Below are 61,876 nucleotides of genomic sequence, written 5' to 3'. Positions count from 1 at the left end.
GTGGATCTACAGGATGCAAACACCTCAGCAGGTGACAAACACAAAATGCTTGTGGAGACTACTAGATGCACACACCTTCGCAGGTGACACACACAGGACAAATATGGAGTCTACAAGATGGACACCCCTTAGGAGGTGACACATACAGGACCACTGGGGAGTCTACAAAATGGAAACAACTCAGCAGGTGACACACACGGGACCACTGTGTAGTTTACAAGATGCACACACCTCAGCACATGACACACTGGACCACTCTGGAGACTACAACATGCACACACCTCAGCAGGTGAAACACAAGGACCACTGTGGAGTCTACAATATGTGCACACTTCAGTATATGATACACACAGCACCACTGTGGTGTCTACAAATGCACACACCTCAGCACATTACACACACAGCACCACTGTGGAGTATACATGATGTACACACCTCAGCACATGACACTCTCAGGACGACTGTGGAGTCCACAAATGCACACACCTCAGCAGGTCACACACACAGGACGACTGTGTAGTCTACAACATGCACTCACCTCAGCACATGACACACACAGGACTACTGTGCAGACTAGAAGATGCACACACCTCAGCAGGTGTCACACAGGACTAGTGTGGACTCTAAAAGATGCACACACCTCAGCACATAACACACAGAGCACCACTGTGCAGTACACAAGATGCACATATCTCAGCACGTGACACACACAGGACGACTGTGGAGTCTACAAGATGCACACACCTCAGCAGGAGAAACACAGGACCACTGTGGAGTGTACAAGATGCACACACCTCAGCAGGTCACACACACAGGAACACTGTGGTGTCTACAAGTTGCATACACCTCAGCAGGTGACACACACAGCACCACTGTGGAGTCTACAACATGCACACGCCTCAGCACGTGACACACACAGCACCACTGTGGAGTCTACAACATGCACACGCCTCAGCACGTGACACACACAGCACCACTGTGGAGTCTACATGATGCAAACACCTCAGCACATGACACACACAGGACGACTGTGGAATCTATAAGATGCACACACCTCAGCCGGTGACACACCCAGGACCACTGTGCAGCCTGCAAGATGCACACACCTTAGCACATGACACACACAGGAACTCTGTGGAGTCTGCAAGATGCGCACACCTCAGCACGTGACACACACACTACCACTGTGGAGTCTACAAGATGCACACACCTCAGCAGGTGACACACACAGGACCACTGTGGAGTCTACAAGATGCACACACCTCAGCAGGTGACACACACAGGATCACTGTGGAGAATACAAATGCTCACACCTCAAGAGGTGACACACACAGGACCACTGTGGAGTCTGCAAGATGCACACACCTCAGCACGTGACACACACAGCACCACTGTGGAGTCTACAAGATGCCCACACCTCAGCAGTTGACACACACAGGACCACTGTGGAGTCTACAAGATGGACACCCCTCAGCAGATGACGCACACATCACCAATGTGGAGTCTACAAGATGCACACACCTCAGCACATGACACACACAGCACCACTGTGGAGTCTACAAGATGCACACACATTAGCACGTGACACACACAGGACCACTATGGGGTCTACAAGATGCACACACCTCAGCAGGTCACACACACAGGAACACTGTGGTGTCTACAAGTTGCACACACCTCAGCAGGTGACACACAGAGCACCACTGTGGAGTCTACAAGATGCACACACCTCAGCAGGTGACACACACAGGACCACTGTGGGGTCTACAAGATGCACACACCTGAGCACGTGTCACACAAAGCACCACTGTGGAGTCTACAAGATGCCCACACCTCAGCAGTTGACACACACAGGACCACTGTGGAGTCTACAAGATGGACACCCCTCAGCAGATGACGCACACATCACCAATGTGGAGTCTACAAGATGCACACACCTCAGCACATGACACACACAGCACCACTGTGGAGTCTACAAGATGCACACACCTCAGCAGGTGACACACACAAGACCACTGTGGAGTCTACAAGATGCACACACCTCAGGAGGTGACACACACAGGAACACTGTGGTGTCTACAAGTTGCACACACCTCAGCAGGTGACACACAGAGCACCACTGTGGAGTCTACAAGATGCACACACCTCAGCAGGTGACACACACAGGACCACTGTGGGGTCTACAAGATGCACACACCTGAGCACGTGTCACACAAAGCACCACTGTGGAGTCTACAAGATGCTCACACCTCAGCAGGTGACACACACAGGACCACTGTGTAGTCTACAAGATGCACACACCTCAGCAGATGAAGCACACAACACCAATGTGTAGTCTACAAGATGCACACACCTCAGCACATGACACACACAGCACCACTGTGGAGTCTACAAGATGCACACACCTCAGCATGTGACACACGCACGACCACTGTGAAGTCAACAAGATGTACACACCTCAGCACATGACACCCACAGCACCACTGTGGAATCACAAAATGCATACACCTCAGCACGTGACACACACAGCACCACTCTGGAGTCTACAAGATGCACACTCCTCAGAACATGACAAACACAGGACCACCGTGTAGTCTACAACATGTACACACCTCAGCACATTACACACAAAGCACCACTGTGGAATCTACAAGATGCACACACCTCAGCACATGACACACACAGCACCACTGTGCAGTCCACAAGATGCACACAGCTCAGCACATGACACACACAGCACCACTGTGGTGTCTACATGATGCAAACACCTTAGCACATGACACACACAGGACGACTGTGGAATCTACAAGATGCACACAGCTCAGCCGGTGAAACACCCAGGACCACTGTGCAGCCTGCAAGATGCACAAACCTCAGCACATAACACACACAGGACCTCTGTGGAGTCTGCAAGATGCGCACACCTCAGCACGTGACAAACACACTATCACTGTGGAGTCTACAAGATGCCCACACCTCAGCAGGTGACACACACAGAACCACTGTGGAGTCTACAAGATGCACACACCTCAGCAGGTGACACACAGAGGACCACTGTGGAGAATAAAAATGCACACACCTCAAGAGGTGACACACACAGGACCACTGTGGAGTCTACGAGATGCCCACACCTCAGCACTTGACGCACACAGGACCACTGTGGAGTCTACAAGATGTGCACACGTTAGCACGTGACACACACAGCACCACTGTGGAGTCTACAAGATGTACACACCTCATTAGGTGACACACACAGGACCACTGTGGAGTCTACAAGATGTACACATCTTAGCACGTGACACATACAGCACCACTGTGGTGTCTACAAGATGCACACACCTCAGCAGGTGACACACACAAGACCACTGTGGAGTCTACAAGATGCACACACCTCAGGAGGTGACACACAAGACCACTGTGGAGTCTATAAGATGCACACACTTCTGCACATGACACACAGAGCACCACTGTGGTGGTTACAAGATGCACACACCTCAGCAGGTGACACACAGCACCACTGTGGAGTCTACTAGATGCACACACCTCAGCAGGTGACACACACAAGACCACTGTGGAGTCTACAAGATGCACACACCTCAGGAGGTGACACACACAGGACCACTGTGGAGTCTATAAGATGCACACACTTCTGCACATGACACACAGGACCACTGTGGTGGTTACAAGATGCACACACCTCAGCAGGTGACACACAGCACCACTGTGGAGTCCTCAAAATGCACACACCTCAGCACATGACACAAACAGCACCACTGTGGAGTTTACAAAATGCACACACCTCAGCACGTGATACACACAGGACCACTGTGGAGTCTACAAGATGCCCACACCTCAGCAGGTGACACACACAGGACCACTATGGAGAATAAAAATGCACACACCTCAAGAGGTGACACACACAGGACCACTGTGGAGTCTACAAGATGCACACTCCTCAGCACTTGACACACAGAGCACCACTGTGGAGTCTACAAGATGCGCACACCTCATTAGGTGACACACACAGGACCACTGTGGAGTCTACAAGATGCACACACCTCAGGAGGTGACACACACAAGACCACTGTGGAGTCTACAAGATGCACACACTTCTGCAGATGACACACACAGCACCACTGTGGTGGCTGCAAGATGCACACACCTCAGCAGGTGACACACACAGCACCACTGTGGAGTCCTCAAAATGCACACACCTCAGCACATGACACACACAGGACCACTGTGGTGTCTACAAGATTAACACAGCTCAGCAGGTGACACACCCAGGACCACTGTGGAGTCTACAAATGCACACACCTCAGCACATGACACACACAGAACCAATGTGGAGTATACATGATGTACACACCTCAGCACATGACACTCCCAGGACGACTGTTGTGTCCACGAGATGCACACAACTCAGCAGGTCACACACACAGGACGACTGTGTAGTCTACAAAATGCACTCACCTCAGCACATGACACACATAGGACAACTGTGGAGTCTATAAGATGCACACACCTCAGCAGGTGTCACACAGGACTAGTGTGGACTCTAAAAGATGCACACAACTCAGCATATAATACGCAGAGCACCACTGTGCAGTACACAAGATGCACATATCTCAGCAAGTGACACACACTGGACCACTGTGGAGGCAGCAAGATGCACACACCTCAGCACGTGACACACACAGAACGACTGTGGAGTCTACAAGATGCACACACCTCAGCAGGAGAAACACATAGGACCACTGTGGAGTGTACAAGATGCACACACCTCAGCAGGTCACACACACAGAAACACTGTGGTGTCTACAAGTTGCATACACCTCAGCAGGTGACACACACAGCACCACTGTGGAGTCTACAAGATGCTGACAACTCAGCAAGTGACACACACAGGACCACTGTGGAGTCTACGAGATGCACACACCTCAGCACATGACACACACAGCACTACTGTGGAGTCTACAAGATGCACACAACTCAGCAGGTGACACACGCAGCACCACTGTAGAGTCTACAAGATGCACACACCTCAGGACATGACACACAGAGCACCACTGTAGAGTCTACAAAATGCACACACCTCAGCACATGACGGACACATCACCAATGTGGAGTCTACAAGATGCACACACCTCAGCACATGACACACACAGCACCACTGTGGAGTCTACAAGATGCACACACCTCAGCACGTGACACACGCACGACCACTGTGAAATCAACAAGATGTACACACCTCAGCACATGACACACACAGCACCACTGTGGAATCACAAAATGCATACACCTCAGCACGTGACACACTCAGCACCACTCTGGAGTCTACAAGATGTAACACCTCAGCACATTACACACAAAGTACCACTGTGGAGTCTACAAGATGCACACACCTCAGAACATGACAAACACAGGACCACTGTGGAGTCTACAAGATGTACACACCTCAGCACGTGACACACACAGCACCACTGTGGAGTCCAAAAGATGCACACAGCTCAGCACATGACACACACAGCACCACTGTGGAGTCTACATGATGCAAACACCTCAGCACATGACACACACAGGACGACTGTGGAATCTACAAGATGCACACACCTCAGCCGGTGACACACCCAGGACCACTGTGCAGCCTGCAAGATGCACACACCTTAGCACATGACACACACAGGAACTCTGTGGAATCTGCAAGATGCGCACACCTCAGCACGTGACACACACACTACCACTGTGGAGTCTACAAGATGCACACACCTCAGCAGGTGACACACACAGGACCACTGTGGCGTCTACAAGATGCACACACCTCAGCAGGTGACACACACAGGATCACTGTGGAGAATACAAATGCACACAACTCAAGAGGTGACACACACAGGACCACTGTGGAGTCTACAAGATGCACACACCTCAGGAGGTGACACACACAAGACCACTGTGGAGTCTACAAGATGCACACACTTCTGCAGATGACACACACAGCACCACTGTGGTGGCTGCAAGATGCACACACCTCAGCAGGTGACACACACAGCACCACTGTGGAGTCCTCAAAATGCACACACCTCAGCACATGACACACACAGGACCACTGTGGTGTCTACAAGATGCACACAGCTCAGCAGGTGACACACCCAGGACCACTGTGTATTCTACAAGGTGCACACAACTCTGCAGGTACACACAGGACCACTGTGGAGTCTACAAGATGCACACACCTCACCACGTGACACACACAGGACATTGTGGAGTCTACAAGATGCACACACGTCAGCAGGTGACACACACAGGACCACTGTGGAGTCTACAAGATGCATACACCTCAGCAGGTGACACACCCAGCACCATTGTGGAGTCTACCAGGTGCACACAACTCAGCAAATGAAACACACAGCACCACTGTGGATTCTACAAGATGCACACACCTCAGCAGGTGACACACACAGGATCACTGTGGAGTCTACAAGATTCACACAACTAAGCACATGACACACACAGCACCACTGTGTAGTCTAAAAGATGCACACACCTCAGCAGGTGACACACACAGGACCAGTGTGGTGTCTACAAGATGCACACACCTCAGCACATACACACAGGAGCACTGTGGAGTCTACAAGATGCACACACCTCAGCACATGACACACACAGGACCAGTGTGGTGTCTACAAGATGTACACACCTCAGCAGGTGACACACACAGCACTACTGGGAGCCTACAAGATGCACACACTTCAGCAGGTGACACACATAGGACCACTGTGGAGTCTACACGATGCACACCCCTCAGCAGCTGACACACCCAGCACCACTGTGGAGTCTATAAGATGTACACATCTCAGCATGTGACACACACAGCACCACTGTGGAGTCTACAAAATGCACACACCTCAGCACATGACACACACAGGAGCACTATGGAGTCTACTCGATGCACACACCTCAGCAGGTGACACACGCAGGACCACTGTGGAGTCTACAAGGTGCACACACCTCAGCAGGTGACACACATAGGACCACTGTGGAGTCTACAAGATGCACACCCCTCAGCAGCTGACACACCCAGCACCACTGTGGAGTCTACAAGGTTCACACACCTCAGCACGTGACACACACAGGACCACTCTGGAGTCTACTAGATGCACACACCTCAGCAGGTGATACACACAGCACCACTGTGGAGTCTACAAAATGCACACACCACAGCTGTTGACACACACAGCACCACTGTGGGGTCTACAAAATGCACACACCTCAGCACATGACACACACAGGACCACTGTGGAGTCTACAAGATGCACACACCTCAGCAGGTGACACACGCAGGACCACTGTGGAGTCTACAAGATGCACACACCTCAGCACGTGACACACACAGGACCACTCTGGAGTCTACTAGATGCACACACCTCAGCACTTTGCACACACAGCTTGAAGTGAAAGAGGACACGATACACCTGGAACGACCACCCTCAGACTGAACCCTGGTACCCATAGTTGGATGTAAGAAGACAGGTGTGGAGCAGTTCTTGGGAGCAGTGGTGTTCCCAGTGGGCGGGGCTCGGGCCCTCTGGAGCTGCGCTGCACCCTCCCAGCCCAGCCCAGTGTGGCCAGCTCCTGTCTGCAGCCACAGGCACTGAAGCTCGGGCTCTGCGCTCCGTCCTGGCCTGCCTCCCAGTGTTGCGCTGTGTGAATGCTGCAGGAGGTGAACGCTTCCTTACCGGCTGAGTACTGTGCACAAGAATGTTACTGGAGAACTTCAGCAAGAAACAAGGGGCGACGTTTCATAGTGATAGATCAGTGTGTCTGGAAGACATGACAGTCACAGACATGTGCAACCAGAAACAGGCTCAGAATTCACACGGCAACAAGTGCTGGAATCAAGGAGAAAAATAGACAGTTCAACAGGAATAGAGATTCCAAGGGCTCCATGTCAACAATGGACAGAATGATAAAAGGTGAGCGGACAAAATGGCTGCTTCCTGTTACTGTAGCACGTGACATGGATCATCTTAGAGAGGCCAGGTTTATTTGGGCTTGTGGTCACTTGCCCTGTTGCTTTGGGTGGTGGCAGAGGGGCTCCGTTCACCTCACGGTTGCCAGGAAGCAGAGAGGAGGGGTGGTCCCCAGGTCCCCTGGGACCTAGCTTCCGCCTGGCACTGATCCTGTGGTGCTGGGGACGGACCCAGGGGGTGTGCCGAGGCTCCACAGGCCCACCTGCTGCAGGATCCCCACAGCAGCACAGGCTGGCGGCCAGGGTTCCACGCAGATGCTGGGTGCCCACGGCCTGTCCTGCACTCCAGATCATCCTTGGCAGCCTCCATCAGAGCCCCATGTCCTCTAGTGCTGCAGTGGCCCCGAGTGGGGACATACTGCTGCCCTTGCGGGGTTGGCCACTTCTTAGAGAGCAGTGGTCTTGTCCAGACCACATGCCTCACTGCAGAGGCCCAGAGCCCTTGCCCACCGCGCAGGGCAGGCCCGCTCTGGTCATGCAGCGCCAGGTGCCAACAACCAGGGACCATGCCCTGCTCCAGAGGCCCCTGGAGCCACTGGGCATGCCAGCTCTGGCCACTGACCCTGGCCTTCCTGCTTCCCTAGAGGTCCCAGTGAGACACTAGTAGACTCTCCTGGCTCACGGGGGCCTGCCCCCTTCTCTTCCGGGGGTGCCTTGTGGTCATCCTCACATAAGAGCCTCTTGGAACTGCCCGAGCAGAGCCGGAGGCCTGCACGTTCGAGGATAGCCTGGGCAAGTTAGTGGGGCCGTCTCGAAACCGAAGTGTGAAAGTACTGGGAATACAGCTCAGGGGCAGAGCCCGTGCCTAGCATGGGAGGCCCTGGGTTCAATTCCCAGTACTGAAAAAGTAAAACGAAGTCCATTCCCACGTTACAGGTGTCGGCAGTGCGTGTTCTCACAGAAGTCAGCGAAAGAAGGGATTCAGGGAATCCGTTAATACTGGAAATAACAACAGACTTAGGAATAGTTGAAGAAGGAATCAGTCATGATGTACCCAAGCTAGAGAAACAGGAAAAGAGCACTTCAAAAGTAATGGGAAGCTGAGTGTGCTAGGCGCTGGGGCACACCCCTGTGATCCCAGCGCTCCTGGGGCTGAGGTCACGAGTTCAAAGCCAGCCTCAGCAGCTTAGTGAGGCCCTCAGTAGCTCAGACCCTGCCTCTACATGAAAATAGAAAGGGCTGGGATGTGCTCAGTGGATAAGTGCCTAGATTCTGTCCCCTGTACCAAAAAACAAGGAAGAGGGCAGTGGGCGGCAGCTGCACAGGAACTGAGAAGGGCTGCACAAGGGCCGGCACAAGGACACCATCCTAGACTCTGGCCAAGGAGCTGAGGTCGAGAAAGTGCAGGAGCAAAAAACAGCAAGAGTCGGACCCGGGTTGTCTCCAACACTCTGCTCTCTGTGGAGAACAAACCCACTGAACTGGATGGAGCCCTGGCCCCAGCTGGGTGTGCCCTGCCACCAGCCCTGGCATGCCTTCATGTCCCCTATGGAACCTGCTGGCCAGTGGTAAGGGCAGCAGGATTGAGAACTGACTGTGTGCTTCAGGAGCCTCAGGGTTATCTCCCCCTGAGCCCGTGGCCCACGTCTCTGTGGCTTGGTTGTCCCACCTGGTTGCTGGCCGTCTCCAAGGCCCCTGGTGGCCGTCCTGCCCTGGGAGTCGGCTAGCCAGGCTGTCGCTGCACTCACCTCCAAGTACCTGCCTGGGACGTGGCTCAAGGCCGTTGAGTGAGGAACGGCAGCCCGAGCCCCAGGGAGCCCCCGACAGGAGAAGGCCAGGACTCAGTCACAGGCACTTGGCCAACATTCACCAATGACCAGACAAACACTCCTGAGAGGCGTGGGGAGGACCCAGGGTCAGTCCTGGCTGTGCGGGTCCCTGGAGCCCGGTCCCTGCCGCGCCCGCTGGGTTCCCATCCTTCATCCACAGGAGAAGCGGCAGCAACAGCAATCCGAGTTTATTCAGAGTGGAAACACTGTTGTTGAATAAATAAAGCAGGAATAGAACCCCAGCCCTGACCAAAAGACTCACAGGGATTCTGAGCACAGGGCACGGCCATCCGGCTGCAGCCAGGCAACCTGGAGGGGTCCAGGTGCTGCCTGCAGAGCCAGGCTAGGCCACCGAGGCCAGGGGAGCGTGAGGGTGAGGCAGGCAACGTCCCCCGGAGTTCCAGGTCCACGCAGGAGCCAAACGCGTCTCCGCACAGACGCCTGCCCAGGTCAGCTCCTCCCTTAGGGATGTCTGCTGCCCCCACGTTCCTACTCAGTGAGGACAGGCTCTTACAGCCCTCCCACTCAGGAGACCGGACCTGAGAGGGGCTGGAAGCCCCAAGGCCTTGCCCAGCATCTTCCCTGGGTGGGGTGTGGGGAGCTTCTGGGGCTGCCGCTGCACCTGTGGCCGGGCTCACCAGGCTCCTGGAACTCGAGACCAGTGGCCTGCAGAGGGCCCACAGGGAGGGCCACTGACCTGAGGCCCAGAGCCAGGGCTCGCGGGCACTCGGAAGGCACTGTGTGTTCCTCACACTGCTGGGGACACGCTCCCCTCTTCTGAGGTTCTCCGCACGGCTGAGAAACCCAGACGCCAGGATGAGGGTCCTGGAGAGGTGAAGCACCTCCCCGAGAGGTCAGTCACTGGGGAGCCAGGCCGTCCCCAGGCCCACCTTTCAGCCGGCAGATGGTCATAGGGGTCGTGCTGCTGGACAGAGGCGAGAACAGGGGCCTGAGCGTCCCGGAGAAGGAGGTCTCGGGGAAGATGAACAGCAGGGACCCGTCGGTCACACTGTAGAACGAGAGGTGTCCCGCCTCATAGTCCAGAAAGATCCCCACGCGCCGAGGAGGCTCCCGCAGCGGAGAGAAGGCCGGCTCGGTGGAGGTGAAGTAGCTGCCCAGGAAGACCAGGATCCAGAAGCCGTTGCCGGCCGACAGCTCGCCCTCCTCCTTGCGGTTGGCGTTCTCTCTGCACACGCCCAGGGCCCAGCTGGAGCGGTCCCCCACCTCCACCTCCCAGTAGTGGCGGCCCGAGGTGAAGCGCTCCTGGCCCAGCACGCAGGGGCCGGGGTCGAAGCGCTCGGGGCTGTCGGGCAGTGCCTGCCGCAGGTCACCCCGCTGCACGCTCCTCCGGTCCTCAGACAGGACCAGCTCAGGGTTGGCGGTGTCCGGGTCCAGGGTCACATCCCCTGTGGAGAGAAGCCGGAGGTCACCAGGCATGGTGGTCTCCGAGGCAGCACACCCCGCTCAGGCCCTGCTGGCAAGACCCACCTGCCAACCTGTGCCGTCTGCCCAAGGTTTGTCCACCCTCATGGCAGCTGCAGGGAGCAACTGTCCCCAGGAGGCCATTGACCTCCCTGGAAAAAACTCACCCAGCCACTTCTGGTCACAACTCAGAATGTTCCAGAAACTGGTCCCCATTTCTACATCAGATGATGCAGGAAATCCTTGTTGCTTTCTACATTCGTTCTTTTAATCCCAAATCCAAGTCCGTGAGCTCTGGCCCAACTTCCACCCTGGGCTCCGCTGGACCCAGCCACGCCCTCAGCAACACAGAGACCCCTCTCTGGGAGGGGAGGGCGGCCACCCCCACCCTGGCCACGCCCCAGGTGGCCTCTGAGTGCCCATCTCCAGGCCAGCCAGGGCCCAGCACAGCACTGCCCTGGATGAAGACGGCATGGAGGAGACAGATTTGACCTTGGCCCCTGGTGCTCGCCTGGGTGGGCGAGCAACTGCTCCACAGGAGTCCCTCACCACTCCTGAGCTGTGCACCTGTGCCTGCCCAGGCGGGCCCTCGACAGCCGTGGGGAGCCTTGGGACCTGAGGGCCGCAAAGTACAGGCCCTCCCACTGACTGACCTCCAGGCAGGGGAGAGGGTTGGGGGCCGAGCTCGTCACATGTGACCAGCGAGCTTATCCACCCTGCCAGGAATGGGGCCTCCGGAGGGCTCCTGAGGAGGCTGGGGAAGTTCTGGCTGGAGCCTGCATGGTGTCAGCAGGGTGGTCCGCCCCCTCCCCACACCTGCACCCCCATCTCTCCCATCTGCTGCTCTCCGCTGCACCTCATAGTGAAACAGCAAGGCAGGCCAGTGTCCCCTGGTTGTGAGCCCTTGCAGCAGATTACCTAAGGTGAGGCAGGGCTCTGACCTACAGCAGGCAGGGGTGCGCTGCATGTTGGTGGGTGAGCCTTGAACCCGCGGGGTCTGCAAATTCCAGGGAGATGGGCAGAACTGAGCTAGGCCCCTGGGATGCCCAGCTGGCATGCCGCAGCTGGAGACAGCTGGGTGTGGAGACCCTACCACTGGTGTCACGCTGGTCCCGTGCCAGGGTCACCACCCACCTCGAAACCTGCGCAGGGTCTCCACCAGCCCTGGGACCCTGCACACGGTCCTCAGCTCCATGGGCACCACCTCTGGGGGCTGCAGCTTCACATCCTGGACCCTGTGGGGAACAGCCCGTTTTGCCACAGTGGCCAGCAGCTAGGCCCCACCCCACACCTGCCCCTGCCCTGGGTGAAGCAAGGGCTCGTACCTGCACAAGGCATCCTTAATGTCCTGCAGGAAGGAGAAAAACATGCTCAGTACCAACACCCGACACCTCTCTAGGCCACGTGAGTCCTGGGCAGCAGGAACGGCACTGGTGGACTCAGAAACCCACCCTGGGCAAGCTGGGGATGATCAGCAGAGGTCCGGAGGCCTGGAGCAGAGAGCCAGGAAGGAGGGCGCCAGGCCCACGTGACAGTCCGCGGTGCCAGCTGGCAAGGCATGTGTTCAGGTTTCCAGGAACAGGTGACACTATGCAAGGCTGTCTCACCCTGCGGCCTCAGCGGCTCTGTCCACCCCCGCTGGCCCGCGGTCCTACTCCACTGTGCTCCCAGATGCTCTTCCTGCCTGGGTCTCACGGGCCGACAGCAGTGAGCGCACCGTCAGGACAGACCTCTGCCCTCTGCCCTCACACCACATGCTGCGATCCTGACCCCTGGGACCTCAGAACGTGCCGCCTGGAGAAACGGACTGCGAGTGCCTTACGCCATGACGACTAAGCAACCTAGGGACCTCTGGCTCAGTTTCAGGTCTGGGCCACTCTGGGTGGCTCCATGACTTTGGGCCTGAGGTGAGAGAACACCATGATGGAAGTGGGTGGTGGAGGAAAGGAGTCAGCTATGGCCGCTGGGAGACACAGACAGACAGACAGATGGGGTGGGGCAGGGCTGGGACGGGCGATGCCCTTCCAGGCACAACCCCAGTGCCCCGCTCCCTCCAGCCAGGCCCACCTCCCACACACTCTGGCACTTCCCTGGAATCCCGTAGCTACAAACCCACCAACCCATCAACCCACGGTGCGGTCAGAGCCCTGGTGACCCAGGCACTTCCCAGGAGCCCACCTCTGAACTGGCCAGCGGGGCCCAGCCTTGGACAGTGTGCCTTTGGGGGACATTCCAGGTACAGCCCTGACAAAGACTTTCAGGAGGAAAGAAATTAAAACAAAGTCATCAGTGTGGGTCCAACCCAACGGGACTGGTGTCCCTGCTAGAAAAGATCAGGACACACACAGGAGAATGACCACGGAGACCCAGGGCAGCTGAGGTCTGTGTTCCCGAGGGCCCCGGGTGGGGTTGTGTGTGGGGCTGGCAGGAGTGGACCCAGGAGGTGGGAGCTGACCCTGGGGCAGGAACCTCCCCATACCCTGGCTTCCTGCTTGCCCAGGGCCTCTGCCCCTGCTGTGCTGACGTTCTGCTGGGGTGAGTCACACCAAGGGGCCCCACGGAGTCATGCTGTGTGGACTTCCAGCCTCCAAAACCATGAACTAAGCAATCAAAGCTCTTCATAAGCCTCAGGTTTTGTACAGCAACAGAAAATGAGTTAACACGTCAAACCTGCTGACACCTTGGGTTTCCAGTCTCCAGGATTGAGAAAACACATTTCTGTCACTTAAGACACCCAGTCAGGCACCCCATGTGGCAGCTGAGTGGGTAACACACCGTTACTTGGAGGCCTCTCCTACAGGGCAGCTGGAGCCCCCAGACTCAAGCCCTTGTGTCCACATAGTGCTGGGCACAGAACAGGGCAGTTCAGGATGCCCATGGAGCACGTCACCACTACCTGACAGCAGGGAGACTGAGGCCTGGAGCCTGTGGGAGAGGAGCAGGTTCCAGAGTGAGGGTCATGCCCTTTAGGGTCACCTGACCCGCCCCCAGGACTGGGGAAGGGTGCACCAAGTGCTCTGGTTTGGGGGATAGCAAGAGAAGGCCAGGTTCAGGAAAGAGCCAACTATCCCAAAACACAGGGGAGAAGAAAGGGTCGAGAGCACCAGTCGCGATTCAAACACCCTCAAGTGTCTGCAGAGTCCACACCAGAGGAAGGTCCTCACCAGACGCAGCCACCGACCTTGGACCTCTCGGCCTCCAGACCACAAGCCAAAATAAACCTCTTTATAAGCTCGTCCATAAATCACCATCTCAGGTACTCTGCTATACCAACTGAAAACAGACTAAGGCAGCAGACCTCAGGTGCCCCGGGTGAGGAGCATGCTCACATGCTGAGAACACAGGAGCCCATGGGAGTCCAGGCTCAGGTGGGCACGGGTGGTCCAGGGCAGCCAGCGGAGGAGCAGGTGCGTCCTCCAGAGCCAAGCATGTCTGGCCAGGCCACGCAGAGCCCACCCGTCAGCCTGAGAAAACCGGAAGGTAAGTAGTGTGTCCTTGCTGAGCACACCTGGTCCCTCCTGTGCACCAGCTCTGTCTGCAGATCTGACCAATGATGAGCTGAGAACGTGCACAAGGATCGTGTCTGTGCTGGGACGCACACAGGCACTTCCTGAACAGATGAGCCCCACACAGCCTTTCATCACAGCAGGAGCTGTGTGTCACCAGAGGCCACTAACATAAGGGACCATGCACTGACAGTGCACAACTGGGGGCCTGCAGTCCCTCAAGGCTGGTCTCCCAGGTTCCAGGGGAGACCACACCTAAGAGAGCCATCTGTTTGGGCGCAGGGAGGAAAAACCAGTCTTTCTATTCTCTACACCTGGTTTTGATGGCATAACAGCTGGGCACCTGGCTTGGCCCTGCAACATCTCACAGGCAGGACAGGTGGTCTAGCCCCAGACCAGCCCAAATCCTGAGCGGCCTCTGCCGCGCTGCCTGCGCTCACCCCACCCCACACGATCCAGGCCTCACGCGCACACCAAGCCCCCACTGCTCACCTGCAGCAGCCCCAGCGCCGGCAGCTGGCAGCGGCCCTCCAGCTCAGTGATGAGTGCGGCCAGCTGCGCGCTCTGCTGGCCCAGCCGGGCGGCGCCCTCGCGCAGTCGTGGCAGCACCTCCAGCTCCTCCTCCTCCAGTCTCTGCAGAAGCTGCTGCTCCTCCTCTGCCAGCAGGCGACGCAGGCGCTCAAACTCACTCAGCACATTCTGCCGCTGGCTCTCCACCATCTTCTGCGGGGGGGGGGGGGGGGGGGGAAGCAGAGTAGTGAGGGTACTGAGCCAGACCACCGCCGCCCAGGGCTACGTGCACCTGCATCCTGCTGCCCGGGAATGCCCACACCTCACATCCAACACCAAGGGCTGCTTGCACCCCAAATCCACTATCCCAGCAGATGGTACACAAATATACCACTTGGGGCTGCCCAGACCCCAAATCCCATCTTGGAATCCCATCAAGTCCCCACCCTGCCCAGCCAGGTCCCAAACCCACCTCCTGGAGCCAGCCAGGACTCAAGCTACAGGTAGAGCCCAAACTGATCCCACCAGGATCCACCATCTGGACCCACCCTCGCCCCAAATCCACCTTCAAGGCCCAACACCACCATCCCTGACCCCTAAACACTCAGCCTAGGGACTCTCCTCCCACCCCCAAGGGTGCCAGGACCCCCGGAGGGATGCTCCTCTACAACCAAGGCATTCTACCTGTCTTACAGTCAGTCCTGCCTCACCCACCCAAGCCTGAGACCAGGCCACAGCACTGACCACCGGATCCTCTGCCCGCACCTGCTGGCCCCTCTCCCAGGAGCCCAGAGCCCAGAACCTGCCTGCCACAGGGCGCAGGTCTCCTCTGCCTGGGCCTGGGACAGCAGGGCATCTTCCATTTGCTTCCGCAGGTGCTCCAGGGACTTCTCCAACTTCCCCTGGGGAGACAGACAGGCAGAGCCATGGACCACAGCCCAGCACTGGACGCACCAGGCAGGACCCACGTCCTTTCACACCTGACCTCCCGTCCAAGTTCCTCCTGGGAGCAGACTGACCTCTGCCCAGAGAATGGTGTGATTCTGTGGGCAGCATCCTCCTCTGGCCACCCGGGCTGAGACCCCCTTTTCCCATATCCATCAATGTTCAAGGCCGAGTTGCTTTGTCCTCACATGGGGCTGGACACCTGGTTCTCAATGCGGTTGCCCCACCTCAGCTTCTCCCTGACCACTCTGCATGTCCAGGTTCCTGGAACAGGACAGTGTCCTTCCCTCCCCTCTACCAAGCTGGCTCTCCACCACCCTCTCTTCCTCCTCTGTACAACCCGTTGGTTCATGAAGACTTTGTGATAAGTCAGATGCTGTGGTCTGCATGTGTACGCCCCCCCCCCCGACCCCCAATTCAGAGACTGGAATCCTCACCCCGGATGATGGTGTCAGGAGGTGGGGTCTTTGGGAGGTGATGAGGTCATGAGATAGGAGCCTCATGATGGGATCAGTGTCCTTATAAAGGGACCCCAGAGAGCCCCTGCCCCTCCACCATGTGAGCACACACAGCGGGGCGACCATGGACCAGAAGCAGCCCTTACTGGGTGGAAATCTGCCACACTGTGACCTTGGGCTGTCAGCCTGTAGACCAGGAGCAGCATGTGTCTGTGGTACCTGAGCTGCCCTGGCCACGCTTGTTCAGGCAGCCTGCAACAGCGAGGACCCCTGACTTCCAGGGCGTTTCCTCCAAGCCCTCGGCATCTTCCTGTGCCTTCAGCTTCATCAAAAGGAGCTGGGATGGGTACAATTGTATTGCTCTTCACTTGGCCCCAACTTCCCATTTCCACTTTTTCTCAGTACTATGCACCACCAAACAGCAAGTTCTATAAATAAGTGACTTGGTGGCTCCAGCCTGTGTTGTCCTAAGTCCATAAAGGTGTTTACTTTGATCAACACACCTTCCCTGAAGGTGACATGGGTATTGACTAAGGTCAAGGTGGACCTGAAGGACTTGTTAGCAGATGTAGTCAAGAAGCCTGAGGGCTTGGGGTGCGGGTTGCCTAGCATCTCTGGAGGCAGCATAAAACCTTTAAAAACTTTTCAATACCTAGGAAGTTACCACCCATCTTTTCAATACCTAGGAAGCCAGAAGCCCTGAGACTCTTCAATATGGGTTTGTTCAGTTTAAAGCAGACAGGCAAGGAGAGAGAAGGTGGGTGAGGCCCATCGACAGATGGAAAATGCCCCCCAGTACTCCACCCAGAAATCCCAGGGCAGTCATGGAGGGACTGGGGGCAAGCAAAGCCTGTCCCCACATCTTCCCCAGGAATCAGCAGTGGCCCCAAGGCGATCTTTGCACTTGCCCACCACACTTTGAGCCCGCCAGCGACACCACCTCTTCTGCTTTCCCTTGCTCTGGCCTCTTTCCTGGCCATTGACCACCACACCTATCCTGTTCCATTCCAAAGAGCCCTTCCACCTTTTCCGCTGGACCTCCACATCCCACAGACACAGCCCCCAGGACTAGTGCCCAGTGCTTCCTTCCTACAAAGGGGCCTGCAAAGGACAGGAGGCTCCTCGAGGCCACCGGAACCCTGCTACCCGCACAGCCACTGAACAGCGGCCGCCTGAGTTCCCCACCCCAGGGCAACTCTGTCGCTCCAACTCCTCCAAGGACCGGGATGAGCTGTGCCGCCTAGCGGTCCCGACTGCCACCCCCGCCCCGCCTCCCGCAATCCCCCAGCCGCGATGCGCTCCGAGCCCCGGCAACAGTGCTCTCCTCCGCCAGGACAGGCTGTGCCCCGAGCTGCCCCGCCCCAGAGCGGGCCGCGCTCCCGCCCGCAGGCCCGCCACGCCGTGCCCCTCCTCGCACCAGGAACGCACTTTGAGGTCGTCGGCCGCGTCCTGCAGCGGGCGCACGCGGTGCGCCCAGTGCTCCCCCGAGCGCTCGCAGGCCGCGCACAGCAGGCGCAGCTCGTCGCTGCAGAAGGCGGCCAGCGGCTCGCGGTGCGCGGCGCACACGCCCTGCGGGACGGGCGACGGCGGGTGCAGGCGCCGCGCCATCTCGGCCATCTTGGCCAGCGGGCGGTTGGGCCGCAGGTTCCTCTGCGGAGACAGCTCGCGGCACTCGGGGCAGGCGTACGGGCCTTCGGGCTGGCCCCAGCAGCGCCGGATGCACTCGCGGCAGAAGTTGTGGCCACAGTCGGTCATCACCGGGTCGGTGAAGTAGTCGAGGCAGATGGCGCAGGTGGCCTCCTCTTGGAGGTTGGTGGACAGGTCGGGGGCGGCCATGGCGCGCTCTCCGCCGCGTCGGGCGGCCTGGGCCGGGGCGCCGCGCCGCTGGGGCTGTGGGGCTCCGGCCGTCGGCAGGAAGCGGAACCGCGGCGGAAACAGGAAGCGGACTTTTTTTTTTTTTTTTTTTTTTTGGGAACCACCCGCTTTGGGTGCAGATTGGCGGCAGCCAGTCACGCGGCCCGCGCCCCGGACAGACTCGGGGCGTGCCCTCGGGTGACCTGGCGCTGCGGCCGGTGCCCCTGCGGCTCGGCTCCCCGAGCCTGGAGCGGGGTGCGCAGCGCCCCCTGGGGACCGGGGAACGCGGGCGCCCACCCCTTGACGGTGTTGTCGCACCCTGCGGGGCGGGTCCCCGTGGGAGCGTCGGGATGGGAGTGGAAGGAGTGTGTCGTGCACGACCCTCTGCCTTCTGCACCCATATGCTCACAGTAGGAACCACCCTGGAGGCGCGTGGTTCCAGGGCACCCCTGCGCCAGGCCAGGAGTACCAGGTGACTGACAGGGTTGCCTGCGGGACTCTTGGAGAGGGAGTGTTAGGAATGGTGCTAGCCCAAGGGGAGAGGAGACCCCCCCAAAATTATCCTATCATCTTTGGATTTTGTTCCTCATGTGCATCTTCAGGGGACCAGAAGGATGGGGTGGTCAACTGAGGCTTTTTAGGGGCTGAGCCCTTCCTAAATCCACGCCCCTTCCCATTTTCCATGGAGGACCCCATAGCTGAAGGGCACTGGGAAGCCAGGACACAAGCAGTTAGCAAATTTGGGGTGAAGCCAGAGGCAGAGCTGCACAGGCTGGGCTGCTGTTGTGCCGGTGTGTGTTTACAGGAGGAAGCGGCCTGCCTTCCATGGTTCCCTCAGGAAGCATCTGTCAGAGCAGTCTCAACATCTGACCCCTTTAATCGTGGCTATACTTTGAGGAATTGCACAGTGGTGACTCTCAGAGTCAGGGAGGAGCCTGGCAGGTGGCCTGCAGGCCAGGAAGGCACCTTCTGAGGAGACCAGTAGCCCACAGGGTCTCTGCCCCACCCACACTGGAGCCTACCCTTTCACCCACAGAGTCACTGTGGAGATGACCATCTGACCAGATTTGGGAGCCCCCAGGCAGAAGAACGGCTGCAGGGGTCCGGGGAAGGTGACTTCTGAGTAGGTGTGCAGGTGGGACCCGTCACTCACACTGTAGAAGGACACCTCCCCAGCCTCGAAGTCCAGGAAGATGCCCATGTAGCTGGGCGGCTCCACAAGCGTGACCGGGACAGGGGGAGGCACTGTGGACAGGGGCTTCTTCCCCTTGGACAGCTGCACCACCCAGAACCCGTTTTCGGGGGACTTGGGCACCCTGTCCTTGCGGCTCACGTTGTCTCTGCACACGCCAAGCGCCCAGAGTGCGTCCCCCGTGAGGTTCATGCCCACTTCCCAGTAGTGCCGCCCTGAGGAGAAGCTCTTCTGGCCCACGGCACAGGGGTAGGCCATGAACCGGTCCTTGCCCTGGGGTGCGCTGCTCTCTGGCAGGTGGCTCAGGTAGCGTCTCTGCCGGCTCTCGTACAGGAGGAGGTACGGGTATGCCGAGGTGGGGTCTGGCAGTACGTCCTCTGCAGACGGTGGGCAGATGGAGGTCAAGCGGGAGGGCACTCGCCCAGGTGTGGTGGGGCAGCTGGCGACTGAGGCCGAGTGGCCCCCGCTTCTCCCTGGCTCCCCAAAGGCCTCCCCTCCTGAGTCCAGCCATGAGTCTGGGCCATCTAACAGTCCCATCACCCACTCCATGTGACTTGTGGCCGTGTGTAAATGAGGGTGAAAGGGACAAGCTTAATCCAGAGATGACCACCAGTAAGATGACCGGGTGGAAGGGCAGGACTGCACCTGACCACACAGTGCAGCCCAAGCCCCCGTTGGCAGCTCTGGCCCTGTGGCCTACGGTCTACAGTGGGGTGGGGCGTTGCTGGCAAGACTGGGGTTGGGGTTGGGGTCCAGGCCGGGCCCCCTTACCTTGGAAACCTTTGAGGATCTCTATCTGCCCGGGAACCCTGCACACAGTCTTGAGCACCATGGGTAGGGCCATCTCGGGGTACTGCATGCTCAGGTTGTTCTTCCTCCAGTGAACACAGACTCGCTGTCCCCTCTGAGCCTACCAGAAGGCCTCCCTTGCCCACCTCTGCCACCACCTGCACTGCACCACACTGCATACCTGGCCAGGGCATCCTTCATGTCCTGCAGACAACAAGGAGGAGAGCCGGGGTGGGCGGCTGCAGCTGTGCCTGCCCTCCTGTCACCGTGATGCCACTTTGGTCACTTCTTTGGGACAGACCAAGGATGTCATTTTCGGCTGGAAATCAAGCTCCACCCTCTCCTTGGCATCCTCCCTCCTTCTCCCACAAGGAGACCCTCTGCTTCACCTAACCTCACACACCCCCTCCTCCCACTGCCAGACACCTGGGGTCCAGGATGCAGAGCCATGGGGGACCACTGCCGTTGCCCCTCCTGGTCTGGATGGGGCACCCATCTGGGACACAGCCCTGATGTAGAGAAGTGGGGGCAGCAGGTGTGATTGGTTGCAGGGTAGGGTGGAGAGCAGATTCTGGAACCTGCAGGTCCAAGCACTATCCACTCCAAGGCTCGTGGGGCGGCCGGCTCCCTGCATCATGGTGTTAGGAGGTGGTGGAGCTTTTAAGAGGCGAGTAGGTCATGGGGTCACGAGGGGTGAGCATGCGTCGTGAGGTGGGCCTGGCCACTTCACTCCTGGGCACCTTGCACCATGAGGCCCTCGCCAGAAGCTGAGCCAGGACCATGCCCTTAGATTACTAGAACCGTGAGCCAAAACAGACCTCTTTCTGTATAAATTTCCCAGTCTCAGGTATTCTATAACGGCAGGAGGAAACAAACTAAGACACATATATTTAGTTTCCAGAACATCATCCTAACTCGGCATGGGAATCTCATGCAGATGCTGCTGGGGCCTCCTAGACAGCACCATGGAGTCGCCCAGCATGATCCTGGCTTCATGTCTGTGAATGTGCATATGCATGTGTCTCATGGCCTGTAGTGAGACATTTTTGCCATAGAGTCCAGTCACTCCATGTGCTTGGCCAGCCAGTTACTCACGTACAGCACACATCACCTACTGTGCCACAGCACACAGTGCGTGCCCACAGCCCTGTGCTCGTGCTGGTCCCAGTGCAAGCCAGTCAGTGTGCCTTTCCCCAGGGCAACAGTGAGTCCCTGCCCCAGTTGCCCACATGGATGCCAAGGGCCCCAGACCACTCCCTGGGTCATTCTCTTGGGTTGGAGCCTGGTGAGGGATGAACTGGGCTCTACCCACATTTCATGAGTTGAAGTCCTAGCCCCCAGGACCTCAGAATGATCCTGGACTGACAGTGGGGCCATGGCCTGATAAACCCATTAAAAGTTGAAGATTCCATAAGAGGAGAATGCAGTTAGCACACCTGACCCACCAGCACCCCAGCTGAGCAATGCAAATTGCTGTAGACTGTCCTGACTCACTCTTGGCCTCTTGGGGCTGATGGAGTTGCGGCTCACAAAAGCATGATGTTGCTGGCCCCAAGAAAGACCCAGATTCGAAATTCAAAGCTCCATTTCTGCCAAATGCAGTTGCTTTTGCACCACCATAAGATGGAAACATCAGTCTGAACCATTGTAACAGGGTCATCTGTATTTGGAGACAGTTCATTGGGGTGGCCCCGATCCAATGTGACTGGTGTCCTCATAAGAGGCCATAACACAGACATGCACAGGATGACCAGAGGACGACAGAGCAGATGGCCCTCTGCAAGCCCAGGGGAGAGGCCTCAGGAGGCGCCAACCCACCCCCACACACCTTGGCTCCAGACTTCAGCCTCTAGGACTGTGAGCATAGACTTCTATTTTTTAAGCCACTGTGGCACAGGTTAAGCATCACTAATCCAAAATTTGAAATATTCCCAAATCTTAAACTGTCTGAGCACTGACCTGACACCACAGTGGGACATTCCACGCATGCCCTCATGGGCTAGGTCACAGTTAAAGTTAAGGTGCACTAAAAACACTGTACGGAACCACCTTTAGTTAAACAGATGCATTTCCTGTCTAGACAGGGGTTCTGTCCCCTGTGATATCTCATTATGTCTATGAAAGTAATCCCACATCCAAAGAGACCTGGAACCTGAGACAGTCCTGGTCCCAGCACTTCTGACTCCAGGGTCCACCTGTGCTTGCCACGGCCTGGGCCACACAGCCCAGCACTTCTGACTCCAGGGTCCACCTGTGCTTGCCACAGCCTGGGCCACACAGCCCAGCACTTCTGACTCCAGGGTCCACCTGTGCTTGCCACGGCCTGGGCCACACAGCCCTTCTTGGCTCAGCTCTTCTCCACCTTCTGCCCATCAGGCAGCACCTGACCTGAGCTCACAGCCTCACACCCCCATCCTGTGGCTCAGGTGTCCACCCTGCTGGCCTCACCTGCAGCATCCGGAGGGGCTCCCGCTGGCTTCGGTCCTCCAGCTGCAGCAGCAGTAGGTCCAGGGAGCGGCCCTGCTGGTCCAGGCAGGCCTTGCTGTCCCGCAGCCTGGCCGCTGTCTCCTCTTCCTCCTCCTTCAGGGCCTGGAGGAGTCTCCGCTCTTCCTCCACCAGGAAAAGGGCCACCTTCTCAAACTCCACCACGATGCGCTGTCTCCGCTCCTTCACTCTGTCCTGCAGGTGCAGGATCCCCCACACTCAGCCATGAGATGTGGCCCCAGGCGGGATGGCCCTGCTTGGGGGCTGCACATCTCTCCTGGCTCCCTAGTGACCCACTGAACTCAGGTGGAGGTGGGGAACCAGGGACTTAGAGGCCCTTGTACCATCGCTGGGTTGCCCCTGAGACTGAGGGCAGTGACCACACACAAACATCCATGTGCTCTTGCTCAGGGGTTCAAAGTGCCCCCAAGTGGCTCACTCGGGCATGTGGCATACACATCACAGGAACCACTCCTGCACTGGGCCTCACAGGCAGGCTGAAAGTCAGATGCAGTCACCCACGCCGAGGTTCCTCAGCACCAAGGCTGTTTATCAGACCTGAGAAACCAGGGTCACACAGACTGCACCAAACTTCCCCAACAGGCTGCTGATCATGAGGCGATCCTTACACAGAAGCAACCAGAGGCTGGGCTGTAGCTAAGTAGCCAAGCACCTGCCTAACCTGCTCAAGGCCTGGGTGCAACCCAGCCCCTCAAAAACAATCAAAAAAGGCAGCAGAATTGGTGTTGACCAGTCTGGTACTTTCCTGTTTGACCTCCTCCTGCCCAGCAAGGAAAAGGACTTTCGAGCCATGACCCACTTCTTGTGCTATTCTCCTTGCTTTGCTAACCCTTTTCTGACTTTAAAACCAACCTCTTGGTTCAGCCCATGCTTACCCTGTTTTATGGAACAAAGAGTTGCCCGATTCTAGAATCAGAGATAAAGACAATTAAGATCTTTAACCTAGCCAGGGGGTGGTAGTGCATGTTTGCATTTCCCGCTCCTCTGGAGGCTGAGGTAGGAGGATTGCTACCCTTGAACTTGGGCAATGTAGCATCAAAAAAAGGGCCAGGGATGAAGCTTAGTAATGGGGCAACTGCTTAGTGTGTGTGAGGACTTGGGTTCATCCCCATGGAAATAAATGAAAAGAATAAACCAGCTGGGCCTCGTGGTATAGCCTGAAGTTCCAGCTCCTAAGGAGGCTGAGGCAGGAGGATGGCTTGAGCCCAGGAGTGCCTGAATTACAGTATGCTTCAAGATTTGTTTTTTGACATAGTGTAACTCCATCTTTTTAAAAAAAAAATCTTTAAATGTGTTGTGATATGTCCTCTGACAAGCTTCAAATGGTCTAGAGGCTCCACCATCTGAGTCTCATTGTTGTGTGAGGCTCCACCTCCCCATGTCTACACAATTAAAAATTGCTTCTTCCCCTCCTGTTCACCTATCTCATGTCAGATTAATTCCTGGACCAGACGCCAAAACCAGAGGGGCAGAAAGAGACCTGTCTCATGTGGCAGCCCCTGCGATGGAGACGAGGAAGCCTTTCACAGCACTGCCCACCTCAAGGGCAAGAGTGGAGACGGTGAGGTGGAGACAGTGGAGAGGGCTGCAGACCCACTGCCCCGGCACCCACCTGCCATTCAGCCAAGGTCTGTTCCTCCTGGGCTTGCAGCTTCTCTGTCTTGCTCATCTCCTCCCGAAGGTACCCCATGTCCTCCTCTAACTTCAACTGTGGAGTGCACAAGACCACAGAACTTGGGGTCAGTCATCTCCCCCCCAGCCCAGAATCTGGACTGTGGCCTCTAGAGCTGCATTGACTCCAAAGACCCTCCTAGGGAAGAGCATGGAGTTCAGTACACCACCCCAGGACACGCAAGCCGGCAGTGACGTTCAGAGCCCACACCCTGACACCTCTGAGCACAACACCCAGCTCCCCACCTTGGAGCCCGAGACCCCAGCACACGACTGTGACCTAAGGAATATTTGAGCTAAGGGAACTAAAGAACAAAAGTGCTGTTACCAGGCCCCCTGGTCCTCCCTGTTCCTCCTGAGGAGGGAGGAGAGCCGCCGGTGGAAGACCCCTCCCTGCCTCAGGAGAAAAGCAGGGGTCTCCTGGCAGGGTGGGAGGTGGGACCAGAGTCAGCCACGCAGGCGGTGGTGCAGCTGGCCCTGCTCCCGCCACCCTCAGCCTGGGAGGGTCTAGGCTGGCCCCTTTGAACTGCCACGATTTCCCCTTTGTTCAGATCAGGGGTGCTGTCCCTGGTGTTCAGGGGATGAACACAGCCTGTGTGGCCAGCCTGTTTTGCCCCACGAGCGGGAAGACACCTGCCGCGCTCGGTCAGCCCACAGGGCTGCCAGAGGGCTCTGGAGCCCCACCCACGATGCTTCTGTCCCAGCTGCCTCCCCACCCGCTGCCCACCTTGTACTCCTGCACAGCCTCCTCCACCGGCAGCACCCTGTGCAGCCGGTGCTCCCGCGCCTCCCTGCAGACCACACAGATGGGGATCTGGTCCTCCTGGCAGAACAGCTTGAGGGGCTCCTGGTGCGCCTGGCACAGGTCCCGCTTGTGGAGCCCAGGGTGCTGGCGCGCCATCTCGGCCACCTTGGTGAGCAGGCGGTTGGGCCGCAGGTTCCTCTGGGGGGACACCTCCCTGCACTCCGGGCAGGGGAAGGAGCCCTTCTGCTTCTTCCTCCCCTTCTTGCCTTTAGTCTTCTCCCAGCTGGTCTGGATGCACTCGCGGCAGAAGTTGTGGCCACAGGTGGTCATCACAGGGTCCGTGAAGTAGTCTAGGCAGATGGAGCACGTGGCCTCCTCCTGCAGCTTCCTGGCAAGCTCCACGGCATCCATGGCTCCTGGAGAGGGGAGGCGAGGGTTTCTGTGAGGCCCTGGGGAGCAGCTTGGCTCAGACGTGGTGCTCCGACCAGCTTCCCGAAGTCACCGTCATAGATGGGGACAAGAGCCCAACACCCCGAAACACAACAGTGACACAAGAACTATTTGAGCTAAGGGAACTAAAGGAGCAAAAGTGCTGTTGCAAGACCCCCACCCCTGTCCTCCCCTTGTTCTTCCTGAAGAGGAAGGAGAACCAATTAGGGAGTTGACAGCTGTTTGATTCATTTTATTGAGTTTTAAAATTTATTTTTGGTCTGGGGACTACACTTGGGGCGCTTTACCATTGAGCCCCACCCCCAGTTCTTTTTATTTTTTATTCTGAGGCTGCTGAGGGATTCAACTAAGGTGCTAAGATCGGTCTCAAACTTGAGATCCTCCTGACTCAGCCTGCCCCATAGCTGAGATTACAGGTGCCACCATACCTGGCAGCTGTTATCTTTAGATTCCTTAATAACAGGCACAAATGCCTCCTGGAAATTACGAAGACCTTCTTTGGCCAAATGCCACAGGGCCCCTCCAACCCACCCTCCAGCCTGGTCCTGGGTTATCTTCAGCTTGCCCAGCCCAGTCTTCACAGAGAATCCTACTACGTAGCCCCACCTGGATCCCTGGTCCTCATCCCCATCCTTTCGTGTCCAACCCTGATCTGCCTTTTGGGAGGGGGTACCCTGCTAGGTCAGTTTAGCTGGAAGCCCCCTTCCCTCCAGATTTCCCCTTACTTGGATTCTGTTCCCTGAGCTAGTGCATCCCTGCCTGCCTTTGCTGTTTGGAGGTGAGCCCCATTTCTCCCCTTGGACAAGACTGCCATTACAAGTGCTTCCAATAAAGCATCTTTTGACCATTGTCAGAATAAATTTTTTTTTCCCTTTAACAAAACCCCAGTCCAACAAGGAAGGAGAACTTCAGGAAGAAAAAAAACAGCTTTTTCACTAGGGAGCAAGGTGCAGTATGGAAAAGACAAGCATGTACATGCCTGTGCACACACACACACACAAATACAGGTGCTTATGTGCACGCACGAACACAAAGTATACACATGTATGCAAACGTGCTCACACACAAACATGCAATACCCCCATAATGTGCACATTTACAAACACACCACACAGGCACAGGCACGTAAACGTGCATGCACTGCACGGGCACACATACATATGCACACACTGAAACACACGGGTCCAGGTAAGCACGTGTGCCCACAGGTATGCATGCATGTGCACGTGTGCTGGTGCACAGGTACTGAGAATGCACAGGGCACCTGGAAACACAGGCGCCTTTCCAAGGCTGCACACGCAGGACTCACAGTGGGGAGACCCTTCCCCTCCCTACCTCACAGGGGCCTTGCGGGGCGGGCAGAGAGAACGGATCTGAACCTGTTGCCAGTGCTCCCTCCTGCTCCGCTCTTCTGCAGTCCCTGAGGACTGGAGTCCACGGATGTTCTGGAGTGGGTGCCACGTTAATTCTAAAAGAGCCCTCTGTAAGCAGAGCAGGTGACGTTAGCTCCCGGCCGCCAGGTCCTCCCGAGCCCTTAGGGGACACGGCTGGGCAGGGAAAGGTGAGCATGGGCGTCTGGTTTGGGCTGGGGCGGCCCCCAGGGCTCTGGGCACTACTGTCACACTACTGTCCCTTTGTCCATGTGGGCTCCATCCAGGGACCTGTGCGTCCAGACTGACCCGTGGTCCCACGTGTGACCCTCCCCAGCGGCAGCACAGCCCAGCAGAAGCAGAAAGGCTGGGGCTGGAGGGCGGGGTGGGCCGAGAGTCGTGACCAAACACCGCGGGAGGGTGGTCTCGGAGGAGCTGGTACTCACAGAGGAGGGCCCTGCACTGTGCCCGGCGCCCCGGCCCAGCCCGCACACTCTCGGCTGGGAAAGGTTGGGTTTGCGCGGCGGAGTCCATGGGGCGACCGCCGGGCCTGGGGGCGCCGGGGAGGGCGGCACAAGGGCTTTGTGGCGTCAGCAGGGCGAACCGGGCCGCGAGCGGCAGGGGCCGCGGGGGCGGGGCCTGTGACCTGTGGGGCGGGGCTTACAGGGAGGGGGGAGACAGAGGCGGGGCCTCTCCGTTCTGGGGCGGGGCTTGCTGGAAGGGGAGGAGACAGAAGCGGGGCCTCACTGGCCCCAGGTAGGGTTTGCAGGGAAGGGGAGGAAGTAGCGCAGGGACCTCGCTAGCCAGGATTGGGGAGCCCAGAGGGGAAGTAAGCCTGGGAGGGGGTGGGGTAGCGGGGAAGAGAGATAGCTGTGGGGTGAGGAAAGTTGCCTGGGCGGAGGGAGGTGGGCTAGGAAAGGGGCTGGAGCTTGCGGTGGCGGGGTGCTGGGCAAGGGAGCAGGAGGTCGCCTCAGTTGGGGGAGGGCGACTGCAGGTTGTGGTGGTGGTGGCAGCAGGGCACGGGCGCCCCCCTAGGAGGACATGCAAGAGGTGACCTGAGGCTGCCAGAGCTTCCCTGTTGGGGGAAGGTGGGAGTCAGTAGAACAGGCAGCAGAGGCAAGGAGTTGTGCCTAGTGGGGTGGGAGCGCTTTCGGGGGAGTGCGCAGCAGGGCTCGGAGTGGGGAGGAGATGAAGGGGGTCTAGGGGAACCCCAGCTCTCCTGTGTCCTCACCTGCGGTGCAGGGTGGGAGCAGGTGGGAGCAGGAGTTGGGATTCTGGCTTAGGCGTGGAGGGGCGGGTCCCCTGGGCCGGAGCAGGGGCGGGAAGAGGTTTTTGTCAGGCCCACAGAGAGTTTTGACCCTCAAGCCTTGCCCACAAACACTCACCATGCCTGGCCCTGCCTGGATCCCTGGCTCTGCCTGGATCCGTGTCCTGAGGTGGAGGGGTCAGATGAGGAAATTGAGGCTGGGGCTACACTGAGGAAGTAGGGTGGGCAGGGAAGCAGAGCCTGTGAGGCCAGGCATCTCCAGGCTGCGCAGACAACCTGGCTCCAGGTGTGGATGGCCTGTTCTGGGCGGGGATCGCTGGTTCTGGATTTAGAGGACTGCAGGCGTAGACAGGGCTTCCCCTGAGCCCAGTGGGCTGCAGGGGCTTCAGGCCTGCACTCACTGGCTGCAAGGTCGAGGTCTGTCACTCAGCACTCGGCCCCAGTCTCAGACCTCCACGGACCTGTCCTTCAGGTCACGGAGAGGTTTCCAGGCTAAGGGTTTAGTTCAGTTTAGAGAACAGCAAGCAAGAACACACCAGAATCAAACAAAACAAAACCCTCAAAAACCAAAACCAAAACCCAAACAGGAAATAGAATTTTAGAAAAGCAAATAAAAAATTCAAAAGGGCAGACCCAAGACAAGAGAACACAGCCATGCACACACTGCTGGATTGGCACCTTGCTGCACTTGCTGCCTGTGCCCAGGGGGGTTTCTCTTGGCTGAAGGGCTTTCCAGAGCAAAGTGATGGCAAAGGCCTTGCCTACCCAGCACAACTGAGAGTGCCTTACACCTTAAGGGCAGTATTTTACAGAATACAACGTGGGGGAAAGAGAACTGCATTTGGCATCCTTTTTTGGTATCACTTCCCATGAGCCATGGAATCTTGGCTGTGGAAGAGCCTCTAAGGTTGCGAGGTCTGCTCACCTTATCAAAGTGGAGTCCTTCCTTCAGGCCCCTGGTGATGACGACCACCCTGATCATGCCCACTGAAGGAGATGCTGGCTGGACCACATGGGAATTTGGTAGAAATGGCCTCTGGGCCCTGCAGCTTCCAAATCAGGCCCCTGTTTGGCCTTTTGAAAGAGTGCAGAGAAATCATCTTCTAGGGGATGTAGCCCTTCCAGTAGTGGAGTCTCTATCAACCCCACACCTCACCCCAATCCTCATTCCATGACCGCTGGGGGGTGCAGAGGAGAGGGGAGATTCTTCAGGCCTAGCATTTACATGGCTGCCACCGTCTTATAGGACTGGGCAATTTGACAGCTTTTCTCTGACCCTGCCATATCTCTGAGGATTTTGTTCTGTTACAAAACCGCACACCTCAGAGACTCACGACTCATATTATTTCTGATACACTATGTGCATCTTTGACCTTATATGGGAGAGAAAACAAAGTTTTTCCTTTACTCTTAGGTTCAGTGCCTGGGGCTTGTGAACTAAACTGACAAAACACAGATTAATAGAAGTCATATACATTTATTTCATCTTGTTCATTTTACATGCATGGGGGTTTCACAGAAAACAGTGGTGGTTAGACATGGAGCTTCTATACCACTTTAACAGGGTGGTAAGTTGTGGAGGTGACTAGACAGGATTGGTCTTTTGTCCTAAGTTGTGGGGAGGTGACTAGGAAAGGCACTGGGGTGACTGATGATAAATAAGGATGGTTTGTGTAGATCCACCTTGGTGCCATCTGTAGGGATAGAGTTCTTTTTGGTACAGGAGAGAGACTCTTTTATGACAGGAAACTTCTGCTGTGAGTGGCATATTTGGGGTGGCATGTCCTGATCTCAGTCAATTTCCTGGGGCTTTGTGCAACAGTGACCCAAACCAGTTCCTGGCTCTAGCATCTGGAACAGTGCCAAGAGAGGGTTCAGGACAGCATTGGAAACAAGATACAGCGCACAACTGACTGCACTGGGGGCAGGCTGGGGAGAGTCTGAACTACCCCTGCACGTGACTAGCCGAACTACACCCTGTCGCCCAGGAACTAGAGTGGTACAGCCGCTTTCTCCGACTCAGTGAGTGGCTCTGAAAAGAGCCTTTGGGGTGAGAACAAAACGATGGTGGGTGACCCTAGGGCCTAGGCTCGCTCCCCGCGGATGCGGCGAGCCAGCTGGATGTCTTTGGGCATGATGGTGACGCGCTTGGCGTGGATAGCGCACAGGTTGGTGTCCTCGAAGAGCCCCACCAGGTAGGACTCGCAAGCTTCCTGCAGAGCCATCACCGCAGAGCTCTGGAAGCGCAGGTCGGTCTTGAAATCCTGCGCGACCTCGCGCACCAGGCGCTGAAACGGTAGCTTGCGGATCAGCAGCTCAGTAGACTTCTGGTAGCGGCGGATCTCACGCAGCGCCACGGTGCCTGGGCGGTAGCGGTGTGGCTTCTTCACACCTCCGGTTGCAGGTGCACTCTTGCGGGCCACTTTGGTGGCCAGCTGTTTTCTCGGCGCCTTGCCTCCGGTGGACTTGCGAGCCGTCTGCTTGGTTCGAGCCATAGCTCTGGTACTGCTCCTTCTGTCTGTCTTGGACTATCAAATCTTCCGAGCCAGCCCACCTTTATAGAAGCTCCTGTGTTCCCATTGGCTGGCCACCGGATGGCGTGATTGCAGACTACACTCTGATTGGTCCGTGGGATCTGCGGTCGTCAGCCTGCCTCTTATATTCGCACGAGTTCTCCCAGCTCCCAGAAGCAGCCTCGGCTTCTCGAGGGCCAGTCAGGTTGTGTGTGGCCAGTATTCTCTCTCCTCTCCTGGATTCCTTCACTTCCTTTCAGCCCTGTTCTTACCCTTCCCCGCATGTCAAGGTGGGAAGAACCTTCTAGAAACCAGCACTCTACTTTGCAGTTTTACGTGGGATAATGTTGAATTTTTCTGGGAGTTCTAGGAACCCGTAAAATAGCCACAGTTTAGAGGAATCTTCCATCCCTTATGACCATCAAAGAACCTCCTTCCCCACGTGGCCAGACGAGACCAATGCTGTGGAGTTAAAAATATGAAGGAAGGGCACTTAAAGAAAAAAAAAAAAAAAAACTATACTAGAAAGTAACCTTTTGCCAGGTCTGAGAGGCCAACCAACCTGTATAAAAACCGTATTAAACTAACCCATCTTCCTAGTTACTTTCCTCCACAGTTGCCGCTCTGTCCAACCTAGTGTGTGAGAACTTCAGCCTAGTCACTTCTCCACCCAATTAACTACTCTAGCCCAAGTCCACTTTGCTGCATCAATGATGAGCTGAACTGCTTTTTCTCACTGATGGATCAAACAAGATGGGCAAGTTGCTTGTTTGCCCAGCTTTGGGTCAGCCTCAGTCCTCCCTCTGGGCCCTCCTGGAATAGGCTGATCTTGGGTAAGGCGTTCTCGTATTTGTCCCTCAGCCTCCCTTGCATCCTGCTTCCCCATGGGCCATTCACCCCAGGGGGAATTTCCCAGAAATTGAACAAATTAATAGTTGAAACTCCTGAGGCCCCTGGAACTTCTTACACTCCATCTGGTCCACATTCTGTCTCCAGCATTCTTCAACATGACCACTGAAGTATTCCTGCCTGTTGGTGGCTCATGGCCTCTGCTCCAGGGCAAGCTGGACTTTCCTACCACTTGGGGAATGATGTATTTTGTCATCACATATGATGCAGGGTTTTGTTTTGTTTTGAGGGGTCTTGTATCAGGGTGAGAAATGATCAGTCAGTTGTTATTATTTTGGTACTGGGGATTGAACCCAGGTGCACTTACTCACCAAACCACATCCCCAGCCCTTTTAATTTTTATTTTGAGACAGGATCTCCCTAAGTTTCTTGGAGCCTCACTAAGTCGCTGAGGCTGGCCAGGAACTTGTGATCCTCATGCCTCAGCCTCTTGAACCACTAGGATTAAATTAGGTATGCACCATCATGCTTGGCTTCAGTTGTTACTTTATTCAGAGTTTACTATTCATTTAAAAAGATAACTGAAGATAACTGTACAGTAGTGGTCCTGGATATTGGCACTTCTGGCATACTCAGTGACCATAGATATTTAGTGCCTCTTGTATGCTGGTATCCTGAATATCCTGTGCCTGTTTTGTGATCAGGACTATTTAGGGCCTGCCTCTGTCATATTCAGTGATACTGCATGTCATGAGCCTCCGGTCTGCTCCCTGCCTCCTGGGCACGCAGGGCCTGGGTCTTCTCACCCGCTTTTGCTCTGAGACCCTCCCACTCTTCTTCCTACTTCTCTCTGCATAGCCCACCTTGGGGAATTCTTCCATCCTCATGCCAACAGGGTAGTCAGGCAAGAGGACATGAAAGGGCTTTGGCCTGTTCAAAAACCAAGTGTGCTTTTTTACTCTTTTGACTGTGAAAGTCTGAGGTTCTCCAGGTGCTCTGGAGCCCAGGCCTTCCAGCTGTGTGATCTGCAGGAAGTCTCCTTTTCTTTCACCTGACTCTTTTTGCAGAGCATCTTTTCCTTGTGATTATGTCCAAATGATCAGTGCTTCCTCTTACGGATCATGTGCTAGGTGTCATGTTTAGGAGCGTGTTGTTCGGCCCTGCCTTCTGTATCTTTATCTGCTATTTTGGCAGTTCTGTTTTTCACTGAAGTCCACGGTCCATTTTGAATTGATGTTTGTGTAAGTGTATCTCTCCCCTATGTGATGCTCAGTGTTCGGGCCCCATTTGCTGACATGCCTGCCTGCTTTTACGAGTGCAGTGCAGGCTGTGCATACCAGACTGCAGCTGCTCCCGAGTGTCGTGTCCTGTGCCCTGGTTTCTGCACCCTCTCCACAGATGCCATAGCACAGGGTTCTGTAGCCATAATGTCCACAGAGGGAGTCTTCTCACTGCTGCTCTCCTCTTTAAGGTTGTTTTAACCCCATAGGAAGCTTTACAACAAGCTTGCTTGTGCCTACAAAAGTCCTTGCTGGGACTGTGGCAGGAATGGTGTGAAACCTGTGCACGAGGCTGGGAGGATTGACATCTGCTGTGTGGTCCTCAGCCCACCCTCCAGGTGCACATCTGCACCGACCACCTTCTTTTACTTCTTTTTCCGTTGCTTTGCAGTTTCCAGCATGCAAGTCCATTTAATGGTCCATTCTATGCATTCTATTTGGTGAATGCCTGTCTCATTGACTTTGGGTTGATTTTAAGGGGTATCGTGCTTCTGGTTCCAGTTTTCACATGCTTGTTGCCATGGATAGCCATGAGAATGACATCTGTATGGCTCTTGTCTGTGTCCTGCGGCCTTACAGAATTCACCTTCCAGTTCTCAGAGTTGTCTTGTAGATTCCTTGAGGTGTTCCGTGGACACAATCATTCATCTGAAAATCGGTCTGATTTTTTCGATTCCAATTCGTAATGCCTTTTACTTCTTTTTTCCTTTCCCCTCTTACTGCACTAGCTAAACTTTCCAACACTGCTGGTGGAATGGTGGTGAGGGGCACTCCTTTCTTATCCCATCATAGGGAGAGAGTAGCCAACCGGGTCACTGTTACCACCTTAGCTGCAGGTTTCCTGTGGTGTGCTTCATCAGGTTGAGGGGATTCTCTTTGCTAGTTTGCTGATTTTTTAAAAACAATGAATAGGTGTTGCTGCTTTTCCTGTATCTGCTGAGCTGTGTGTGTGTGTGTGTGTGTGTGTGTGCGCGCGCGCGTGTGTGTGTGTTCTTTAGCTTCCTCCATTCATTGATTTAAGGTAGATTTTATTCTCAAGCAGAGAAATTACATTTCTGAGAATATCACATGTGTTGTAGGGAGAAGTAGGGGAGGATTGAATCTAGGAGATTAGCAGGGAGCCTGCTGAAGTAGCTCAGGTAAGAAATGAGGACACATTCGTTTCCGGGGTATTACACTGTGGATCCCACATGCCCCGGAAGGCGTCAACTTGAAATAAGTTGCTTCTGCGACCGACTGTGTGGTGCCACAGCAGGCGGTGGACCTTCAGCAGCAGGAGCCTCGTTGGAGGAAGCCAGGTCACTGGGGCATGTCCTGGAGAGGCCAGACCTCCTGTGTCCCTCCTTCACCTCCTGGCTGCCACGAGGTGAGCTGACCTCCCCTGCCACAATCGTGGCATGCGATGCTCCCACACGACGACGTCTGCACCACCTCAGGATCAAAGCGACAGGGCCTCAGGCATGGACTTTTGTCTCAGTTTAGACAACAGCAATGGAAAGCTGCCCAACACTCTGGGGCTCTTGTGGCAAATTACCACAAACTGGATGGACTCAAGTCATAGGAATTTATTCTTTCATGGTTCTAGAGGCCGGAAGTTGGAATGGAGGTGTGGGCTGTGCCTGACCTCCTGCAGGCTCTGGGGAGGACCCCTCCTGCCTCCTGCTCCTGGAGGCGCCAGACCTCTGTGTCTTGTGGCTGTATCGCTACAGTCCCTGCTGGTCAGCTGGTGTCCCCTCTTTTGTCTGTGTCTCTTGTTCTGGGCATTTTTATGAAGACACGTGGTTGATCTGCTAATCCAGGACGATCTGCTCATTTAAAAGTCTGTTACTTTATTACACTTGCAAAGACCTTCTTCCAGGGTCACGGCCACAGGGAGGGGACTGGGATGTGGAGGTACCTTTGGGAGATTGTCCTTCAGCCGGTGCAGTTAATATGCAAGACAGGGCAGCAGCAGCTGAGCGGAGAGGAAAACGTGCATCTGGACTGTTCGGCGCTGGCTCCAGCAGGAATTTCGGGTGGTCTCTTCAGCAGCTAGCAAGGCGATGAGCCAAGGACCCTCTGTGGTCTGAAAGTCTGTGATCCCTCCAAATTTGCATGTTGAAACCTAACCCCACAGTGATGATGTTAGGAAGCAGGGCCTTGGGAGGTGATGGGGAGATCGGACGGAGCCGCAGTCTGGCATCAGTGCCTGCTCCAGTTCGAAGGCCACTTTGAATCTCCTGTGTTGGAAACTCAATCCCCAAGGTCATGTGTTGGTGGAGGGACAGGGTCAAGAGGGCCCAGCTGTCACCGGGGCATCAGTGGGTCAAAGTGGGCGTGGCTCTGTAGGAAGGTGTGCTCTCTGGCACACCTGTGAGGGTCATGGGAGGCCCTCCCCAGGTCATGGTGTGCAGGAAGCCCTCACCTGATGCCAGGTAGATACCAGCACCATGTTATGGATGGCCCAGTCTCCAGGATGGTGAGCTACGTAAACTACTCTTTATAAGTTACCCCGTCTGTGCCATTTTGTTATAGCAACAGAAATCAGACTAACAGTGCCTCATAAGAGACTTGAGTGGGCTCCCTGCAGCACCACGAGGGCACAGCAGGTGGCGCCATCCCTGGGGGGAGAGTCCCACAGGCACCACACCTGCGACACCTTGATCTTGGACTTTCAGCCCTCCAGAGCACTGAGCAAAGCATTCTGTTGTCTATAGATCACCCAGCCTACAGTAGTTTGTTACAAACGCAAGCAGGATAAGATCACAGGAAAAGAGGAGGCCCAGGAGGAGCAGCCAGAGCCTGTGGTGAGTGGCAGCAATGCCTGTCAGTCCTCCTACCCCAGGCCTGTGGCTCCCGACATCGGCCCAGCTGGCCCATGACTTGTTAAGATCTCCGGAGTGTCCCATGAGGGACAGGGACAGTGTGGCGATTCCGTGAGACCTCGGGGCTCTGTGGACCCAAATTACTAAGTCACCACTGCGTCATCCCTGACCCTCCACCTGACCCATCCTAACCCTCTACCTGACCTTCCACATGACCAGTCCTCCTGACCAATCCTGTCCTCGAACACCCAATGACTCATCCTGAGTCCCCATTTCACCTGTCCTTGACCCTCTAGCTTACCATTCCTGACCATCTAGCAGACCCACACTTGACCCACCAGTTGACCCATTGCTGACCTCCAGTTCTTCCCCTAGTGGGCAGCAAGTGCCCATAAACCAGCATTAGTCTGTCCACCGACTGGAAGAGTTCTGATGGCAGGTGGTGAGGGGAGTCCTTCCTGGGCTGAGGTGAGCTGAGGCCAGAGCCCAAGCCCCATGGGCCCGAGGGCAGTGCAGCAGGAGAAGCAGCTCCCATCTCCAACAGACAGCCTGAGCTAAGCAGCAGGGGAGCTGGGGTCTCAGCCACCTGAGCAGAGGCAGCTGCAGCCGGGCAGTGAGATGGTGTGTGCCTGTAGGGAAGGGGGCATGGGTGGAGGCACCACCAATATGGCTGTGGACCGCTTGCTGAGCTGGGAGGAGTCCTGCTTGCTGTGTGGCCCAAGGCTCACTGGGCAACACCCAGGACACAGAGGCCTCCGCGGACCGAGGCAACTTGGATTCTCTGCTGTAGGACAGACAAGTCACCAAGGGGCAATGCCAGGCTGAGCACAGCCTGGACCTGTCTGTCTGGAGACTCCGTATCAGCTAAAGTGATGTTGTAACTCAGAGTCCATAGGGACACGGAGACTGGGAGGAGGCGGGTGGGCAGTGATTTATTTTTGAGGGAAATTTTAACCCTTCCAGGCGCAAAGCCCTCCAGCCCACAGCACAGCTCTGCTCAGCTTCTGTGCGTTCGGCTTTTTCCTTCCACAGCTGGAGGATCGGGGTGGCTTAGCTACAGGGTCCCAAGGAGGGACCACGTGTTAGCCATCCTTCTGTCCCTGGCAGATTCATCCATGTCAGGAGGGAGGATTCCCTCTATGACTGAGCAGTTCTCACTGTGTGCAGCTGGCCCTCCACACCTGCCTGTTCCACCAACCCAGCTTCAAAAATATTGGTAAAAATTGTGTCTGTCCTAAACATGTACAGTCTTTTTTCTGGCCATGATTTCTTAAACCGTATAGTAGAACAACTACTTATGTAGCATTTATATTGTATTATGTCATCCTGCAAGTCATCCTAGATGATTTAAAGTAAGTTTTTAGGTCAGACAAAAATGGCATGACATCACATATAAGGGATGTGAGCACCCTTGAAGTCTGGTACCCACAGGGTCCTGAAGTCAGTCCCCTGGCCCCTGTGGGTACTGAGGACAAGGGTATTGTCCTCTAGGTTCATCCATGTGGTCGAAGAGATCAGGGTTTCATCCTTTTTAAAGGCTGCATGGTGCCCCACTGTCTGGACATCACGTTTCCTTGTCGTTCTCTCCCTGGTGGGCACATGGAGGATTGCCTGTCTTGGCTGTTGAGTGCAGGTGTCTCCTGAACACACACTTCATTTCCCAGAAGTGGAACTGCTGTCCTGTGGTGGCTTTGTTCTTCATCTTTGAGGTGGGAGATTATTGATCACATGGAGGAACCCATGAGGACAGACCCACAGAGCCCTCTATGAGGGCTGGAGGGGCATGGACACAGCAAAGCCAGGCTGGAGCCCACACACCACAAGCCCTGTCCCTAGGGTGCTTCTGAGGCTGGCCAGGCTGCATTCTTCTTCTGGAACCCTGTACCTTTTCTTATCTTCACTGATAGAATGCCTGTCCGCAGGGGGGCTGCAGAGTGACTGAGGTAATCCTGATGCAGACGTGGGCCAGTGACATGGGCTCTGAAAGACCTCCTTGCTCCTATAGTACACAGAAGTGGGCCGAGCCCAGCAGAAGTGAGCTGCATGTGGGCAGGTCCAGAGGCACTGCTGTGACCACCCAGAACAACTCAAGGTCCCTCCTTCTATGCGGTCTCCAAGCGATGGTTGCAGCAGCTCCTGGAGCGGCAGTGCCCTAGAAAGCACTGGAGCGGGCCTGTCTCCTTCCAGACACCTGGTCTCCTGTCCGCCCTTCCAGGCTCCTCTGCCTAATTTTCTCTTCTGTCCTCCTGGTTCTTCTTATTATTTGATACACATTCATTTATTAGGATCAGATTTTTTAAAACTGAGGTGACATTCACGCGACACATGGTGAACCATTTTTAAGTGAACAATCCCAGGGAATGAAGCACATTCACAGTGTTGTGCATCCACCACCTCCTCCTGGTTCCAGAACATTCTCATCACCACCAAGGATCCTGTGCCCATTAGGAAGTCCTTGTCACTCTCTCCCTTCCTGTAGTCCAGGCAACTAATTTGCTTGCTGTCTCTTTGAATTTGCCTGTTCTGGACATTTCATGTACATGGAATTATACAATTGTGTTTTTGTGTCTGACTTACTCCGTGCAACGTTCTTGCGGTTCAACCATGTTGTAGCATGAATCAGTGCTTCATTCCTTTTTAATGGTAAGATTCTGCAGTGTGGATAAGGCCACAATTTGTTTATCCATTCATCAGTTATTTCTGCCTTCCAGATATTGTGAACAATGCTGCCATGAACATTACTTACAAGTATTTTTTTTTGAATGTATATTTTCATTTCTCTTGGGCATATTCCTAGGAATGGATTGCTGGTCAGGTGGTGCTTTCTTTCTTTAAAAAGAATCTAATAAGTGTTTTCTTAGACAGGCAGTTCTTCACATTTCTGAAACTGATAGTCTGATAGATCACCAGATCTTAGGAGCTGACCAGTTGGAACTTTTCATGATGACGGAAACATTTTGTATCTCTGCTTTCTAACATGGTACCTACTGACCATGCAAAGCCAGGGCATTTGAGAAATTACTCATTTATATTACATCTTAATCCATTGAAAATTAAATAGCCCTTGTGGCTTGTTGCTGTGTATTGGATGGCTCAGTCTCAGAAAGGTGAAAGGGGAAAAGCTACCCTGAGTAGACCACCCCTATTGCCTTCCTCTTAATAACTCACTTGAATAATTTTTTTGTAAATATGGAAAATCCATGGTGATGCTTGAAACATCTACACCCCAATCCCTGAAAGTTTCTTTTTAAATGCCACTGTAGGGTTTCAGATACAAAGACCCACAGAGTCATAAATGTATACAGTTAGAATTTCAGGTTGTCACTAGAAACACAAGAGGACTCTCTAGGTCAGTCTTGGCAGCCTTGCTCACTGAAGTGGTGAGTATGCACATGTTGCATGAACGACATACTTTCTGTGAATGGTATTGCTGAAACCCACACCGTTAGAGCAGCTGCTTATCAGTTTTTATGCACATAGTTTCTTAGCACTGGGATAACTCCACAGATGGTATCTAGGGAACCCTGGTTTGAGTTGATTCAATTTTAGTAGGATAAATACATATTGTGTGCAATATTATATAATCCATATTATATAATATTCCTGAATTGTATTGCTGGTTCATGTTTTTGTTACAATAAAATTAATAAAAACAGTACAGGTAATAATAAGGGAGAAAGGGTACTGTTTACTGAGCTCTGATTTTGTGGCAGGCATCATCCAAGGATCATGATGGTTCATGACAGAGAGCTCCTCAGGCCCCATAGGTCGGTAGGTGCTAGTAGTACTGCGGGCCATTTCTGTCGGATCTGCCTGGAACTCTCCAGTCAGTCCTGTTTTATAACAAAAAGTGGAGATAATGAAGTAATCTTCCTAAAAATCCACAGGAATACGACTTTATCTGTCTCTAGCAGTTTTAATTTGCTGTTTATTAAAAGTGTATTAAAATGCAAATTTATTTTAAATGTGCTAAAGTCAGAAACCTAATTTCACCTAATTCAGTGTACAAATTATTTTGTTTTCTAACTTAAGCAATCTAAGTGAATCGTCAATGTTTGACCAACTCAAATTTAAAATAAAACTTCCTTTAATTAGTCCAGTCACGAATAAATCTTAAAAATGTTTACACTTCCTTTAAGACCTAACAACTTGATTCTTTTCAAGTATTGAGAGTGCCTCTAGCAAACAAATCCTTTGTCAAGCCCTTTTGAAGTCCTAGCTCAATCAACTAGATCCCGATTTCGGTGCACTTTGTTTCGTTAAAATTTAGCTATTTTAACTTGGTCACTCTCATTCTAAGCGGAAACCCCAAGATTTACCTATCAGAATTTCAAACGGCAAATTTTAATAAAAACACTTTTTAATATCAGATAAACCAACCCAATTGTCCCTGGAGAAAAAAATGCCATCCTGACTTTTTGGAATCCGGGTACTGATCATTGGTAATTCTTGGGGCGCTTAAGGAGGGGATAAAACCCCACGAATTTGGGGTGGGATTTATGAGCAAGTGGACAGGTCTGGCGATTTTCCCTGCTCAAGCCAAAGCCAAAGCCCACCTCTTGCACACGCGAGTCCCTCCCCAGGCCCAATTTACGCCCTTTGGTTAGGCTAATACGCACTAATGCGCAGAGGGGTGGAAGGGGACCCGGCCTCAGGCCCCCAACAGGCTGCGCGCTCAGTGCGGCTCTTTCCCAGAATCAGTGGTGGCTCTGAAAAGAGCCTTTGGTGTCCACGGGGCGCGCACGGGCGGCAGGGCCTCACTTGCCCTTGGCCTTGTGGTGGCTCTCCGTCTTCTTGGGCAGCAGCACGGCCTGGATGTTGGGCAGGACACCGCCCTGTGCGATGGTCACGCGGCCCAGCAGCTTGTTGAGCTCCTCGTCGTTGCGGATGGCCAGCTGCAGGTGGCGCGGGATGATGCGCGTCTTCTTGTTGTCGCGGGCCGCGTTGCCCGCCAGCTCCAGGATCTCGGCCGTCAGGTACTCCAGCACCGCCGCCAGGTAGACCGGCGCGCCGGCGCCCACGCGCTCCGAGTAGTTGCCCTTGCGCAGCAGGCGGTGCACCCGGCCCACCGGGAACTGCAGCCCCGCGCGGGACGAGCGGGACTTGGCCTTGGCGCGCGCCTTGCCGCCCTGCTTGCCGCGCCCGGACATCTCCGACTCAAACCCAGAGGAGCAGAAAACTCGAAAAACCCGACAGAAGCTCTCACGCCGCAGGCCCCAGCGAGCCCTTTTATAAGATCCGGAGGTAGCTGAACGGCGCCGGCCGATAGGATGGCATCGGTAGCCAATCAGAAAAGGAAACCGGCATCTCCTCCTCACTGGCGACGCCTTTCCGAGCGATGACGTAAGGCGATGCTCTGTCCAACCAGAAGTGAGTAATTCCTGAGCCTTCATTTGAATCCAAGACGTACAAATAGAATCGGCCGGGTCGTCGCTGCAGTCGACCAGAGATCCGCCATCATGCCTGATCCTTCCAAGTCCGCTCCGGCCGCCAAGAAGGGCTCCAAGAAGGCCGTGACCAAGGCGCAGAAGAAGGACGGCAAGAAGCGCAAGCGCGGCCGCAAGGAGAGCTACTCCATCTACGTGTACAAGGTGCTGAAGCAGGTGCACCCCGACACCGGCATCTCGTCCAAGGCCATGGGCATCATGAACTCGTTCGTCAACGACATCTTCGAGCGCATCGCCAGCGAGGCCTCCCGCCTGGCGCACTACAACAAGCGCTCGACCATCACGTCCCGCGAGGTGCAGACGGCCGTGCGCCTGCTGCTGCCCGGGGAGCTGGCCAAGCACGCCGTGTCGGAGGGCACCAAGGCCGTCACCAAGTACACCAGCTCCAAGTGAGGCGGTCCCTGGCGCCCCAAACCCAAAGGCTCTTTTCAGAGCCACCCACACACTCGAGAAAGGGTTTCGAACACGGCGGAGGGTTGTTAACCCTATGTGTTGCCTCTACACCACCGCGGCCCCCAGTTCCTGGTGCGTCCTGCCAGTCTGTGTGTATGGCTGTCCGCGGAACGTGGGGATGTAGCCGCCCGTTGTAGAGGGACGGTGGAAACCGTGGCCTTGCGAGAAAGCAGGCGTGCAGGTGAGGGCCGTCACTTCCCCCCGAAGGCTCTCCGGGCGCTCTTCCCCGTGCACACCAAAGGTGCGCTGGCCCACGAGTTTGGGGAGGCCTCGGGTGTTGTAACGCTGCCTGGCCGTGGTGCCTTCCCACCTTTCGGTCCCGGCCAGGAGCAGATATCTCTGTCCTCAAGCAGAGTGCGGCCTGTAGGATGTCTGCCTGGCAAGATCGGCAACGGCAGCGTGGAAAGCAGAGAGGAGTGGAAGCGGGCGGGCCACTGCAGAGCCTGTGGCGAGCTGGATGTAGTAAGTGACCACAGCTGCCAGCAGCTTTAACCCTCAGTGGTGGGAGATTATTTAAGAGGAACAGAATTACCTCGTTTTGAGCAAATGTAACTGCCTCCCCTTTGGCCGCATGATTTTCTGTGAAGTGTTAGTAACTGGATTCTTTGCTTCACATTCATGTCATTTATTTAAGGAGTGCCATTGTGCTTCAGGAAAAGCATTTTGGCATGAAGTCTTCGTATTGGAAGGGACAATGCTTATCTTTTTTCTTTTGGGGTGACTTATAGTGATTCTTTGAACAGTTGTGAGAATTAGAAGTATTGAGAGTTTGTATCATGGTCTCCAGCAAGGAAAAAATTTAAATAAAATTCAGTAAAAGACACACACTTTTTTTTTAATCACCCAGTGTCTCCACAGGGAGCCTGTCATGTGTCTGAACTGATGCAGACCCAAAGACTGGTGGGAAGGGGAGGAAATGTCACCACAAATGTCCTCCCTGCACTGGCTGTGCCCCCCCCCCCTTCCCTGCTTGGATCCACATAAGAGGATCTTGGAAATTTCACACATTTTAAAGTTGTTATCTACACTATTCTTATAAAAAGTTCAAATTGCTGCAAGGATGCACATCCCGACATAGAACTTTTAAAAAGCAAAATGGTCACATCGGTCTTTTAAATATACCTATTGGAACATCAATTTGATACCATAATCAGTTCATAAAATACATGATCTAATTCTATATCAGCCGGATATTTCAGGAGATTCTTGTTTTCTGCCCGAATGTTTTTTTTTTTTTTTTTTCCATTTTCCTTCTGCATTGGGATTTTTTCCTATAGTGATTATAGGTATTATGATTTATCTATTACTTTTCTTGCAAAAAAAAAGTCTGTCACCTGAAGTTTAAATACTTCATATAACCAGATTACTCTGCGTTTTGAAAATACCTGGGCAGAGGCCTGGTCCAGTAGTGTGCACCTGCAATGCCAGCAACTCAGGAGGGTGAGGCAGGAGGATCTGGAGTTCAAAGTCAGCCTCAGCAACTTAGTGAGGCCATAAGCAACTCAATGAGACCATCTGTAATGAAATACAAAAAAGGGCTGGGGATGTGGCTCAGCAGTTAAGTGACCCTGCGCTGGGTCTTAAGCACACACTTGTGATCTTAGCTACTTGGAAGGCTGAGGCAGGAGGATCCCAAGCTCAAGGTCACTTGGGCAACTTAGAGAGATCCTCTCTGAAAATGAAAGATGAAAAGGACTGGAGGTGTAACTCAGTTGTAGAGCACCTCTGGTTTCAATCCCCAGTAACACACACACACACACACACACACACACACACACACATACACACACACTATATATATGAAATGGAAATTCTGCAGTAGATATTTTACTCAATTCTTTGCCTTTAGTAATAATCTGAAGCTTAAAACAGTGATCCATCATTGAAAGTAAGCAGGACTTGTCAATGTGATGGACTGACAGATCTGGCTTCATGAGAATGTTATAAGCCAGACTCTAAGGGAAATGACTAAACAGACTCCATTTTGCTCTGAGACTCCATGTTATGTAGGAAATAAGTTTCTCCCATGGGAAAACCCCACCTCTGTACCCATCATCCGTTACTTAGTGTGACATGTTTAACAATACAGAATGACAATTCCTATGTAAAGAAAAATTGGTCTCTTTTGATTCCCTTATTTCTCCTAAACAATATAACATGTGAACGGTGATTGTGTGGATGTTAGTAACCATTCTTTAGTTTGTACCTAGGTAAGGGTCATTCTGACCCACTTCCCCCGCTGTCGATGATCTCATGATGTTAGTTTGTAATTTCAAATCATAGCAACAGACACTTATGATTGATGTGATTTTTGGTATAAGAACCCCTACTACCCTGTGGTTGGGGCTGTTCTCCCAATAGCCATTTTTGGGGCACTGTGTGAGACAGTCAGCCGGCCGGCTTAATAAAGACTCTCAAATTTGGACTTCTCAGTGGTGATGGGTCTGTTCTTAAGTTGCACCCCATAACAGTCAACAGTCAATTCTCCCAAAAGATATGAGATCTATAGTCAAAACTACTGAATCCAGTCCTTTCCACTATGAAACAGGTGCCAGATGACTGAGGTCTCCAGCCCTCAGCCTCCTAACAACCCAAACTGAGAGTCACGGCAATAAAAATTTTAAAAAATCAAATTTATTTATTGCAGGGCTGGGCAAGTGTTCTACCACTGAACTACATCCCCAGCCCAGAGTTGTTTCAAAGTATTTGTAGTCACTAGAGCTAGGCCCACAGTTCCATGCGATTCTCTGCCTCAAGAGCTGAATGCACAGATTTAATAAAATGAAACTTGTCTCAGCAGAGAGTGATTGTGTTAACAATAGACGACACTGTTTAGTGCCAAAGAGTCAATGAATGAAACACAGCATCATAATTTCCAAATATAATTCTCCAAGAATACATTTGGTTGTGGGTAATGCAGCACATGGAGTGATTTCTCAGGTTTTCTGTTCTGGCTAAAACCTGAAGTACTAGACAGATTCTATTTGTTACACTGGCAGGCCCAGGCTCAGAATGGGCAGGATTTGCCCCTCTTTCCTAGTTTGGGAATGCTAAGGGAGAGCCAAAGAACTGCTATTGAGATTTTTGTAATCAAGAAAATTGGGAGAGATTGTTTATGGAACCCATGTCTGTATTCACATTGTTATAACAGAGAAAAAAAAAAAAAATCAGGTCAACTAAAGCTGTGCTCATCACATATGTGAAAATCCTCAGAGGCTAAGACAGCCAGGACTTAATGAAGCATTCTCTGGATCTGACACAGTTTAAAATATTACTTAAAGCAGGGATCTAGAAATATTTGGGATTTTGCAGGCATCCAGTCTGGAATGCATTGACGAGTCTGCCCTTCCCCCACCTCAGCTTGACCTTTCAATTCTAATTTGCTAATTAGGGAATAGAGCAAAGAATTTGGAGGGAGACAAAGAACTGTTTCTTTAAGAAGAAATTACACAAGGAAGCGAAGAAGGAGGTTAAACATGGACAGAGTGCGGCTGTCATTGGAAGTGTTGTGGCAGTAAGGCCATTGTCCAGCGTGAAAACCCAGCTGAAAAATCCTTTTGTGGAAACTGGTCTCCAGCGTGGATAGCTCCTCCGTATTCTTGTTTGAGGAGCCACCAATGTTTCACCTGCATTAGAGGGAGTACACTTCCCTCCCCGTTAGGCTGGCATGCCTTAATTATTACTTGATACCATTAAGTAGACACCATAATTTGCGTATAATGTATTGATTTTTTTTTTTATATAAAAAAGGTACAAATCTGCTTTATTAAAAAGGGCGTTTCACCGTTTGCTAGGCTTGGATATGTTTGCAAGGTACATACAAATTCACAGACACATACATACACACACATTTTGAGGGTTAAAATAAAAGAAAAATTTCACCGTTTGCTATGGGGAAATATCTGTGTGTATATGTGCATGAAAGAACACCAGCTCTTGCTGGGATATTCTAGTTGAGTGAAGCGGCCGCCCATGCGCCAGATCTGAAGTTTCAAACCGAAAGCGTGGCATAAAGGACCGGTTAGGTGACACGCTGCTGCAGTGTGCTTTCCCATAGACGTTCGCGGTGCCTAACACAGGCAAGGGAGTGAGGGAGGGAAGACCAAGGGGAAGGATGTTTTCAAGCGCCCCGGCCAGGGCGGCGTAAACACCCAAGACACCCTCCAGCTTCACGCGCGGTGTGGGTGGGGTGGCAGAGGGAGCTGGAGGAGCCGGTGCACGCCCCACGCAGCCTGATTTCCTCGGGTGCCTTCGCCTGTACTGTGCCCTCTCCAGCTTCCTATCGCCGAGGCTGACTTGCTTTAAAGCAAAATAGCAACAGAAAGGGAGGAAAAGAAAGAAAAGGACCGTGACGAACAAGAGGTCCAATCTTATCTCAGGAGTTGGGTCCCCCATTGCGCAGTCCACCCTCCCCCCAACCCCCCACTGGATCACAGGTCACAAAAGCAGGTGGCACGCTCCTCTTTGAGCTTAGAGGTGGCTCTGAAAAGAGCCTTTGGGTTTGGGGCGCCAGGGACCGCCTCACTTGGAGCTGGTGTACTTGGTGACGGCCTTGGTGCCCTCCGACACGGCGTGCTTGGCCAGCTCCCCGGGCAGCAGCAGGCGCACGGCCGTCTGCACCTCGCGGGACGTGATGGTCGAGCGCTTGTTGTAGTGCGCCAGGCGGGAGGCCTCGCTGGCGATGCGCTCGAAGATGTCGTTGACGAACGAGTTCATGATGCCCATGGCCTTGGACGAGATGCCGGTGTCCGGGTGCACCTGCTTCAGCACCTTGTACACGTAGATGGAGTAGCTCTCCTTGCGGCCGCGCTTGCGCTTCTTGCCGTCCTTCTTCTGCGCCTTGGTGATGGCCTTCTTGGAGCCCTTCTTGGGGGCCGGAGCTGAGCGCGAAGGCTCCGGCATAACGAGGTGGCGACGGAGCGGACACAAACGGTAATGCAATGAGGGTAGAGCTATTTGTCATCTTTATATTCAAATGAAGGCTCCAAATCTCTAGCATCTGATTGGACGCGACCGGGGCGGAGAAGAATTTATGTAAATAGGAGATGCCGGTTCTTCTTTCTTATTGGACCGTATTTCAACCAATCCAAAAGCGCGTCGGCCGCCCGCCTGCGCTCTGGTTGTGCGTCTTTGTTCTAACCCTTTGTTTTAAACCCGGGGGAGATCTGAGTGTCTTCTGGACGTGGTTAAAAGGAAAATGACAACACCTGGTCTCTGTTTTCTCTGACTATGAGGCAAATACGCGGGCAACAACTAGAGCTTGATGCTTTCCTCCCCCAAGACGTAGGAAATGGCAGTTCCCACTGCAGTAACTGTTTATTTCCCATCATCGTCCTCCCCTAAGATCAAAGAGATGCACTCCTTTTAGAATTCAAGAGCAAATCCAGACGTTTCGTTGGGAAATACTGAGAATGCACTAAGATACTTCCATTAAAAGTGCGTAGCCTGGCAGTTCTAACCCAGGATAAGAATGAAACGGCAGTTTTTCAAGCTGCTTTTGTTATTAATGTCCACGAAAGCTCTGAAATGTCAGCCAGATTGCTCTGTGCTTGATACATGGGATCTCACCGGTGTCCTAACATCTCCAGGGGCAGGCACGATCACTGTTGATTGCTCATCGGAATACAGGCTTGAGGCCCCCACCCCTGGCTGCCTCCCCTGTCACAGTGCCTTCCAGTACAGAAACGGGGTCACCCATTCCCATTTCTCACTTATTTCAACATCTTCTGGACATCTGGCTAGAAAAGCAGAATCTTAGGCAACACCCCAAACGGGGTGAAAAAGATTGCGTTTTAGAAAGATCCGTGTGCGCATTACAGCCCGAGAAGTCCTGCAGTGGAGGTCATTTAGCTGCTCTACCTTGGGCAAGGTATTTACCTTTTTCCACCTCCATTTCTTCATCTTTAAAAGGAGGTATCAGTGCCTACCTGATAGGCGTGCTGTGAGTTAACGGGCTGGAAGCAGCTGGCGGGGCGCCCGCAAGTGTGTTTAATGGTTCTTTCCTTCTCAGGACCCAGCCAGCCAGCAGCCGCGTGGTCCGCCTCATCGAGCTCCTCTTTCGGCTCCAGCACGTTCGCACATAGCATGAGCCTTTCTCTTTCCCGCCGGAACACGGACTAAGCTGGGATTCTCAGGACAAAGTTGTGCCTTTCACCTCCGCATCTCCAGGTGGAACACGGCATGGCACCTGGCAGATGCCAGTCAGAGCATGGGAAATGAATAATCCTGCTAGCCAGGCAGCGCCCTCTACTGTAGGCTGTTCTGTTGGCTGAGGTCCTCTGCGCAGCCTGAGATCTTGGGTTTCTTGAGCTGCTGTGGATATTCTCAGCATATTTTGTTTCCTCTTAAAAAACAAAAACAAAAACAAAAATCCAGGAACTTAATATATAATAAAGATAACATCACAACTCAGCAGAGAGAAAAATGGCCAAATAGTGACAGAAAAAGTACTAACTACTTGGGAGAAAATTAATTGTTCTCAGCTAGGGGAAAGGCTTTCAATGCATTTTTAAGACTATAGAAATATGCTCTCCACACACACAAAGCTTGGGATAAAATTATTTGCAATAGGAGACAAACAGAATATTAATATTCTTAAAATATAAAAACAGCAACAAAAAGCAATTTACAAAATAGTAAAGATTATGAAAAGACAACATGAAAAACATTAACTGCACTAATATCAAAGGGATGCATATTTAAAATGATAGCTGAGTTTGATGGTGTACCACTGAAATACCAGTGGCTCAGAAGGCTGAGACAGGAGGATCACAAGTTCAAGGCCAGCCTCAGCAACTTAGCCAGGTCCTAAGCAACATATGGAGACCTGTTGGGGGCTATGCGGTGCAGAGGCCTGGATGGCGCCTGGCAGCTAGCCAGAGGTTGCTTTGATCACATCGGGGTGAGGAGGTTGATTAACATAAGCTCACCCAGGTGATTTATCATTGGCCGTATCCAATTAAGTCCCCGCACACAAGCATGCACAGGTGTTCCCTACTCTTTGACCTTTACCATGATTGGGCAGCTAGCTCCTCACCTAATCTTTGCATAATTGGCGTCAGCCCTACCCTTCATCTCCTGGAGGGGATATAAGCTGGCTCTCCTCCAGCATCGGGGTTGGAAGTTCCAGGCCCCAGGTTTGAGGTTCCAGTCCCCGGGTTTCCTGAATCTACAATAAACCGTTCAGAATTCAGAAGCCTCGCTATTCATTTATCTCCCGCGCCAAATTGACTCCGCTGGACGGCGTCAGAGACCCTGGCTCAAAATAAAAATAAATGGACTGGGATGTGGCTCAGGGGTTAAGCACCCATGGGTTCAATCCTTGCTACCAAAAAAACAAAAACAAACGAAAATGACATATCGCTTTTCACCTATTAAAATGATGAAAAATAAAAAATACAATACACAGTGCAGGCATATACTTTTTTCATACATTTCTTAAAAGAAAAAAACAAGATGGCAATATTTTCTAGTATGTGTCCATATTACACACTTCCTTCCAGAAATTCCACTGTCAAGCATCAGTCTCATAAGGAAATAAACATGGCTTGAACAGAGCTGGTAGAAAGCTCCATCAACAGCATCTATAATAAGAAAAGAAAAAAAAAAAAAAAAAACAGAATTGACAACCCTGAATCACAGCCCACATTATTCACCGAACATTTTTAAGGCTATTTGATGATGGGGTAATAACACCTATTAAGTGAAACACAGCAGAAAGGAAAACTGCGTTGCATGCTTCTCCCTGGAACCCTAATGTTAAGGTAGAGGATGTAACTGAAAGGGCCCCTTCTGCTTCCACAAGGCCCCTTTCTGCTCCAAGCCACTCCTCCTGCCTCTAGCTCAGGCCTTTCTCAGGACTTCTACCTGCTCCCTCCCCTGCCTTCCTTTGTTGCTGGACCTCAGTGCAAACATTGTTCTGCTTGCAGCTCAAAGACAGGCTCACTTGCATTGCCTTGAAGGACAGTTTTCCCACGTCATCTATCAGCTTTTTCCCAACCATCTTTCTTGGGAAATAGGTTATTTTTCCAACCTCTACCTCCATCCCTCAAAGCTTCCTTTCATTCCTGCATATGATAGGCACTTAATGATCGAGTAGTATAAATTCAGATCTGAAATCGAAATACTGCTTCAGATCCAGTTGAGTTACTGGACGTCTTCATTTCGCTCACGTTTTCCTCCATCTTTTCTAGAACAAATTCACATCATGTATGCTTTTATAATAAGGAGAATAAACAACCAGAACTATATGGTTGTTTCCACTTTAACTGGCTCTTAGGTCAAGATTAGAGATGTGCATGCTTGCCATGGGAGCATACATGGAACTCAGTTGTATGATTTCTATATATTTTGGAAAATGTTTAGGGTCTGTGATATATTTGGTTGTACTCTTCCTCCTCACTAGTGGCCAGCCCAGTACATGGCAGGGTTAGCTGTGAGAAGTTCTGCTGAATCTTCCTGTGACCTCTCTGGGCTTACCAACAGATCTGCAAGATCACTCAGATCTACCATGGCTCACTCAGTTCTTTAATGAGATTGATGTAAAGCACAGAAACGATAGGCCCAAAATCTCCAAGTGCTCTTAGAATAGCCTCCTGACCCACCATCTCCACAATCCCAGAGTTCTGGAAGAGGTACTGGGACCACGACCTTGCACATTCCAGAATGCTCTCCGGACAGCCCCCTGGGACCACGGCCTTACACACTCCAGGGTGCTCTCAGAGCAGCCCCCTGGGACGACAGACTTACACACCCCAGAGTGCTCTCAGGACAGCCCCCTGGGCCTTCCACCTTGCACACCCCAGAGTGCTCTCAGGACAGCCCCCTGGGCCTTCCACCTTGCACACCCCAGAGTGCTCTCAGGACAGTCCCCTGGGCCTTCCACCTTGCACACCCCAGAGTGCTCTCAGGACAGCCCCCTGGGCCTTCCACCTTGCACACCCCAGAGTGCTCTCAGGACAGCCCCCTGGGCCTTCCAACTTGCACACTCCAGAGTGCTCTCAGGACAGCCCCGTAGGCCTTCCACCTTGCACACCCCAGAGTGCTCTCAGGACAGTCCCCTGGCCTTCCACCTTGCACACTCCAGAGTGCTCTCAGGACAGCCCCCTTTGTCTTCCACCTTGCACACTCCAGAGTGCTCTCAGGACAGCACCCTGGGCCTTCCACCTTGCACACCCCAGAGTGCTCTCAGGACAGCCCCCTGGGCCTTCCACCTTGCACACCCCAGAGTGCTCTCAGGACAGCCCCCGGGCCTTCCAACTTGCACACTCCAGAGTGCTCTCAGGACAGCCCCGTAGGCCTTCCACCTTGCACACTCCAGAGTGCTCTCAGGACAGTCCCCTGGCCTTCCACCTTGCAAACTGCAGAGTGCTCTCAGGACAGTCCCCTGGGCCTTCCACCTTGCACACCCCAGAGTGCACTCAGGACAGCCCCCTGGGCCTTCCACCTTGCACACCCCAGAGTGCTCTCAGGACAGCCCCCTGGGCCTTCCAACTTGCACACCCCAGAGTGCTCTCAGGACAGCCCCCTGGGCCTTCCACCTTGCACACCCCAGAGTGCTCTCAGGACAGCCCCCTGGGCCTTCCACCTTGCACACCCCAGAGTGCTCTCAGGACAGCCCCCTGGGCCTTCCACCTTGCACACCCCAGAGTGCTCTCAGGACAGCCCCCTGGGCCTTCCACCTTGCACACTCCAGAGTGCTCTCAGGACAGCCCCCTTTGTCTTCCACCTTGCACACTCCAGAGTGCTCTCAGGACAGCACCCTGGGCCTTCCACCTTGCATGCTCCAGAGTGCTCTCAGGACAGTCCCCTGGGCCTTCCACCTTGCACACCCCAGAGTGCTCTCAGGACAGCCCCCTGGGCCTTCCACCTTGCACACCCCAGAGTGCTCTCAGGACAGCCCCCTGGGCCTTCCACCTTGCACACCCCAGAGTGCTCTCAGGACAGCCCCCTGGGCCTTCCAACTTGCACACTCCAGAGTGCTCTCAGGACAGCCCCGTAGGCCTTCCACCTTGCACACTCCAGAGTGCTCTCAGGACAGTCCCCTGGCCTTCCACCTTGCAAACTGCAGAGTGCTCTCAGGACAGTCCCCTGGGCCTTCCACCTTGCACACCCCAGAGTGCTCTCAGGACAGCCCCCTGGGCCTTCCACCTTGCAGACCCCAGAGTGCTCTCAGGACAGCCCCCTGGGCCTTCCAACTTGCACACCCCAGAGTGCTCTCAGGACAGCCCCCTGGGCCTTCCACCTTGCACACCCCAGAGTGCTCTCAGGACAGCCCCCTGGGCCTTCCACCTTGCACACCCCAGAGTGCTCTCAGGACAGCCCCCTGGGCCTTCCACCTTGCACACCCCAGAGTGCTCTCAGGACAGCCCCCTGGGCCTTCCACCTTGCACACTCCAGAGTGCTCTCAGGACAGTCCCCTGGCCTTCCACCTTGCACACTGCAGAGTGCTCTCAGGACAGCCCCCTTTGTCTTCCACCTTGCACACTCCAGAGTGCTCTCAGGACAGACCCCTTTGTCTTCCACCTTGCACACTCCAGAGTGCTCTCAGGACATTCCCCTGGGCCTTGCACCTTGCACACTCCAGAGTGCTCTCAGGACAGCCCCGTAGGCCTTCCACCTTGCACGCTCCAGAGTGCTCTCAGGACATTCCCCTGGGCCTTCCACCTTGCACACTACAGAGTGCTCTCAGAGCAGCCCCCAGTGCTTTCCACCTTGCACACTCCAGAGTGCTCTCAGGACAGCTCCCTGGACTTTCCAACATGCACACTCCAGTGTAATCTCAGGACAGTCCCCTGGCCTTCCACCTTGCACACTCCAGAGTGCTCTCAGGACAGTCCCCTGGCCTTCCACCTTGCACACTCCAGAGTGCTCTCAGGACAGCCCCCTGGGCCTTCCACCTTGCACAATCCAGAGTGCTCTCAGACCAGCCCCCTGGGCCTTCCAACTTGCACACTCCAGAGTGCTCTCAGGACAGCACCCTGGGCCTTCCAACTTGCACACTCCAGAGTGCTCTCAGGACAGACCCCTGGGCCTTCAACCTTGCACACTCCAGAGTGATCTCAGGACAGTCCCATGGGCCTTCCACCTTGCACACTCCAGAGTGCTCTCAGGACAGCCCCCTTTGTCTTCCACCTTGCACACTCCAGAGTACTCTCAGGACAGCACCCTGGGCCTTCCACCTTGCATGCTCCAGAGTGCTCTCAGGACATTCCCCTGGGCCTTCCACCTTGCACACCCCAGAGTGCTCTCAGGTCAGTCCCCTGGACCTTCCACCTTGCACACGCCAGAGTGCTCTCAGGACAGCCCCCTGGGCCTTCCACCTTGCACACTCCAGAGTGCTCTCAGGACAGTCCCCTGGACCTTCCACATTGCACACTACAGAGTGCTCTCAGGACAGCCCCCTGGGCCTTCCACCTTGCACACCCCAGAGTGCTCTCAGGACAGCTCCCTGGACTTTCCAACATGCACACTCCAGTGTAATCTCAGGACAGCCCCCTGGGCCTTCCACCTTGCACATTCCAGTGTGCTCTCAGGACAGTCCCCTGGGCCTTCCACCTTGCACACTCCAGAATGTTCTCAGGACAGTCCCCTGGCCTTCCACCTTGCACAAACCAGAGTGCTCTCAGGACAGTCCCCTGGCCTTCCACCTTGCACACTCCAGAGTGCTCTCAGGACAGCCCCCTGGGCCTTCCACCTTGCACAATCCAGAGTGCTCTCAGACCAGCCCCCTGGGCCTTCCAACTTGCACACTCCAGAGTGCTCTCAGGACAGACCCCTGGGCCTTCAACCTTGCACACTCCAGAGTGATCTCAGGACAGTCCCCTGGGCCTTCCACCTTGCACACTCCAGAGTGCTCTCAGGACAGCCCCCTTTGTCTTCCAACTTGCACACTCCAGAGTGCTCTCAGGACAGCACCCTGGGCCTTCCACCTTGCACGCTCCAGAGTGCTCTCAGGACAGCCCCCTGGCCTTCCACCTTGCACAATCCAGAGTGCTCTCAGGACAGTCCCCTGGCCTTCCACCTTGCACACTCCAGAGTGCTCTCAGGACAGTCCCCTGGGCCTTCCACCTTGCACACTCCAGAGTGCTCTCAGGACAGCCCCCTGGCCTTCCACCTTGCACACTCCAGAGTGCTCTCAGGACAGTCCCCTGGGCCTTCCACCTTGCACACTCCAGAGTGCTCTCAGGACAGTCCCCTGGACCTTCCACCTTGCACACTACAGAGTGCTCTCAGAGCAGCCCCCAGTGCTTTCCACCTTGCACACTCCAGAGTGCTCTCAGGACAGCTCCCTGGACTTTCCAACATGCACACTCCAGTGTAATCTCAGGACAGCCCCCTGGGCCTTCCACCTTGCACATTCCAGTGTGCTCTCAGGACAGTCCCCTGGGCCTTCCACCTTGCACACTCCAGAGTGCTCTCAGGACAGTCCCCTGGCCTTCCACCTTGCACACTCCAGAGTGCTCTCAGGACAGTTCCCTGGCCTTCCACCTTGCACACCCCAGAGTGCTCTCAGGACAGCCCCCTGGGCCTTCCAACTTGCACACTCCAGAGTGCTCTCAGGACAGCCCCGTAGGCCTTCCACCTTGCACACTCCAGAGTGCTCTCAGGACAGTCCCCTGGCCTTCCACCTTGCACACTCCAGAGTGCTCTCAGGACAGCCCCCTGGGCCTTCCACCTTGCATGCTCCAGAGTGCTCTCAGGACATTCCCCTGGGCCTTCCACCTTGCACACCCCAGAGTGCTCTCAGGTCAGTCCCCTGGACCTTCCACCTTGCACACTCCAGAGTGCTCTCAGGACAGCCCCCTGGGCCTTCCACCTTGCACACTCCAGAGTGCTCTCAGGACAGCCCCCTGGCCTTCCACCTTGCACACTCCAGAGTGCTCTCAGGACAGTCCCCTGGCTTTCCACCTTGCACACTCCAGAGTGCTCTCAGGACAGTCCCCTGGGCCTTCCACCTTGCACACTCCAGAGTGCTCTCAGGACAGCCCCCTGGCCTTCCACCTTGCACACTCCAGAGTGCTCTCAGGACAGTCCCCTGGGCCTTCCACCTTGCACACTCCAGAGTGCTCTCAGGACAGTCCCCTGGACCTTCCACCTTGCACACTACAGAGTGCTCTCAGAGCAGCCCCCAGTGCTTTCCACCTTGCACACTCCAGAGTGCTCTCAGGACAGCTCCCTGGACTTTCCAACATGCACACTCCAGTGTAATCTCAGGACAGCCCCCTGGGCCTTCCACCTTGCACATTCCAGAGTGCTCTCAGGACAGTCCCCTGGGCCTTCCACCTTGCACACTCCAGAGTGCTCTCAGGACAGTCCCCTGGCCTTCCACCTTGCACACTCCAGAGTGCTCTCAGGACAGTTCCCTGGCCTTCCACCTTGCACACCCCAGAGTGCTCTCAGGACAGCCCCCTGGGCCTTCCAACTTGCACACTCCAGAGTGCTCTCAGGACAGCCCCGTAGGCCTTCCACCTTGCACACTCCAGAGTGCTCTCAGGACAGTCCCCTGGCCTTCCACCTTGCACACTCCAGAGTGCTCTCAGGACAGTTCCCTGGCCTTCCACCTTGCAAACTGCAGAGTGCTCTCAGGACAGTCCCCTGGGCCTTCCACCTTGCACACTCCAGAGTGGCTCAGGACAGTCCCCTGGGCCATCCACTTTGCACAGTCCAGAATGCTCTCAAGACAGTTCCCTGGGCCTTCCACCTTGCACAATCCAGAGTGCTCTCAGACCAGCCCCCTGGGCCTTCCACCTTGCAAACTCCAGAGTCCTCTCAGGACAGCCCCCTGGGCCTTCCACCTTGCACAATCCAGAGTGCTCTCAGACCAGCCCCCTGGGCCTTGCACCTTGCACAATCCAGAGTGCTCTCAGACCAGGCCCCTGGGCCTTCCACCTTGCACACTCCAGAGTGCTCTCAGGACAGCCCCCTGGCCTTCCACCTTGCACACTCCAGAGTGCTCTCAGGACAGTCCCCTGGGCCTTCCACCTTGCACACTCCAGAGTGCTCTCAGGACAGTCCCCTGGACCTTCCACCTTGCACACTACAGAGTGCTCTCAGAGCAGCCCCCAGTGCTTTCCACCTTGCACACTCCAGAGTGCTCTCAGGACAGCTCCCTGGACTTTCCAACATGCACACTCCAGTGTAATCTCAGGACAGCCCCCTGGGCCTTCCACCTTGCACATTCCAGTGTGCTCTCAGGACAGTCCCCTGGGCCTTCCACCTTGCACACTCCAGAGTGCTCTCAGGACAGTCCCCTGGCCTTCCACCTTGCACACTCCAGAGTGCTCTCAGGACAGTTCCCTGGCCTTCCACCTTGCACACCCCAGAGTGCTCTCAGGACAGCCCCCTGGGCCTTCCAACTTGCACACTCCAGAGTGCTCTCAGGACAGCCCCGTAGGCCTTCCACCTTGCACACTCCAGAGTGCTCTCAGGACAGTCCCCTGGCCTTCCACCTTGCACACTCCAGAGTGCTCTCAGGACAGTTCCCTGGCCTTCCACCTTGCAAACTGCAGAGTGCTCTCAGGACAGTCCCCTGGGCCTTCCACCTTGCACACTCCAGAGTGGCTCAGGACAGTCCCCTGGGCCATCCACTTTGCACAGTCCAGAGTGCTCTCAAGACAGTTCCCTGGACCTTCCACCTTGCACAATCCAGAGTGCTCTCAGACCAGCCCCCTGGGCCTTCCACCTTGCAAACTCCAGAGTCCTCTCAGGACAGCCCCCTGGGCCTTCCACCTTGCACAATCCAGAGTGCTCTCAGACCAGCCCCCTGGGCCTTGCACCTTGCACAATCCAGAGTGCTCTCAGACCAGGCCCCTGGGCCTTCCACCTTGCACACTCCAGAGTGCTCTCAGGACAGTCCCCTGGGCCTTCCACCTTGCACACTACATTGTGCTCTTCGAGCATCCCCCTGTGTCTTCCACCTTGCACACTCCAGAGTGCTCTCAGAGCAGCCCCCTGGGCCTTCCACCTTGCACACTCCAGAGTGCTCTGAGAACAGCCCTCTGTGCCTTCCGTCTTAAAAACTGCAGAGTGTGCAAATCAGACCATTTTCCTGAAGAAGTCAGTTGGAGTTTGTGGTTTTTATGTCACTTTTACACACAGCTCTGGACTTTCTGTCGTCACCACTTGGTTGCGCTCTATCCAGATCTTGTTCTTCAGACTCCAGAGCCTTCTAGAGCTTCTAGAATATGTGCTTGACCTCACTGCCTTCCGGGAGCATGTCGACCCTTCGCAGATGCTGGTTCAGCTGAGTTCTCATAGTTGTAGCCCCAGATTCTGAGCTTGCCGGACTTGGGTCACATTCCTTCACCTTCTCCTAGGCCCATCTGCATTGAACCAGTTTTAGCAGGAACCCACCCTCAGTACTTAGCCACACTCACCACCTGACAGTTCCTCACTCTGCCTTCTCAGGCGGCATCTGATGGTCCAGCCTGCCTACAGAAGAATCCTGTCTAGCCCGATGGGTCTGGCCAGAGCCCCTCTCCTGTGTCTCTTCTTGGTCATTTTCAAGTCATGGACCCACCTGGAACTTGGAGTAGAGCCTGCTTTCTCTCCCACTGTGAGGCTTTGTTGCAGTGGGAACAACATCTACTTTATTAAGTGTTCTTAATAAAGTCTGTCTTCCTGTTTTGGTCCACTCTGTATTGCTTCCTGTTTTGGTCCACTCTGTATTGCTATAATATAATACCTGAAGTTGGGTACTGTATAAAGTGTGAAAGAAATATGAAAGTTGTCAAAGTAAAAATGCAGTCACTTCTGCCAACCCTAACAAAAAATGTAAACAAAACTCGGGGCTTGTGAAGGAAGGGTTCTTATGTGTCATTTCCTGATAGCAAATATCACAAGTCAGTCAGAACCACAGCTTGCACGGAGGCCTCTACAACCTTACACAAAATGCTCTTCTAAGGGGCTGGGGTGGAGCTCAGTGGCAGAGTGCTCATGTAGCATGGGTGAGGCCCGAGTCTGATCCCCAACATGCATATGCTCACACACAGTATTCTACAAAGACATCTGCTCAGCAACTATGTTCAGCGTCAGACGGATGCCCTTATGGCGATTAACCATTGTAGTCAAGGATTAATATTTTAAAAGTCTGATGTAGCTGGGCACAGTGGTGCAAGTCTGTAAGTGCAGCAGCTCCAAGGCTAAAACAGGACGAGGACAAGTTTGAGGCCAGCCTCAGCAACTTAGTGAGGCCCTGTCTCAAAATAAAAAACAAAAAGGATGGAATGCAAGGATGGTTCAACATTCATAAATCAATAAACGTAATCCATCATGTCAATAGACTTAAGGATAAGAATCATGTGATTATTTCAATTGATGCAGAAAAAGCATTTGACAAATACAATACCCCTTCATGCTGAAAACACTAGAAAAAATAGGGATAGTAGGAACATACCTGAACATTGTAAAGGCTATTTATGCTAAGCCCATGGCCAACATCATTCTTAATGGAGAAAAACAAAACCATTCCCTTTAAAAACAGGAACAAGACAGGGATGTCCTCTTTCACCATTTCTATTCAACATTGTCCTCGAAACTCTAGCCAGAGCAATTAGGCAGACCAAAGAAATTAAAGGGATACGAATAGGAAAAGAGGAACTTAAGCTGCCACTATTGCAGATGACATGATTCTATATTTAGAGGATCCAAAAACCTCCTCCAGAAAACTTCTAGAACTCATCAATGAATTCAGCAAAATAGCAGGCTATAAAATCAACAGGCATAAATCTACAGCATTTTTATACGCAAGTGACGAAATAGCTGAAAGGGAAATGAGGAAAACAACTCCATTTGCAATAACCTCAAAAAAAATAAAATACTTGGGCATCAATCTAACCAAAGAGGTAAAAGATCTCTACAATGAAAACTACAAACCACTGAAGAAAGAAATTAAGGAAGACCTTAGAAGATGGAAAGATCTCCCATGTTCTTGGATAGGCAGAATTAATATTGTCAAAATGGCCATACTACCAAAAGTGCTATACAGATTCAATGCAATTCCAATTAAAATCCCAATGACGTACCTCACAGAAATAGAGCAAGCAATCATGAAATTCATCTGGAAGAATAAGAAACCCAGAATAGCTAAAGCAATCCTTAGCAGGAAGAATGAAACAGGGGGTATCGCAATACCAGAACTTCAACTATACAACAAAGCAATAGTAACAAAAACAGCATAGTATTGGCACCAAAATAAACAGGTAGATCAGTGGTACAGAATAGAGGACACGGACACAAACCCAAATAAATACAATTTTCTAATACTAGACAATGGTGCCAAAAATATGCAATGGAGAAAAGATAGCCTCTTCAACAAATGGTGCTGGGAAAACTGGAAATCCGTATGCAACAGAATGAAACTAAACCCCTATCTCTCACCCTGCACAAAAATCAACTCACAATGGATCAAGGACCTTGAAATCAGAAAAAGTAGGTCCAAATCTTCACCTTGTTGGCTTAGGATCAGACTTCCTTAACAGGACTCCCATAGCACAAGAAATAAAAGCAAGAATCAATAACTGGGATAGATTCAAACCAAATAGCTTTCTCTCAGCAAAGGAAACTATCAGCAATGCGAAGAGGGAGCCTACAGAGTGGGAGAAAATCTTTGCCACTCATACTTCAGATAGAGCACTAATTTCCAGAATCTATAAAGAACTCAAAAAACTCTACACCAAGAATACAAATAACCCAATCAACAAATGGGCTAAGGAAATAAACAGACACTTCACAGAAGAAGCTCTACAAGCAATCAACAGATATATGAAAAAATGTTCAACATCTTTAGTAATAAGAGAAATGCAAATCAAAACTATACTAAGATTCCATCTCACCCCAATTAGAATGGCAATTGTCAAGAACACAAGCAACAATAGGTGTTGGAGAGGATGTGGGGAAAAAGGTACACTCATACATTGTTGGTGGGACTGCAAATTAGTGCAGCCACTCTGGAAAGCAGTGTGGAGATTCCTTAGAAAACTTGGAATGGACCCACCATTTGACCCAGCTATCCCACTCCTTGGCCTATACCCAAAGGACTTAAAATCAGCATACTACAGAGATACAGCCACATCAATGTTCATAGCAGCTCAATTCACAATAGCCAGACTATGGAACCAACCTAGATGCCCTTCAATTGATGAATGGATAAAGAAACTGTGGTATATATATACAATGGAATATTACTCAGCTATAAAGAATAATAAAATCATGGCATTTGCAGGCAAATGGATGAAATTGGAGAATATGCTAAGTGAGATAAGCCAATCTCAAAAATCCAAAAGAGGAATGATCTCACTGATAAGCGGATGATGACACATAATGGGGGGTGGGAGGGGGACAAGAATGGAGGAAGGAGGGACTGTATAGAGGGAAAAGAGAGGTGGGAGGGATGGGGGGAAGGAAAAAATAACAGAATGAATCAAACATCATTATTCTATGTAAATATATGAATATGCAAATGTATGCTGTTACTCCATGTACAAACAGAAACAACATGTCTCCCATTTGTTTACAATAAAAATAAATTTAAAAAAAAAGGACTGGGGATGTGGCTCAGTGAGAAAGTGACCCTGTGTTCAATGCCCAGTACCAAAGTAAAATTTAAAAATAACGACCTGATGCGCTCCTTCTCGTGTGTCTTTGATCTTGCGCTTGCTTTCCTCTTTGAACATGCATGGCTACCACAACTTGGAGTTCCCACAGCATGGCTCCTCCCCTCCCCAGTGTGTGCACTGTTCTTCAGAGATTCTCCAATTGTGATGCAGGCTGACGAAAGCGACGTGTTGTGTCGGCAGATGAAACACTACAGTGCAAACCAGAGCTTTTCCTCTTGAGAAGGAAGGAAGGGAAAAGAGGGAGAAGGGAGAGGAAAAGAAAAGGCAAGAGCTGTGGCCTTAGTGCGCCACTCCGAGCTTACAGCAGTGCTTGGGGGTGACTCGAGGAGGGGGTTGGATGGTCAATGAAGCGCCTTTTCCTCCTCTTACCGGTCCTAGAGCACAGTCCTGGAAGGCCGTCAACGACTCTCCCGCTGCTGGCAGAACAGAAAGGGTCCCCTTTGTCTTCCCGGGTTCGCCATGGCTCTCTGCGTGAGGACTGGAAAGACGCAGACCTTCCCGCCCGGCGAAGGGCTCTCACCCCAGCCAAGAACCCTAACCCTTTACGTCCTCTCAAACCAGCATTCCATGTGAGTGGCACCTGCCGGGCGCACACGGACGAGCGCGTGCTGGGTCGCCCCACAGAGGATGCGCTGCGTCCAGGTCAAGCTCAGGTGCAGCCGAGCCCAGAGCGGGCGGGGAGCTCTGCCCTGGCGTGGCCGGGCGGCGTAAGGGCTTCCTGGGGACAAGCTTGAATTCGGGGTTTCAGAGCGGCAGGAGCCTCCACCCGCTTAGGTTGGCAGCTTATCCCCCGCAAGGCCAGCGGTCCGCGGAAACCCTTCTCCCGCGGACCCCGGGGCGGCGCAGGGCCGGGCGCAGGAGGCGCTTAAGGGCGGCGCCTTCCCGGCGGGTGCCGGGGCGCCCGGCGACCGCGCCCAGACCGCCACGCGAGCCGAGCGCGGCGCCGACTGACCGGCAGGTGGACGCAGGCAGGAGCGCCAGGGGCAGGGAGGAGAGAGACCGGCGCGCACGGCGCGGAGCGCAGAGCTGCGGGAGGCCTGGCGGGCGGCGTGCAGCCGGGGCGCGGGAGCGAGGCGGGGAGGGCGCTGTGGCGGACCCGCCGCTGGTCAGCGCCCCGGGGCTCCCGAGGCCGTCAGCCCCGCGCGCAAAGCCGAGGCACCCTGCTCACGCGTTACCCGAAGTGCACCGAAGTTAGAGCGATGGCCTCACCTGAAAACAGGCCTGTGCTGGGAAGGGCAGGCCTGAACCGGGACAGCAGTCCTGAGAAGAGGGTCAGGACCCAACAGAGCAGCTGCAAGAGGAGTCGAGGAGCAGGTGGTGACCAGTCCTCCCCCCAGGTCCTGTGAGTCCTCCGCCTCAGGTCCTCTCAATCATTCCACTTAGGTCCTGTGAGTCCTCCCCCTCAGGTCCTGTGAGCCCTCCCCCTCAGGT

At 54.0% G+C, this 61,876-nt stretch overlaps 7 protein-coding genes and 1 long non-coding RNA gene across 11 annotated transcripts in view; 2 read left to right on the top strand and 6 right to left on the bottom strand.

Moving 5' to 3' along the window:
- Positions 1–10,431: 10,431 nt before the first annotated feature.
- TRIM11 (tripartite motif containing 11) lies at positions 10,432–18,560 on the bottom strand. 2 transcript variants are annotated; one of them, XM_079143424.1, is made up of 6 exons: positions 18,068–18,560; positions 16,043–16,138; positions 15,219–15,449; positions 12,546–12,568; positions 12,355–12,455; positions 10,432–11,204 (listed from the first exon to the last, which is right to left on the bottom strand). In XM_079143424.1, exons 1-6 carry the CDS (start codon positions 18,473–18,475, stop codon positions 10,657–10,659), a joined length of 1,407 nt encoding a protein of 468 aa, XP_078999550.1. In that variant the 5' UTR covers positions 18,476–18,560; the 3' UTR covers positions 10,432–10,656. The 2 variants fall into 2 exon arrangements, with proteins under 2 accessions (XP_078999550.1, XP_078999551.1); XM_079143425.1 differs by having other exon boundaries at positions 15,219–15,446.
- A 774-nt stretch (positions 18,561–19,334) lies between these two features.
- TRIM17 (tripartite motif containing 17) lies at positions 19,335–25,815 on the bottom strand. Of its 3 annotated transcripts, XM_079143420.1 has the most exons (6): positions 25,378–25,815; positions 24,592–24,687; positions 22,923–23,153; positions 20,656–20,678; positions 20,457–20,560; positions 19,335–20,062 (listed from the first exon to the last, which is right to left on the bottom strand). In XM_079143420.1, the coding sequence occupies exons 1-6, from the start codon at positions 25,804–25,806 to the stop codon at positions 19,512–19,514; spliced, it is 1,434 nt and encodes a 477-aa protein (XP_078999546.1). In that variant the 5' UTR covers positions 25,807–25,815; the 3' UTR covers positions 19,335–19,511. The 3 variants fall into 3 exon arrangements, with proteins under 3 accessions (XP_078999546.1, XP_078999547.1, XP_078999548.1); XM_079143421.1 differs by lacking the exon at positions 20,457–20,560; XM_079143422.1 differs by lacking the exon at positions 20,656–20,678 and having other exon boundaries at positions 20,457–20,589.
- Positions 22,338–22,910, bottom strand: LOC306663078. Its single transcript, XR_013764339.1, has 2 exons — positions 22,795–22,910; positions 22,338–22,685 (listed from the first exon to the last, which is right to left on the bottom strand). It is a non-coding gene; the product is annotated as an uncharacterized lncRNA (long non-coding RNA).
- A 4,625-nt stretch (positions 25,816–30,440) lies between the features above and the next one.
- On the bottom strand, positions 30,441–31,397 carry H3-4 (H3.4 histone, cluster member). The gene has a single exon (XM_079143427.1). It carries the CDS (start codon positions 30,975–30,977, stop codon positions 30,567–30,569), a length of 411 nt encoding a protein of 136 aa, XP_078999553.1. The 5' UTR covers positions 30,978–31,397; the 3' UTR covers positions 30,441–30,566.
- Positions 31,398–40,548: 9,151 nt separating this feature from the next.
- H2AC25 (H2A clustered histone 25) lies at positions 40,549–41,321 on the bottom strand (the record flags this gene model as incomplete). The annotated part of the gene is made up of 1 exon (XM_079143426.1): positions 40,549–41,321. The coding sequence occupies one exon, from the start codon at positions 41,319–41,321 to the stop codon at positions 40,686–40,688; it is 636 nt and encodes a 211-aa protein (XP_078999552.1). The 3' UTR covers positions 40,549–40,685.
- Positions 41,322–41,387: 66 nt separating this feature from the next.
- LOC306663077 (histone H2B type 3-B) lies at positions 41,388–41,895 on the top strand (the record flags this gene model as incomplete). Its single annotated transcript, XM_079143429.1, has 1 exon — positions 41,388–41,895. One exon carries the CDS (start codon positions 41,388–41,390, stop codon positions 41,766–41,768), a length of 381 nt encoding a protein of 126 aa, XP_078999555.1. The 3' UTR covers positions 41,769–41,895.
- An 897-nt stretch (positions 41,896–42,792) lies between these two features.
- On the bottom strand, positions 42,793–48,658 carry LOC306663076 (H2B.U histone 2). Its single transcript, XM_079143428.1, has one exon. It carries the CDS (start codon positions 46,728–46,730, stop codon positions 46,350–46,352), a length of 381 nt encoding a protein of 126 aa, XP_078999554.1. The 5' UTR covers positions 46,731–48,658; the 3' UTR covers positions 42,793–46,349.
- Positions 48,659–61,644: 12,986 nt separating this feature from the next.
- RNF187 (ring finger protein 187) overlaps positions 61,645–61,876 on the top strand; it is a gene marked incomplete at its 5' end in the record, with an annotated part of 16,812 nt that continues 16,580 nt past the window's right edge. Inside the window, one exon of the mRNA XM_079143803.1 lies at positions 61,645–61,787. Within this exon, the coding sequence (XP_078999929.1) occupies positions 61,645–61,787 (143 nt within the window). The remainder of the gene's footprint in view (positions 61,788–61,876) is intronic.

Source organism: Sciurus vulgaris, assembly GCF_902686455.1.
Source record: "Sciurus vulgaris genome assembly, chromosome: 6".
NCBI classification, from domain to species: domain Eukaryota; kingdom Metazoa; phylum Chordata; class Mammalia; order Rodentia; family Sciuridae; genus Sciurus; species Sciurus vulgaris.
This window is presented reverse-complemented; position numbering and strand designations above follow the sequence as displayed.

Bases quoted from the DNA above. Each gene is read 5' to 3' on its own strand.
- TRIM11 (XM_079143424.1), bottom strand. From the start codon at position 18,475: ATGGCCGCCCCCGACCTGTCCACCAACCTCCAAGAGGAGGCCACCTGC. The intron at 15,450-16,042 runs GCAGGTTCTGGG...CCCCCCCCGCAG, and splicing joins AGACCTGCGCCCTGTGGCAG to AAGATGGTGGAGAGCCAGCG. The intron at 12,456-12,545 runs GTACGAGCCCTT...TGTTCCCCACAG, and splicing joins ATTAAGGATGCCTTGTGCAG to GGTCCAGGATGTGAAGCTGC.
- TRIM17 (XM_079143422.1), bottom strand. From the start codon at position 25,806: ATGGATGCCGTGGAGCTTGCCAGGAAGCTGCAGGAGGAGGCCACGTGC. The intron at 24,688-25,377 runs GTGGGCAGCGGG...TGCACTCCACAG, and splicing joins AGGCTGTGCAGGAGTACAAG to TTGAAGTTAGAGGAGGACAT. The intron at 20,063-20,456 runs GTAAGGGGGCCC...CACCGTCTGCAG, and splicing joins GATCCTCAAAGGTTTCCAAG to AGGACGTACTGCCAGACCCC.
- H3-4 (XM_079143427.1), bottom strand. From the start codon at position 30,977: ATGGCTCGAACCAAGCAGACGGCTCGCAAGTCCACCGGAGGCAAGGCG.
- LOC306663076 (XM_079143428.1), bottom strand. From the start codon at position 46,730: ATGCCGGAGCCTTCGCGCTCAGCTCCGGCCCCCAAGAAGGGCTCCAAG.